Source organism: Bos grunniens, chromosome 13 (genome assembly GCF_055505025.1).
Source record: "Bos grunniens cultivar Pamir isolate PY7600 chromosome 13, Bosgru_T2T1.0, whole genome shotgun sequence".
Lineage (NCBI taxonomy): Eukaryota > Metazoa > Chordata > Mammalia > Artiodactyla > Bovidae > Bos > Bos grunniens.
The window spans coordinates 42,333,288-42,405,376 of record NC_141177.1 but is presented as its reverse complement, the minus strand read 5'-3'; positions in this window follow the sequence as shown (position 1 = coordinate 42,405,376).

Sequence of the window (72,089 nt, the reverse complement as noted above, 5' to 3'; positions counted from 1 at the left end):
GTCATAAAGAGTCAGACATGACTTATCGACTGAACAAGAGCAACAACTATGTACTTCCATTTTTATGTCACTTTAGATTAAAAGCCTTCTAGGAATTGGTGACTTCCAAGCTGAGTGACAAATTATAATTCATGTTACAGGCCCTCAAAAGCATTCAACAATTTTGCATGCTACTACACTCCTACACCTAGAATTGGATTCCTATTATCCATTGATGCTACTATTGTTTTTTCAGATTAATTGACTAGTAAAATATTTTGCTCTTTTCTATTTGTGGTTAACTAGTGTGTGTGTGTGTGTATTTGTCCATTTGTTAAGGTTCTGATTAAAAGTGAAATTGACAGTTGCTTGGTTATGTACAACTCTTTGTGACCCATGGATTGTAGTCTGCCAGGCTCCTCTGTCCATGGGATTCTCCAGGCTCCTCTGTCCATGGGATTCTCCAGGCAACCCTGGAGTGGGTTGCCATTCTCTTCTCCTGGGGATCTTTCTGACCCAGGGATTGAACCCGTGTCTCCTGCATTGCAGGCAGATTTTTTTCACCTTCTCAGCCGCCAGGGAAGCCCAAGGTTCTGTTGTATATACATTCTTTTCTGCCCCTTCCCTGTGATATGGCCCAGCCTTCAACAGTCACAGGGAAGAAAGGACAGACAAATCTGGGCTCTTATCACGTCTCTGTCTCCTTATCTCCAGTGAGAGAGCACCATCTTCCAATGCTCTCACAATGACCAGTATGGTGGCTTCCAAGTTGCAGAGTCCATGCCAGGCATACTCACCAGGTCAAATTGACAATGAGACCAAGTCAGGTTTGCAACTTCTACACCATCATCTCCCTGCTGAGGGACTGGGCAGCACAGATGAATCACAGTGAGTAAACAGCAGCTTAACTTCTCAACCTGCTCTCTTCTCTTTATTACGAGAGGCACACAATTAAGGACAAACAAAACATGCTGTGTGTGTGTTAGATTCCTTGCGATCCCGCGGACTGTAGCCTGCCAGGCTCCTCTGTCTGTGGGATCCTCCAGGCAAGAATACTGAAGTGAGTTGCTATGCCCTCCTCCATGGGATGTGCCTGACCCAGGGCTTGAACCCAGGTCTCCTGCATTGCGGGCAGATTCTTTGCCATTTGAGCCCCGAGGGAAGCCTGAAAAACCTCTGCTTTCTCGTAGTCACATTTATGCAGCTTCCAATGCTTTCAGACTGTTACAAGTTAAAAATGAACATGTCCATCTTGTGGGTTTCTTTTTTCTTTTTTTGGTTTGCCTTCTTTGCCACACAATTGCATAAAACTCCATGTGCTTTATGAAAATATAGATTGGAAATGTCTAGAGATGTAATTATTGCACCACTTTCCTGCAGATGCAACAATATGTAGTTAATCAAAAAATAATTATGCTTCCTGACAAATCACCTTTTCTATTAGTGTCTTGCCTTCAGAAAAAAGAATTTTTATACAGCCCTGCCTAATGAAAACAATATATGGAACCTTGCTAAAAGCTCCGGCAGAGCCATTCTTTTAAGGGGATGACATTTCTGTCCAGCTTCCAATAAGGGGGGTGGAGTCAGAGTGCTTTTCGGATTTTACTGTAGCCGGAAGTTAATCTAGAAGAAAATAAATTGAAGACCAAGGACGAGGTAAGCAACTCTGGCCTCAGAGGAGCCAGGATAGAAAAGATCCTAGTTTTCAGGACAGCTGTTGGGGGCCGCTGTATGTCTTCTTGAGTTTTTTTGAGAAACCATGGTTCTTTTGCAGAGAAGTGTCTTAGGATTCAGAGGAAATCCTGAGTCACCTGAGAACTGAATATTCGCAGAGAGCCTGGTCCCGCCCTCAGAGGCTCCTTCTCACTCCAGTACTGACTCTCCATGGGCCTGCCTAAGCTCACTTCTCGGGTTACAGTTGTGGGTTCCCTGACTGAAGTCATAACTCGTGGGGATTCTACTGATGCATGACTCCTCAATTCATGGCCTCAGGCAAGACCTGAGACATTCAGCAGCAGCACTTTTTTTTTTTTTTTTTTTTGCAAATAGTCTGAGAAGAGGCTAATAGTCACACTATAGCCTGTCACCTGGCAGTCCTCTCCTAAGGACCCACCAGAGCTTCATTCAACCACAGGATTTCTCAGTGAGTCACACAGTCAGGGTCTTAGTCTGTTTGAGCTTCTATCATAAAGAAAATACCACACGTTGGGTGGCTTATACGCAACAGAGATTTATTTCTGACAATTCTGGAGGCTGGAAGTCCAAAGTCATGGCACCAGCATGGTCAGGTTCTGGTGAGGAGCCTCTTACTGGTTCATACCAGGTACCTTCTCACTGTGTCCTTAGATGATAGAGAGGGGTGTTCTCTTTGATAAAGGCACTGATTCCATTCCTGGAGGCCCTACCCTCATGGCTTCATCAGCTTCCAAAGACTCCTCTTCCTATTACCATCACATTGGGTGTAAGGGTTTCAACATATGAATTTTGGGGAGACACAAGCATTTGGATCATAGCAGACAAAGAGATTTTGGAAGAGAAGATATAGAAGAGGTGCCCGTGGGAGAAAATGATGTCTTCATGTTGTCTAATGTGCATGGTTTCTGCATATTTATGGTGCTCAGGTCAGAGTAATGAATATCAGATTAACACGTAAATATTTAAGTTCTGCCAAGAGAATGCACTGGTCATAGCAAACACCCTCTTCCAACAACACAAGAGAAGACTCTACACATGGACATCACCAGATGGTCAACACCAAAATCAGATTGATTATATTCTTTGCAGCCAAAGATGGAGAAGCTCTATACAGTCAGCAAAAACAAGACCAGGAGCTGACTGTGGCTCAGATCATGAACTTGTTATTGCCAAATTCAGACCTAAATTGAAGAAAGTGGGGAAAACCACTAGACCATTCAGGTATGACTTAAATCAAATCCCTTGTGATTAAACAGTGGAAGTGAGAAATAGATTTAAGGGACTAGATCTGATAGACAGAGTGCCTGATGAACTATGGACGGAGGTTCGTGACTTTGTACAGGAGACAGGGATCAAGACCATCCCCAAGAAAAAGAAATGCAAAAAAGCAAAATGGCTGTCTGGGGAGGCCTTACAAATAGCTGTGAAAAGAAGAGAAGCGAAAAGCAAAGGAGAAAAGGAAAGATATACCCATTTGAATGCAGAGTTCCAAAGAATAGTAAGGAGAGATAAGAAAACCTTCCTCAGTGATGAATGCAAAGAAATAGAGGAAAACAATAGAATGGGAAAGACTAGAGATCTCTTCAAGAAAATTAGAGATACCAAGGGGATATTTCATGCAAAGATGGGCTCGATAAAGGACAGAAATGGTATGGACCTAACAGAAGCAGAAGATATTAAGAAGAGGTGGCAAGAATACACAAAAGAACTGTACAAAAAAGATTGTCACGACCCAGATAATCACCATGGTGTGATCACTCACCTAGAGCCAGACATCCTGGAAGTGAAGTCAAGTGGGCCTTAGGAAGCATCACTACTAACAAAGCTAGTGGAGGTGATGGAATTCCAGTTGAGCTATTTAGTATCAAATTCTGAAAGATGATGCTGTGAAAGTGCTGCACTCAATATGCCAGCAAATTTGGAACACTCAGCAGTGGCCACAGGACTGGAAAAGGTCAGTTTTCATTCCAATCCCAAAGAAAGGCAATGCCAAAGAATGCTCAAACTATCACACAATTGCATTCATCTCACATGCTAGTAAAGTAATGCTCAAAATTCTCCAAGCCAGGCTTCAGCAAAACGTGAACTGTGAACTTCCAGATGTTCAAGCTGGTTTTAGAAAAGGAATAGGAACCAGAAATCAAATTGCCAACATCTGCTGGATCATGAAAAAAGCAAGAGAGTTCCAGAAAAACATCTATTTCTGCTTTATTGACTATGCCAAAGCCTTTGACTGTGTGGATCACAATAAACTGTGGAAAATTCTGGAAGAGACGGGAATACCAGACCACCTGACCTGCCTCTTGAGAAACCTGTATGCAGCTCAGGAAGCAAGTTAGAACTGGACATGGAACAACAGACTGGTTCCAAATAGGAAAAGGAGTACGTCAAGGCTGTATATTTGTCACCCTGCTTATTTAACTTCTATGCAGAGTACATCATGAGAAACGTGGGCTGGATGAAATATAAGCTGGAATCAAGATTTCCGGGAGAAATATCAATAACCTCAGATATGCAGATGACACCAGCCTTATGGCAGAAAGTGAAGAAAAATTAAAGAGCCTCTTGATGAAAGTGAAAAAAGAGAGTGAAAAAGTTGGCTTAAAGCTCAACATTCAGAAAACAAAGATCATGGCTTCTAGTCCCATCACTTCATGGCAAATAGATGGGGAAACAGTGGAAACAATGTCAGATTTTATTTTTTCGGGTCCCAAAATCACTGCAGATGGTGACTGCAGACATGAAATTAAAAGATGCTTACTCCTTGGAAGGAAAGTTATGACCAACTTAGATAGCATATTGAAAGGCAGAGACATTAAGTTGCCAACAAAGGTCCATCTAGTCAAGGCTATGGTTTTTCCAGTGGTCAGGTACGGATGTGAGAGTTGGACTATAAAGAAAGCTGAGTGCGGAAGAATTGATGCTTTTGAACTGTGGTATTGGAGAAGACTTGAGAGTCCCTTGGACTGCAAGGAGATCTAACCAGTCCATCCTAAAGGAGATCAGTCCTGGGTATTCATTGGAAGGACTGATGTTGAAGCTGAAACTCCAATACTTTGGCCACCTGATGCGAAGATCTGACTCATTTGAAAAGATGCTGGGAAAGATTGAGGGCAGGAGGAGAAGGGGACGACAGAGGATGAAATGGTTGGATGGCATCACCGACTCGATGGACAATGGTTTGGGTGGACTCCGGGAATTGATGATGGACAGGGAGGCCTGGCATGCTGCGATTCATGGGGTTGCAAAGAGTTGGACATGACTGAGCGACTGAACTGAACTGATTTAAACTACCTGAGCTGTGAATCAGCACACTTTCATAAGAATTCAACTTAGTGCTATTCAGTCTAATGTATACTTCTGTTTGAAACTCCTAGTGAGTGTTCATTAATTTTATTTAGTATGCTGTAACAAGCTAAGTTGGTAAAGAATCCGCCTGCAATGCAGGAGACTCCAGTTCGATTCCTAGGTCTGGAAGATCCCCTGGAGAAGGGATAGGCTACCCAGTGCACTCCAGTATTCTTGGGCTTCCATTGTGGCTCAGCTAGTAAAGAATCTGTCTGCAATGCAGGAGATCTGTGTTCGATCCCTGGGTTGGGAAGATTCCCCTGGAGAAGGGAAAGGCTACCCACTCCAGTATTCTGATAGTCCACGGGGTCGAAAAGAGTTGGACATGACTGAGCGACTTTCACTTTCATATGAAGATAACCTGCTGTAGTCTTCTTGCCTGAAAAAAATCCATGGGCAGAGGAGACTGGAGGGCTACAGTCCAAAGGGCCACAAAAGAGTCAGACATGACTGAGCAACTGAGCAAGCACACACATGAAGATAAGTATATAGATGGGCCCCCAACTTAATGATGGTTGAACTTACAACTTTTTGACTTTACCAGGGAGCAAAAGTGATAGGCATTCAGTCAAGACTGTACTTTGGCTTTGAATCTTTTTCCCAGCTAGAGACATGGGGTCTAGTCCTATTGTGATGCTTGGCAGTGGCAGCAGCCACAGCTCCCAGTCAGCCCCATCATCACCATCACGAAGGAAACAACCCAATACTTAAAACTGTCTGTGCCTAAACACTCGCTCTGCTTTTCATGTCCAGTATTGTATTCAATAAATTACACTAAGTATTCCATGCTTTATTATAAAATGTGTTAGATGGTTTCCCCCAACTATAGGCTAATCTGAGCATTCTGAGCATGTTTAAGGTGGGATGGACTAAGCTGTGATTTTTGTTATATTAGGTGTATTAAATCCATCTTCAACTGATGCTGTTTTCAACTTAAGATAGATTTATGGGGATGTATCCCCACTGTGGGGCTTTCCAGGTGGCTCAGTGGTAAAGACCCACCTGCCAATGCAGGAGACACAGGAGACTTGGGTTTGATTCTGGGATGGGAAGATTTCTTGGAGTAGAAAATGGCAACCCATTCCTGTATTCTTGCCTGGAAAATTCCATGGGCAGAAGAGCCTGGTGGGCTACAGTCCATAGGGTTGCAAAAAGTCAGACACAACTGAGTACGTACATATCCCCATTATATGTCAAGGAAGATTTGTATTAATATTTTTTTTCAAAAAAATAGTAGCAAAATATGACTATCGATCAGATTTTGGACGATTTGGCAAATATATTTTGTGTCAGTGAACTGTAAAGCTTAACAGATGAGAATATAGTTCTTTGGTTGAATAGTTTCCTTCAAAACAGCACAGAAGGATTAATGTGTTGGTAGGAATAACCCAGAGAAGGAAATAGCACACACAAGCCTTCATACCAGGGAAGATGGTTAGCTATAAATACTTTAAGATGAGCTTTCCTTTGACTGTTTTGTTATCTGGTTTTAAGTAGGTTTTATTCGGTAACTTTGGCTCGGCTCTTTATTGACAAATATTATTCACTTGACTTTTAAAAAAATGGAAAGAAAGTTTGTTCCTGTTAGTTTTCTTTTGTGAATAAGTATTTGCCCAAAGTTTCATCTGAACTACAGATGGAAGAAAGGTTCCAAGTCACAGCATATTTCTGTGGTGTGGTTGCTCACTCAAATGTCATTGTAAAACATATGTGTTGTTTATTACATTATATTATTTATTACATTATATTAGTCATAAATATATAAATAAATAAAATGTCACAGACAAATACATGCACATGTGGTACCTGCTTACTTATTCTCACTCCCGGAGGGAGTAAGATGTCTCTTAAAAAATTCCATTTTTACTAAGATTACCCACTTTTAGAATAGCTAAAGCAGCGGAATTTTCTGAGATATAATTTGATTGCCTGCTATTCATGACTTTACCTGTGATTAATTAAATTTTCTTATGTATGTGAAAAAACTGAAAAAGACAACTATTATACACAGAATTTTTATAATTAAGACACTAATACTTTAACTTATTAAACTAACATAATTACTAGTCATTGCAAAATAACATAGTTTATGCTAAACATTTTTAATTACCTTGAAATCAGCAAATAATTTCTTAAAAAACTTTTTTTGGTTGCATCACGTGGCATATGGGATCTTAGCTCCCCAACCAGGGATCAAAATTGTGCCCCTTGCATTGGAAACTTGGAGTCCCAACCACTAGACTGCCAGGGAAATGTCTCAGCAAGTAATTTCCAGAGGATTATCCCATGACTGTTTGCAAAGCTTTGATGGTAATGTTATTTATCTCAACCCTGGTTTTAAAAGCAAAAACTGGGAACAACATAGATGTCCAGAAATGGGGGATTAGTTAGAAATTCGGTTGTAAAAGACAATGTTCATACTACCATATTTAAGCAAAAATGTAGGTCACATATGCATCCTTTGTCCAACCTGATTGTGTTATTTTCAATTCTGATAATAGATACATTCAATGTCCATCTAGTTCCTAAATGTAAGGAATCACATGTTAGGTCCATACTGATACATACATATGTACATACATATATATATATATATACACATACATATATGTATGTATATACGTGCATACATATCTACGTATAAAATGTAGGTACTTACTTTACATACATTTTACATAGATTTAATAAAAATACATTTTATGCACATACATTTTATACATATGTAATGAAAGGTTCTATGAATCATTTAATATTGTAAATGTTCCCTGAGAAAAAATGGAAATGTTGAAAATACCATGAAAATTCAAGAATGCTTCTGGAAACACAAATCGGAACACAGAGAGAAGGAAGAAAATGGATGGCTGGCCCCGCTGGGAAACAGTGCTTTGTTATTTGAGAATTTGTCTTCATGCCTTCTGAGGGAAAATTCATTTGTCTTTATTCACTTACTTTTTTGCCTCAGTGCTTCCACAGATTAAAACCTCCATGTTCTCTGAAGCCGTCTGTCTCTGAGGTTGGCAGAGGCACAGGCCGCAAGGCTTCCTTTGCTGTCACCCTCTGCTTTGAGGCTATAATGCATGAAATTCAGAGAAACACTTGCCTGGGGCCCGAGCTGTGTTACCCTCGAGATGGATGGGTCATGCTGGGACGGAAGCAGCCGATGCTTGGTAATGCTGGTTTGTGTGTAATACTGGGGACTTCTTCTCATCTCTCTTGCTCAAGTGAAAAATTGGTACTGTTCACATATAACATTTAATCCCTTTACCCACACAATGACAATGTTTTTTACATGTTTTTATTTCTTTCTCCTTTTAAAAAAAAAACTATTAAAAAAAATTTTTTTTTTTGGCTGCACCTCACGGACTATGGACCTGCAACCCTGGAGTCAGCATGTGGAGTCTTAACCACTGGACAGCCAGGGAAATCCAGATAAAAATCTATTTTTATCTTTGAGTGTAAAGTGCACCTTTTGTAGACAGCATATTGTTGGGTCATGTTTTTTTAAAATTCAGTCTAACTTTTGATTGGACTATTTAATCCATTCAACCTTAATTGTATTATCGATATAGTTGGACTTGCATCTACCATTTTAGCTTTTGATTTCAATGTCTCATTATTGTTTTTTTTGTCTCATATCCTTTTGTTTCTCTATTCTGTCTTCACTGCTCTATTTTGTTGAGTATTTTCTGATGTAGCATGTTAGTTTCTCTAAATGATATTTTTTGATTTTTTAAACCACCACTCTAGGGTTTGTTATTTACATCTTAACATATCAGAATCAGCTTCAGATTTACCCTTGCACAATTACAATTATATAAGGGTTTCCCTGGCAGCACTAGCGGTAAGGAACTCGCTTGGCAATGCAAGAGATGTAAGAGGCATGGGTTCCATCCCTGATTTGGGAAGATCCTCTGGAGGAAGGCATGGAAACCCACTCCAGTATTCTTGCTTGGAGAATCTCATGGACAGAGGACCCTGGTGGGCTACAGTCCACCGGGTCCCAAAGAGTCGGACATGACTGAAGCAACTTAGCACACACTCATAGAAACGTTACTCCTACATAGATCTTTTCCTTCCTTTTTCATGATGCTGTTATATCTATTACATTTATTAATGTTACAAATTCAAGAATTCATAGTTATAATTATGACTTTATCATCTGTAGTCTCTTCTTTAAGTTCAGGAAATGGCTTTATATTCTCCACCCCTTTTGTGTTATTATTGGCCAGTGTATTACATGTATATTATATTTCTATATCTGCTAAGCCAGATACTACATTATATTCATAGTATTTTATACAATTGCTTTAAAAATAATAAATGAGAAAGGCATGCATTTATACTGTTTAATATAATGACAAAATTCCCCTTACTGGTGCTTTTTTATTTTTGTGTGTGTGTGTATGAATTCAAATTCTTAAGCTGAGGCAGGATGAGAAATGGTGTCTTGGTCCTTCTGGGAAGAAAGCCCTCTGCCTGGGAGCTGGTGGGGGGGTGGGGGGTAGGAGGAGGGAACCTGTGTTTTTTGTGGCAGCTTTCTGGAGTGGAGTCTGAACCTTGCTGAACTGGGACAGGGGAAGAGAGAAGGGTCATGGTTCATTTACCATACGCTTTCTTACTGGAGTTTCATGGATTTTCTTCAGTAGATGTCTCTTCATTTGCTATTTGCCCTTAAGACCACATCCAGAAGTTTAACTGGTTTTTTAAAAGATAATTCTCATCAGTTTCCTTGGAAAGCAGGTCATCAGAGCTCCTTATATTCTCATGAGAGGAGTTGATTTCCCTTGGCCTTCACTTTTTTCCCCCATTTTTGGGCACTTTATTAATTTAGAAATATGAGGGTATATTGAAGAAAGTTAAAAAAAAAAAAAGAATTTCTTGAAATGCCACTTTCCCGAGATACACAGTCTCAGAAATAATTAGAAATAGCGACTTCAGTGCTACCAAGATTCTCTCACTTATTCCTGCTTAAAACTAGAATTTCACCGAATAATAATAAGTAGCTTATAAATATAAGCATAATATAATGCTACATAAGTATGTAGCATTTATTATGTCCAAAGCACTCTCTTAAGCACTTTTTATATATTGACTTATATATAGCCTCTGCATAACCATAGGAGAGCTTCCCTCATAGCTCAATTGGTAAAGAATCCGTCTGCAATACAGGAGACCCCGGTTCGTTTCCTGGGTTGGGAAGATCATCTAGAGAAGGGATAGGCTACCCACTTCAGTATTCTTGGGCTTCCCTTGTGGCTCAGCTGCTAAAGAACCTGCCTGCCATGCGGGAGACCTGGATTCAATCCCTCGGTTGGGAAGATACCCTGGAGAAGAGAAAGTCTACCCACTCCAGTGTTCTGGCCTTGAGAATTCCACGACCCCAGTTCATAGGGTTGCAAAAAGTAGGACACAACTGAGCGACTTTCACTTAACCATAGGATGTAGCTATATAATTATCCCCCATTTTACAGATGACATTACTGAGGCATTAAAAAAAATCTGCTTCTCTGTCAGAGAAGAGACAGAGAAGAAAAAAATCTTGGCTGTCTGAGTTTCCTTTACTGGAAACTTCTTGACTCCATTTCTTATTTCTAATTTAAAAAATTCTAAGGAAAGACTGGCCTAAATTGGGTCAAACGCCCAACTCTCTATCAGTCAAGTATTCCTGGCCTTCATTTTTGAAAGATAGTTTGCTGGCTGTGAGATTCTTAGTTGAAAGACTTGTTTTGAAAATTTTATCTGCTTCCGTAGACCTCTGGCCCTCATCAAAGGCAGTTGCTATTTTCCACCATTTTCCTGGTGGAAAAACAAGAGAAAAGGAAATGGGTAAAGGTCACATTGTCTTATTTATTTGCATCTCTCTCTCTCCCTCAATCGGAGAAGGCAATGGCACCCCACTCCAGTCCTCTTGCCTGGAAAATCCCATGGACGGAGGAGCCTGGTAGGCTGCAGTTCATGGGGTCGTGAAGAGTCAGACAGAACTGAGCGACTTCCCTTTCACTTTTCACTTCCATGCATTGGAGAAGGAAATGGCAACCCACTCCAGTGTTCTTGCCTGGAGAATCCCAGGGATGGGGGAGCCTGGTGGGCTGCCGTCTCTGGGGTCGCACAGAGTCGGACACGACTGAAGCGACTTAGCAGCAACAGCAGCAGCAGCAGCTCTCCCTCAATGTCTCTCTCTCCCAATGAAAGCTGGGCATTTAAAATCATGTACTGTATTTGTCTCTTTCTGACTTATTTCACTCTGTACAATAGACTCTGGGTTCATCTACCTCATTTGCTGTGTGACACAGGGAGCTCAACTCAGTGCCCTGTGACAACCTAAAAGGGTGGGATGGAGTGGGAGATGAAAGGGGGTTTCAGGAGGGAGAGGACGTAAGCATACCTGTGACTGATTCATGCTGATGTATGGAGAGGCCAACACAATGCTGTAAAGTAATAAGCCTCCAATAATAAAAAAGGAAAAAAATCTTAAATTGTGACAACTCTGGATTTTCAGTAGTGAGCCCTTCTCCTCTTTGGGGGCTTGTTGCTATTGCTGGTTTTGTTAGTTTATGTGTTTAATGGTTTGTCTGAACTAATTCTACAAAATCTACTTTCTCCAAAGTGTGTTGCCTGGAGGTCACTGCTCAGCTGCCCCTGCCCCCATTGCCTTGTTTTTATTTTTAATCCTGGATTCCAAGAAGTCACCGATGGCTCAGCATAACTTAATGTTCAGCCAGTGACTGGCCAGATTGTAAGTTCTTTGTCCTTTGCTGGTAGATCTGTGTGTAGCTTAGGGAGTGATTTCAAGCCTATACCACATTCAGCCAGATGCTAGTAGTTCTCATGTGCCCAATCTCATTTTGTAATTAAAAAAAAAAGTAGAAAACATCACTATAAAAATAAATATAAAATATAAACATGAATTGAGAAGTTTCTCACAATATGGAAATTTGTTGCCCCACAATTTATCCAAAAATACAACTATGAAACTCAACGCATTGATTTTGCCAAGGAGAATGTTGTTCTGAAAATTAAGAGGGTGTGACAGAGACTGTATCTTTAAAATAACAGAAGCAGGAATTGATGTGAGTTGTCCAACTAAGTTTATAATTATTACAATGAGACTCTAATCAAAAGCGTTCTGACACGCAAGCCACATGAGTTTCTGGCAGATTAGTTTGTTCTAGGGTAGTAGGCAGGCTTCATTCTTTTTTGAAAGTCCTGTCATTCAATTCTACTTCCTATGGAAATGAATTTCCCACCACTCCACTCTACACAGAGTTTTTTCCTTTTCCTTTCCATCCAGTTCACCCCTGAGTATTTTAGAGTTTTTGAGCAGTCTCCGAAACGGGGCTACCCTTTGTCCTTTGACCTTCCAGCTGGTACAGCAGGTTGTGCTGGACAGAGGGCTCCACTGGTAACTATAAACCCTGGGCTGTATGGCTCTGCTCCTGACACTGAAGACAGAGAAATTAAGGACAGAACTTGAATCTTTCCCTCAGAGTCTGCTTTTGGGTTGATGAGATTTATCTCACATGCAGGGAATTTTTCAAAGAGCTGTCAGAAGCTCCAGGGGCTGAGCCATCCTTGGGGAAGGGTCTTCGCTATGGGACAGCTCTCCACATAGGATACCGGCCCCTGGTTTTGGGACTTTGTGGTTTGTTAAGGCTTTTATTTTTCTTGGAGAAACTAGATTTCATGTTACTTTTTGAGTTGCCTTTACTCCTCATCTTGGAGCTGTCTTCGTGTAAAATAGGGGAGAGTCTCCTCTGCATCTGGGGCTTCCCTCATGGCTCAGATGGTAAAGAATCTGTCTGCAGTGTGAGAGACGTGGGTTCGATCCCTGGTCCAGGAAGATCTCTTGGAGAGGGGAATGGCAACCTACTCCGGTATCCTTGCCCGAAGAATCCCATGGACAGAGGAGTCTGGTGAGCTACAGTCCATGGAGTCGCAAAGTGTTGGACATGACTGAGTGACTAACACACAAACACACACACACACATGCACATGCACACACCTACACACGTACACAACTCTCTGCATCTGACTGCAGTTGGCTTCACCATGAGCTCTGGTGGTCCATCTGTCAACACCGGCCATTGCTTTGCTGGCTGAGGACTCCAAGCCCTGCGAGGTCCTCGGCCTTCAGTGTCTGTACAAGGCCGGGAAATGAGGCTTACTGTTCCCGGGGGGCCATCCGCTTCCCTGTCCTCTAAATTTTCCCCTAACTCTGGCTTTAGTTTTCAACAAACCTTAGCTGGTAGCCAAGAAAAATACTTTCAAGAATGCCCCTTCAAGACTGAAAGGGACAAGAATCATAAATTTTAAAATAATTATAACGAAGCAGGAAGTCTAATCTTCTGCCCTTGTCTCCGCCTGCCACCTGCACAGGGCCTCTGAGGGTGCCCTCCGTTGCCCCCAGAAGGACATTCCCGGGGCTTGGGCACACGGCATGTGCAGAGGAGGAAAAAATTCTGGCTTTGACTTGAGACCTCTCACTCAAACCTGAGAGGAAAATCTGTGCAGGAGTCTTGGTTCCCCCAAAGGAGAGAAAATGAGAAGGCACTTCCTATCCATTAAAGTATCCAAAACATCGCCGCGGGAAAGTTAAGCTGGTCCAGATGCTAAGTGCGTTAAGTAAAGAAGCTCAGAAACCTTGTAGACTGCCAGAAAAATGTTAGGGTCATACTTCATCTTGGCCGTTTCCAGCTGGTTCTGAGAGCAGGAACAAACTTGCTTGTAAAGATCGAGAGCTAAACTTGGGCCCTGGGAGTCTGGCCCTTTCTCCTCCTTCTGTTCACACAAGGAACATTCTGGAAAAGATATGAGTGGAAATCAAAGAGGTCCAGAGTGCCTCCTCCAGAAGGGAGAGACTTACACCTGGAGGAAGCAGCCCGCTGTCCAGAGACAGCCACCCTTCCAGGTTCCACGTGCCGCCCTGGAAGACAAAAAGCCAAGGAAGCAATAAATTAGTGCAAAGAAGTTTGCTACTTTAAGAAAAATAAAGATCTCAAATATCAACAAATGCATAAGTAATAGCAGAGGCTATTTCTTGCTCCATCAACATTGTAAATAAATTACATGTTAATACCCTGGCCAGTATCATTGACAAAGCACCATATATATACAGGCTGTTTTTGTGCTTAGTTATGTAACTGCATTGCGTGCCATACAGTTGTGTAGCAAGAAAAAAAAAATACTGAAACAAGCTGGAGGTACATTGGAAAAGTATGTGATTGTAAGCAGGCTGTGAGACGCTGTCTCCCAAGCAAGAGTCTGAACTGTGAGGATGGGTCTAGGTAACCTGTTCCCTTCAAGAGTGTTTTAGAGAAAGTTTAATGCAAAGGCCTGGTGGCTCAGATGGTAATGAATCTGCCTGCAGTGCAGTCGACCCGAGTTTGATCCCTCAGTTGGGAAGATCACTGGAGAAAGGAATGGCAACCCTCTCCAATATTCTTGCCTGGAGAATTCCATGGACAGAGGAGCCTGGTGGGCTACCGTCCATGGGGTTGCAAAGAATTGGACACAACTGAGTGACTAACACTTTCACTTTTCATAATACAAAGGAGTCCAAAGTGAAATAAAACAAACAAACAAACAAAAAAAAACAACAAAAAACAACAACAAAAACCTCCTCACCATTTGCTTACGTTAAGACATACTAAGTGGGACTTCCCTGGTGGTCCAGTGGTTAAGAGTCTGCCTGCCAGTGCAGAAAGCATGGGTTCTATCCCTGATCTGGGAAGATTCCACATGTTGTGGAGCAACCAAGCCCATGTGTCACAGCTACTGAAGCTCTTGCACCCGACAGTCTGTCTCTGCAGCAAGAGAAGCCCATGCACGGCAACTAGAGAGCAGCCCCCACTCGCCACAAGTAGAGAAAGCCTACAGGCAGCAGTGAAAACCCAGCACAGCCAAAACTAGATAAAAAATAAAAGATGACTTACTAGGTTATTTATATAGATTGATTTCATTCTCAAGAAATAATCCCTTTAATAATAATGTCATTTTGTTGAATCTACAGGAAGTAGGCTGTGGCTAGAAGCTTTAATTTTTTGTTTTCCTTTGGAAACAAGGGGGATGTTCAGATTGTGTTCTCCTTTCCAGAAAATGTAACTTTGCATTCTTCTTCTTCTCAGGAGAATATTTCTTTCCTTTCCTTTTGAATTTTTTTTTAAAGATAGGTAGAGTAGCGTGTGAATGAGTGGGTGAGGTCACTGCAGACAATCTCATGACGGCGTGGTAGGATCCTCAGATTATAAAAGGGACCCGTTTTCCTTGTGGCACGCTGTTTTCATCCTCCTGATGAATGCTTTTCATCAGAAGAAACAACAACCTTGGATTCCTGCCTTAATTGAATTGGTGCTCATGGTGGACTGGATCATGTTCAAGGACAGCAAGATTAGATACTCATTTGTACTTGGATTTTCAAGTGGAGCTTTCTGAGTTCTCTCTGTTCAGTATTCACTACAGTTGAGTGGATTTGGAGGGAGGGAAATCTGTATTGTATTTGTGCAAAATTACAAAATATTAGTGGTCTAGATCTGCTGTTATACTCATACGCTTTCCCTAATTTTTTTTTTTATTACCCTTCACATAACTGGAAGGCAAGACAGCTTTCCAATTACAGGGGCCACTGAGAAACACAAACGGCCACTAAGCACCAGCGGGTCCGCACTTCCTGCCATTCCAGTCATCACGCTGCTGTTCAGAAAAGCGCCCACCACTTACTGACGACCACAGATCCCAGGGAAGGGACCAGGGTGTCTGAACCTACTGGCCCGTATGGGGAAGTGAGCCTATGTGGTGAAAATGAGAAAACAAAAAGTATTCATGGTTGAATCTATTGGCCACATTGTTAAGGTCAAAAATCTAACCACCTAGGGCCAGATTCAATAAAAATCTGTCTGGCTGTTATGCCAAGCCATGCAGGCCTGGAAAAATCAATTTTGTCGAACTTGTAAAGTCTTTGCCGGTCAAGGCACAGTCAGAATTCCCCTCTGTTCTTCCTCTCAGATCTGGCTTTGGGGATGCTGGGAGGACCTGGGGTGGCCGGGGGCTGGCGGCTCCGTGCCAGTTCTAGGAGATGCTCAGGGAAGAGAAAAGGGGAGAGCACGTGACTGTTGCCCATTGTCACACTGTACGTGCACATGGCCTAGTATGATCAGGCCTTGTTCATTCATTTTTCCATGTATTCATCGGACACTTGGGGGCTACTCCCGAAGCCAAGTGCTTAGCTCTAGGCTGGGACTATCAAAATGAAAACACATGGCCTGTGTGCCCGACAAGGCCACATGGTAATGTAGAGTCATGAGGATTCTTTAAAGGGATGCCGAGGACCCAGAGAAGCATCAAAAAAGAGGGTTCTCAGTAAGTCTGGAGGGTAACAACCTGTTCTGAAGTGTATCTCCCAGGAGGGCACAAGTGAGACCAGCCTTGAGGTTTGGGTATGGAACAGTGGCCTGGGTAAGGTTGAGCATCTTTGACTGAGAGCATCGGGGACAATAGTGTGGAGTGTGTGTGTGCTCTGAGCTGTGTTTGGATCCATGGGATTGAGGCCCAGCACCCCTGGCAGGTCAACAGACTCTTTCTTGGCACTTTTTTCTCCTTCCTTGTCTGGCTCCCCAGGTCACTCTCTCCAGAGTCCTGGGATCATGCCTCTAAGCAACTTCTTGTGTCCAAGTCCTTGCTACAGGGTCACTTTTCATTCAACCTAAGACACAGCATTTCCTACTCTGGGGTCTTGCAGACACACATGGCCGTGCCATCCTCCCCGTTTTCCTGTATCAAATGTACTGGAGTTTGTGGGCATGGGAAGCATATGGTAGAAACAGGTGTCGCGGATGCAGATTAAACTCTGTTTCAGGGCAACGCTGCCTCTGATGGCAGCACACCTGCTCAGCAGAACCCCTGGAGGGAGGACAGTTTGCATGGATTTTTAAGACCTGTTCCTGCTGTGGAGGGGTGTGGTGGTGGGTGAGGGAGTGAGAATTTGAGCCAGTCAACATCCAGGTGTGGGGCAGGGAGGACAGGTGTGTGTGTGTGTTTGTGTGTGTGTGTAGGGTTTCCCGCAGTGGAAAATAAGAGGACATTTCAGACCCAGAGTGAAGTCAAAACACACAATAAGCTCAGAGTGAGGTGTGCCAGTTCAGAAGCCCGTGTGGTCAGCCTCTCAGACTGAGTGAGTCTCCAGTAGGGACTGCAAAAGCAGCTTCCTGTGCTGCAAACGCAAGGCCAGGCAGGGGCCAGGGCCAGCTCCATGGTCTCCCATTCAGAAACGGGGACCCTCGTCCTCCACGGCAGCCCTGTCCCTTGGGTCCTGGGCTGGCTCCCCTTAGAGGCAGCAGGACCATATTCACGTTTCCCGTCTGGGAGGTTGGTACCAGGACAGACCCCGCCCCTGTGAGCAGAAGCTGCCTGCTGGTGGAAAGTCTCGGTCCCCTTGCCACCAAGCGGACAACTGGGCTCCTTTAATTTGCCACAGAGGCATAGGCCGGTAACTCACCACGAAGCCAGCAGAGCAGAGAAAATATTTGCCCAAAGATTAACAGGGGAGCCCCTCTGGATTTCCAAAGTGCGGGGCCTGACAAGCTCCAGGCTTTAAACACCTCGGGCCAGACAGGGGAACCACAGGCCATGCCCATGTATGTGTGTGTCCCTGGCCACACCAGCACCTGGAGGTTCTATGCAGGCGAGGCCTCTGATCACTGAGGATTCTGCTTTGTTAGCAGCGGAACAGACTCTTGCTGCTGCCATGGAAACTGGGCAGGGCCTTGATGAGATGATCCCAGAGGCTGCTCTGCTGACTGAGTCATTGGTCAGCTCTATTGTTTCTGGGGACTCTCGGTGTCTAACTGTGGAAAAACAGAGATTTTCTGCTTCTGGGGAGCCCCCAGGAGACAGTTCCCAAAAGTCCTGACAAGTGCAAAGTGTCTTTCAAGCCTGCTTCCTTTCTTCTGTATTACTTTGTTATTATTTTTTAATTCTAAAAACTTTTTGGAATGAAATATTAAATCCCATAGTACTTTACAACTGTCAAAATCTCACACACGTGATTTCATATAATCCTATAATAAACTTTTTTTTCATCCCCTACTCCTATATTGCCCTGCCCTCCTTCCCTGTCCCCATTAGTAACCACTAGTTTGTTCTCCAGATCCTGAGTCTGCTTCTTTTTTGTTTTATTCACCAGTTTGTTGTATTTTTTAGATTCCACAGATAAGCGATATCATACAGTATTTGTCTTTCTCTGGCTTATTTCACTTAGCATAAGTTCACCCATGCTGCTTCAAATGGCAATATTTCATCCAATTTATGGCTAGGTAGTATTCCGCTGCATACATATGTACCGCAGTTTCTTTATCTGTTCATCTGTTGATGGACACTTAGGTTGCTTCCGTGTGTTATGTTAGTTGCTCAGTTGTGCCTGATTCTTTGCAATCCCTTGAACTCTAGCCCGCCATGGTCCTCTGTCCATCAGGATTCTCCAGGCAAGAATACTGGAGTGGGTGACCATTTCCTGCTCCAGGGGCTCTTTCCCACCCAGGAATTGAAGCTGGATCTCCTGCATTGCAGGTAGATTCTTTACAGGCTGAGCAGCCAGGGAAGCCCTAGGTTGCTTCCATACTCTAACAATTATAAATAATGCTGCTGTGAACACTGGGGTGTATATATCTTTTTGAATTAGTGTTTGTTTTTTTTTTCCAGATACCTAGCCAAGATTGGAATTGCTGTCTTTCAAATTTTGAAAATTGAGGTAGATTTTACATATGTTTATGTTAGCGTAATACAGTATTCTGAATTTCTTGCTATAAGACAGGAGTGCACTGGGTTGTTTTGCATTTTCATGTCCTTGGCACCTGACCTTGCACCTTCAGTGTCTCCAACATGAGGAGAAAAGGAGGGAATGATGTCCCTGACCAAAGGCAGGAATTGGGCAATTTTACCTGGTTCTGCAACTAAGTGGCTCTGTAAACTTGACACAGTCATCAAAGCCCTATTGTTTTCCTTTTCTTCATCTTCTGAAGATGGGTAGAGGGTGGGGAGGCGGGTACAGTGTTTGAATGATGACTTCTAAAGCTTCTGTGCTGCTTACAGCAAGATTGATTTTCCACATTCTGATCAGACTTCCTAAACATGTCCTCATCAACTGATTATTGGAAGGGAACCTACAAGTGTATTGAAGAATATGAGATCTCAGAGGAATGACATCATTAGGTAACACCTCCCCTCGGGTCTTCCATGAAGACACTGACAAGCTGGGAGCCAGAAGGGCAATGGTGAGTAACTTAAAACACCTGATCACTGGCTGAAACAGAGGACAGGGCTGCTTTCTGCAGGATCGACTTTGAGTATATGGTTTTAGCAGCTGGGAGGAGAAGCTGGTCCAGGAAATGAGAAAACATAACTTCTTGCATAATTTTAATTTTGATATAATTTTGACATATGTAAAGTATCCAAGCCATATTTTTTCAACTGAACATTTGAGAATAAGTTAAAGATGACTTCATGATGTCCTTTTCCTCCAGGTACTTCAGGAGACCGTTCCTAAGAACCAGGCGCATGTATCCCCTTACATAACCAAAGTACCATGACCAGAATTGGGAGATTCAGCGTTGATATGACACTATTGTTTGGTTTATAACTCAGCTTTGGATGACTAACTGCTAATGTCTGGCATAGCAGTTTCAGTCTCTTGGTCCAGAGGCCACACAGGACATTTATTTAGTTATGTCTCTTGAATTTCATTTAATCAGGAACAATTCCTCACCATTTTCTGGCTTCCCGACTGTGATATTTTTGAAGGGTCCTGGCTGGATATTGAGTGACTGTCTCTCAGCTTCAAGAGTTAAATTCAGGTTATGCACTTTAGGCAAAAATACCCGCTAAGGTAACGGTGCATCCGACCAGGAGAGATGCAGAGTTGGTGTATTCCATGTTAGGGGCGATCATTTCATCACTCTGTTAAGGTGGTTACTATTTTTGTAAATAGGATCCATGAATTAAATACACTGGTTCAGACCTGGTCCTTCTGATGAACTTCAGCAGAAGAAACGCAGCCTCATGCAACAGCGCCACCTGCTGATAGAAAGGAAGCATTTGTTAGAATTCAAGTCCCTAGATAACGGCTTATATTTTGATGCCTTCCAAACGTTTGTTGTGGTGGTGGTGGTTCTTTAGTCGCTCAGTTGTGTCCTACTCTTTTATGACCCCATGGACTGTAGGCGCCCCCCCCCCAGGCTCCTCTGTCCATGGGATTGCCCAGGCGAGAATACTGGAGTGGGTTGCGATTTCCTTCTCCTGGGAATCTTCCCACCCCAGGGATTGAACCTGTGTTTCCTGCCTTGGCAGGCAGATTCTTTACCACTGAGCCCCAAGGAAAGCCTCTTCCAAATGCTGCTTAAGATTAAATCTAACCTTTTCAGAGATATAGTTATATAGTGGAGCTTGGGCTGAAGCATTGAGGGAAATTGTAGGGAAACACTGAGTGGAAGCTGATAATAACAGGAACTTTCATGTGTTGGGATCTAGGGAAGTCATTCTGTCTTATACAGGAGTTAACTTGAATTGTATGCAACTACAATAGCCTGTTTTTGGTCTGTCAAAAACATACATTGCACATTTGCTTAAATTAGTAGAGAAAAGCACGCATTGGCCAAAAGTAAAGAGCATCCAAAAATAAAGATGAAACGCCTGCCTTCCTGGGACTCCCATGCTGCTCCACCTTTGAGGATAAGACTCCCTTCCCAAGTGAAAGATCATGCTGACTTGCTGTGCAGGTGTATCTTTTTCCTCGAAATAGATCCCTGACTTGTCTGATGCTTTTTGGTTCTGCCAAGATATAAAGCCATGCTGGAAACTGTGCTTCTCCAGAGCAGTGCCTCAGAGTCATCTGGGAAGTGGGCTCGTGGGCTAGTCCTCGGTTTGGCTCAAATAAAACTTTTCTAAGGCTTCCCTGGTGGGGCAGTGGTCAAGAATCCTTCTGTCAGTTCAGGGGACACAGATTCGATCCCTGGTCCGGGAAGATCCCACATGCCAAGCAGCACCGTGCGCCACAATTGCTGAAGGCTGAGGGCCCTCGAGCCTGTGCTCCACAAGAAGAGAAGCAAGCACAATGAGAAGCCCGTGGACCACAGCTAAAGAGTAAACCTCCCCCTCCCTCGAACCACTGCAACGAGAGTTCAGTTTCTCAGTCACAGGAGCTCAGTTCCTCAGAGCCCCACACACCCTCCGAATCATGGAAGGCTCCAGGCCTGCGGTCCCCTGCTCCCCACCAGGTAACATCTGAGAATACCCTGGGCAGGTGGGGGAGGGTACCCGGCCCTCACTGGTCCTGCTACAGCCACCCAACACTGACTCTCACCACTTACTCTCCTCTCTTCCTTATGACATAGTTCCTTGTAAACTTTAACTTGGTCCAGCATTTGCCTCATTGCTTGTCTGGAAATAATAAGAACTGTTTGCTTCGCTCTATAATTTGAGAGAAAGCCTGGCATTCCCCTCCCACCATGGAAAACACTCTGGAATGATCCCTGTCATCTTCCAATCGAGCTGGAAGACTAGCTATTTCCTTCAAAGAGATTTTTGATCTTCTCTCTGCTAATCAGAAGTCTGAACCTGAAAAATCATACCAGATCAAGGGGACGGTGCAGGTCCATTGGGCTTTCTGTTTCACCACCTGTTTCTGCAGTATTCCTTCAAGTGTTGGAGGACATGAGAGCAACTGATGACATTCGTGTTTGAACTGAGTTATTTTTCTCTTGTTGTTGGCCATTCTTCACTTATCAGAGCTCAAACTTGGTCTGGAAGTGGAGGGGAGAAGGGAAAGAGGAGAAGGGGATTTTGGTTCTGGAGTTAAGAGTTGGAAGAGTTAACAGTGAATTTGGATGCCCAAACTGAGAATATCTGAGATGATCACGTGGAGACTGTGCTCAGGCGTGTCCAACTCTCTGCAACCCCGTGGACGTAACCCACCAGGCTCCTCTGTCCCTGGGATTTCCCGGGCAAGGATACTGGAGTTGGTTGCCATTTCCTTCTCCAGGGGATCTTCCCAACCCAAGGATTGAACCTGTGTCTCTGATGTCTCTTGCATTGCAGGAGGATTCTTTACCCACTGAGCCACCCGAAAAGCTGTGAGCCAACAGGGAAGCTGGTCAGGGTGACAATCATCTAGATCTTCATTAATTATATCTACTGTCTAGATGGATGGAGGGGTCAGATGAATGCTTAGACTGCAGCTGGGATTCCAGGCACTGCGTTTACTGTGAACAAATACACACAGGAACCCAACACAGCAGAGATAACCTCATGCCCAGGAGGAAGGATTGGGAGTCCAGGAAGCACTGGGCTTGGAAAAGAGTCAAGATAAAGGAGACCTGGGTTCAATCTCTGGGTGGAGAAGATCCCCTGGAAAAGGGTAAGGCTACCCACTCCAGTATTCTGGCCTGGAGAATTTCATGGGGTCGCAAAGAATCGGACACGACTGAGCAACTTTCACTAAAGGGGGCAAGATGGCCGTGCACAACTATTTTCAAGTCTGACACAGAGAGTCTGAACTCAAGTCTCTTTGACTCAGGCATAGAACTAACAGTAGTGAAGATGATGTTTCAGATGTGTAAGTGCTACCTTATTATGAAAAATAAAACACATTTCTAGCAGCTGGGTATGTCCAAGGATGATTGGGATGCTTTAAGGGGTAGAGCTGCAGAAAAGATATGTGCAACCAGGTCATGTGACCTTAGTACCCCTTTTACGCTGAGATCTGTAATTTAAAGACCCTTTAGCATTTAATCTATGGCTTGACCCCTAATCCATGGTCAACTTTTAAATCTTTAAATTCTGAACAAATAAATGAATAAAAATAAATTGTTTTGATTTTTTCATCCAAACACAAGTCCAAGGTCATGCAATTGACATTAGATTCATTTGTTCTAAAAATTATGTAACACATGAAAAAAATGTATTTATAAACAAAGTGAAAATCTTTTAAGGTCAGCTCTTTGTGAAAAGAATTTGGCACTGTGTAAAGACTGAATTTCTATTAAATGCTTAAACTTAATTACTGAATGAACAAGTTTAATTATTCCTAAAAAAATTCTCTACTTCATAAATTATTTAACAGTCATAAAGTGTGGCTCTCTGAATTAGCACTTTGTAGCTCATGAGGAAATCCCAAAGGGGAAAATAAATAATTCATTTGTTTTGTACTATTTTGGCTGCTATTAGGTTGAATCTTATGAAATTATTTGACCATTTTGTAATTAAAAATTTTATTTAAAAAGTACAGATTCATGTGAAGTTGTGACAAATGGCACAGAAAGAGCTTGTGGATGCCTTACCCAGTTTCTCCCAATGGTAACATCTTGCAAAGCTACAGTACATTTTTGATGTGCAAAATGGCAATTTTATGGGATTCAACCTAATATGTTATAGATGGATGCCAAAAACCACAAGTCTGACTGGATTAGGTTATGTGGATCTATCCCAAATTTGTAAAGCATTCAAGTAACGTTGACAACATTGAAACCTGGGCCATGACAGTGGTAATGCATGTGGGTTTGGTTGTGGGAGAGGAGGGGTTTCCTGGGAGACTCTTGCAGCAGGAGAACAGGGCTGATGGCTGGATTTTAAGAAATGCTGCAGAAGGATCAAGGAAATAAGCCTGGAGAAGTAGATGTGGTGCCCTAGGGTGAAGAGGGACTAGAGACACAAATATCAGATACAACTCAAAGGCCAGAGGGAGCTAGTGGGTGGGGAAGCAGAGGCAGCCTGGCATGGGGCCAGGGTAGAATGAGTGTCAGTCCACTGGCTGAGAGGAGGATGCTGCTAATTGAGAGGAAGAAACTGCAGATGCAGCAGAGGTTGGAAGGTAAGGAGCTGGGAGAATCAGTAGGAGATTCACCCAGGAGAGGAGAAGGAAAACTCACCCTCGAGCCCACATGAAGAGAGAGACTAGAACATGTGAGATGACCTTAACATTTCAAAGTAAACAAGAGGGAGTGGATTGTAAAATTTACTGGTTTTCAAATGTTTTAAAAATAATACAGTCCTTTGTCTTTTTCTACCCCATATCTCATGCAGAATATTGAAATAGGAAAAATATGAAATCAGGACTGGTCTTGTCAAAATGAGGGAAACACCCATCTTCAGTCTCTTCTGCTTGGAAGTGGCCTCAGTTTTACCTTCCAAAGCCTGGAGTTTCCACAAATGCATTGGAAAACTAATAGAATCCATAAAGGAATTAGGTGGATAAAATATGTCAACGCTTTAAGTCCTGTTTTTATCAGGCTATGAAATTTAATTCTCACATCATTCTGTTGATAGGCAAATAAACCATGAGATTGCAAAGGATTTCATTGATTTCAAAGAGAAACTGAAAGCTACAGAGAAAACTGTAAGAGGGATGAATACCTCATCTAAGCATTGTCATGACAGCGATTGGTCCTATGAACCCAGCAATGTGGCCCCCAACAAGCACCCAAGAGGGGTCAGTTGACCATGAGCACGTCTTGAGCCAAAATGTTATGGGCTGCCCCAACACAAATGCACTTCTAACCTGGATTAATGAAGACCTAATATTCAGGCCCAGAAACATGACTGCCCCACTCTACAGGCTGGCTTACCACATCTGGAGGAGGACCTTCATTGGGAGCTCTCCAGATTCAGGAAGGACAGAGACACAATGAAAAAATCTGTGCAGATGAGGGGAAACAGACCAGGAATGGCCATGGAGTTGACTTGCTGTAAATATTTGTTCAAGGAAAGAAGGGGCAAAGGCAGAACAAGGTGAGGGAAAAGGAGGTGGGGAGGGAGAGACGGAATGAGCAGAGCATATAAAGTGATGACATGTGGTTATGATTTAGAGAACTTCTATTTCAGAAATAGAGATGGATAAGCTGAAAGGGAGAGCAGAGAACTTGTGAAAGGGGATAAGCATATGGAGGGCAGAGAAGTAGATATGGCTGGTGATGGTCCCACCACTGTGTCACTGGGATACAAGCCATCAGCTGTGGTTGTCAAGGCTTAAAGCTCCTTCCATCACCCCAGATGCTTAAGCGAGTATTCCAATGCTCCACGCTACAGTCCAGAATCCCCACCCCACTTTCTCCTGGGTGTAACACACATGCAAGTGTTCCAACATAAATATATATAGGGCAAAGGACCTCAGAAAACACAATCCATGTTTTCCAAATGGCGTTCCACAGAACCATCCTTTGTCTCCTTCTTTCCCTTTCTCCCTCCTTTCCCCTCCTTCCTTTCTCCTTTCCCCTTTCCTCCCTCTCATCCTTCCTTTTGTCTTCCTCTTCCTGTCTCTGCCTCCTTCCCTCATCATCTCCTCCTTCTTTCTCTCCTTTTTAAGAAAATTGTTTTAGCACATGCTCAGTGAAGACTACTGAATCCCCTATCCCTCACCTACAATGTTGTGTAAACAGATATGACTCTGCCTCTGTGAATCATGAGAAAGTGGAGAAGACAGATCTTGGTTAAATAACTGTCACTGTCATAGACTATAAATTGTGCCTCCTTTATTATTATAGAAGTTGAACATTTAGTCTCATATCTATGGGGGTGTGAAACCTATGGACCTCTTAACATAGGTAGGAAAACCAATTTACACACATACACACATATATATATTAGCTGTTCAATCATGTCTGACTCTGAGACCCCATGAACTATAGCCCACCAGGTTCCTCTGTCTATGGAATTCTCAAGGCAAGAATACTGGAGTGGGTTGCCATTCCCTTCTCCAGGGGATCTTCCCAACCCAGGGATGAAACCCTGGTCTCCCATATTGAAGGTAGATTCTTTACCATCTGAGTCACTAGGGAAACCCATCTATCTATCTACACATGTATTTATGTATCTATCTATCTAGTTAGTTCTTTAGTTCTATTTAGTTCTAAATATATGTATATTTAGAACTTTATTTAGTTCTCTAGTCCCTATAGCCCAATGTATTCATTTTTAGATATCAAAATCAGTATAATTTCTCTATCTAATTCAGTAATGTAAACTTGGTTCATTTTGTTCAAGATTCTCTCATTTTGTTCAAGAGGCTCAGTCCCTCCTCTTCCTCCTGAAGTGGTACCCAAGATTCTGGGAGCTTAGACCCATTATTTCTTCCTCAGTGATCAATACAAAGAAATAGAGGAAAACAACAGACTAGGAAAGACTAGAGATCTCTAAAGAAAATTAGAGATACCAAGGGGACATTTCATGCAAAGATGGGCTCAGACAGAAGGTCAAAAATGGAATGGACAGAAATGGTATGGGCCTAACAGAAGCAGAAGATATTAAGAAGAAGTGGCAAGAATACACAGAACTATACAAAAAATATCTTCACGACCCAGATAATCATGATGGTGTCATCACTCACCTAGAGCCAGACATACTGGAATGTGAGGTCAAGTGGGCCTCAGAAAGTGTTACTACAAACAAAGCTAGTAGAGGTGATGGAATTCCAGTTGAGCTCTTTCAAATCCTGAAAGATGATGCTGTGAAAGTGCTGCACTCAATATGTCAGCAAATTTGGAAAACTCAGCAGTGGCCACAGGACTGGAAAAGGGCAGTTTTCATTCTAATCCCAAAGAAAGGCAATGCCAAAGAATGCTCAAACTACCACACAATTGCACTCATCTCAAATTAATGCTCAAAATTCTCCAAGTCAGACTTCAGCAATATGTGAACTGTGAACTTCCAGATATTCAAGCTGGTTTTAGAAAAGGCAGAGGAACCAGAGATCAAATTGCCAACATCTGCTGGATCATGGAAAAAGCAAGAGAGTTCCAGAAAAACATCTATTTCTGCTTTATTGACTATGCCAAAGCCTTTGACTGTGTGGATCACAATAAACTGTGGAAAATTCTCAAAGAGATGGGAATACCAGACCGCCTGACCTGCCTCTAGAGAAACCTGTATGCAGGTCAGGAAGCAACAGTTAGAACTGGACATGGAACAACAGACTGGTTCCAAATAGGAAAAGGAGTACGTCAAGGCTGTATATTGTCACCCTGTTTATTTAACTTATATGCAGAGTACATCATGAGAAACGCTGGACTGGAAGAAACACAAGCTGGAATCAAGATTGCTGGGAGAAATATCAATAACTTCAGATATGCAGATATTGCTGCTGCTGCTGCTGCTAAGTCGATTCAGTCGTGTCCGACTCTGTGCAACCCCATAGACGGCAGCCCACCAGGCTCCCCCATCCCTGGGATTCTCCAGGCAAGAACACTGGAGTGGGTTGCCATTTCCTTCTCCAATGCACAAAAGTGAAAAGTGAAAGTGAAGTCGCTTAGTCGTGTCTGATTCTTAGCGACCCCGTGGACCTCAGCCTACCGGCTCCTCCGTCCATGGGATTTTTCCAGGCAAGAGTACTGGAGTGGGTTGCCATTGCCTTCTCTGGATATACAGAAGACACCACTCTTAAGGCAGAAATTGAAGAAGAACTAAAGAGCCTCTTGATGAAAGTGAAAGAGGAGAGTGAAAAAATTGGCTTAAAGCTCAACATTCAGAAAACTAACAACATGGCATCTGGTCACATCACTTCATGGAAAATAGACGGGGAAACAGTGGAAACAATGGCTGACTTTATGTTTTCGGGTTCCAAAATCACTGCAGATGGTGATTGCATCCATGAAATTAAAAGATGCTTACTCCTTGAAAGGAAAATTATGACCAACCTAGACAGCATATTAAAAAGCAGAGACACTACTTTGTCAACAAAGGTCCATATAGTCAAGGCTATGGTTTTTCCAGTGGTCATGTATGGATGTGAGAGTTGGGTTATAAAGAAAGCTGAGTGCAGAAGAATTGATGGTTTTGAACTGTGGTGTTGGAGAAGACTCTTGAGAGTCCCTTGGACTGCAAGGAGATCCAACCAGTCCATCCTAAAGGAAATCAGTCCTGGGTGTTCATTGGAAGGACTGATGTTGAAGCTGAAACTCCAACACTTTGGCCACCTGATGCAAAGAGCTGACTCATTTGAAAAGACCCTGATGTTGGGAAAGATTGAAGGCAGGACGAGAAGGGGATGACAGAGGATGAGATGGTTAGATGGCATCACCAACTCAACGGACATGAGTTTGGGTATACTCCAGGAGTTGGTGATGGACAGTGAGGCCTGATGTGCTGCGGTTCATGGGGTTGCAAAGAATTGGACACAACTGAGCGACTGCACTGAACTGAGACCCATTATGGCCTCAGGGACCGGCTGGGATAGGGAGGAATGTGGGGTTCCTCTGGGACTTTGGAAGGACACAACTTATCTCATAATGGCTCTTGGTGGGGAACCCTAGTTCCCATTGGCTCACTGCACAGTTGTTGCCATGGGTCGTGGTTGCCATGGATAGTGGTTTCTATGGATGGTGTTTGCCACATCCCACCTCTGTGCACCCTTTAGGTTGATCCCAGTGGTTCTTCTCCAATTCCCTGATATTCTCACAGAATCCCCACCTGAACTCATATATGAATTTTATTGGTCTTCAATCCACCAAATTCAGCATATATCTTTATTAATTCCTTCCTTTCCTTTTATTAGGCTATTTGTCCCTTCTAGCTTCTCAGGTTACAATTTCATGTCATTTGACTTTGTTCTTTATTTTTATTCATAAAAAGGCTATAAATTTTATTTTGTATACTGTGTTTGCCACATGGCATGACTTAGGATTTATTATTTTCTGACCATTATTATTCCTGAGGAGACTAAATTGAATGTTTATTTTTTTGTCCCTCTCATTAATTTCGATATTTTTTATTTCAAACTCCAAGGGGTTAGATTTTATTGTCATCTTTGTATGTTTAATGTTTGTAACAATGTCAGTGCTGGTTGCAGTTATAAACCTGTGCTTATAGTATTTCTACTTTTTGGAAAATGTGAAGATTCTTCATGGAAATTTCATAATTTTATATTTTCATAAATGTTCTATGGACATTGAAAATAAAAAATCTTGCATTGAGTTTAAGATTATAAATAGATACCCTGTAAATACCATGTTTCCTATAAATTTTATCTCCCAAACACATCTCTACTCCACTTCCCACTATATACATCTTACAATCCCAGAACCTACAACCAAAGAAGGAAGTGTCCTGTGTTTAGGGTTTTGGGGTGTCCACGTTTAGGATTCTCTGGAATCTCAAATCAAGTATGATGGTAGCTGCCACTGACAAGAACTAAAGGCAGCCATGACCTTCATCCCCGCTGCCTTACATCCCCAGTCTGTGTTGATTCTGCTGTCCTGAGGCTTGGAGCCCAACAAAGCTAGTATTTTCCACTTGGTTATCCTTTGTCTCAAACACCAACCAGGAGGTAAAATTATTAAAAGGACGTTATTGAGATTCCATCTTTCTGTTAGCTCACATTTCTATACTATCTTTTATTCATCATTTGGTTTTCAATAGCCTTGCTTTTATAGACCATCAAGTTGAATAAAGCAGTTTTTCAGTCTGAACTGAGAAACTTTTGTATTAATAGAGGTATTTAACCCATTTTGGCCTATTGACTAAATTAATAATTTGGTCTCTGTCATTTACTTGGTAAGGTTTCTTTAATGAATCCTTTGTTTTCTCTTTAACTCTTGTGGAACATCTCCATTTGAGTGTTTGAGATGCATGTCAAATTCACCATGTTTCAAACATAGCTCTGTGCTCCCAAACATCCTCTGAAGTTTCTCCCATCTCATTAAATGGTGCCACCTTCAACATGCCTCAGATCATCCTTCACTCATGTCATTCATGGAAAACCTGCATCTAATCTATCTGTATTGTGTTTGCTCAACCCGAGGTACACAAAGCGCGACAGTGAAAGTGAAAGTTGCTCAGTCATGTCGGACTCTTTGCAACCCCGTGGGCTATACAGCCCACGGAATTCTCTAGGCCAGAATGCTGGAGTGGGTAGCCTTTCCCTTCTTCAGGGGATCTTCCCAACCCAGGGATAGAACCAGGGTCACCTGCATTACAGGTGGATTCTTTACCAACTGAGCTATTGGGGAAGCCCAAGGTACTCAAAGTGGCCCCAAAGCTGACCCTTCTGGCCATCTCTTCTGCCATGTATCATGCCCAGTATGTCACTATGTCTCATGGAGTTACTGCTAAAGGATCCTATCTGATTAATTGTCCTTGATCGATATTTACTGAGTTCTTATGATGTGGCAGATGTTTGATAGGTATTAGGGATACCTCTGTGGATGAAACACAAAGACAGCTTATATTCTAAGGAGTGGAGCTAGACCATAAAGAAAATTGTGTATGCCTACACAATTTTGTGTGTGTGTGTGTGCGTCTTACATGGAGCTGATTTAAGTGTTATGGAGAAAAAAATAAAAGGGGATAAAGTGGAAACATGAGAAAGCTGTACTTTTAAATCAAGTAGTCAGAAAGACAGCACTTCGTGGAAGAAGTGTGCACTGGTGTAAGAATTTACACTGGTGTAAACTATGCAGTGTGTGAGGGAGTGAGCTGTGTGGGACTCGGACACAGAGCAGACCTCACGCTGGGCAAGCAGGTGGAGCAAAGTGAGGCGGCAAGTGCCAGGAGGTCCAACAGTTAGGGGTGGGCGGCCGACCATGCTGGGCCGTCAAGGCCGTGGAAAGGATGTGAACCTGTGATAGGCCAGTGAAGGGCAAGCCATGAGGTTTTTGTTTTGGTTTGTTCAACTTGAAATGAAAACAAACTTTCAAACTTTAGGATGGTTTTATATTTGCAGAAGTGTTGTAAAGCTGGTGTGGGTAGCCCCATACAACATCCATCCAGTTTCCCTTGCTCATCACCTCATGTCACCATGGTATGCTGGTCACACATGGAGCCAGTGTGGTTCCGTTACACCTAACTCAACTCCACATTTATTTGGAAGTTCACCACTCCCCACCTAATATTTTTTTTTCTATCCCAGGATTCCATCTAAGACGTCACATCAGATCTGGTTGTCATGGGTCCTTAGTTTCCTCTGAATATTTTCTCAGAGCTCCCTTGTTTTTGATGACTTGACAGTTCTGAGGGCAGAATTTTGTACAATACTCTTGCATTTGGGTGTGCTTCATGTTTTCTCCTGACTAGACTAAGAAGTCATTCCTCACAGTTAGACTGAAGTTTTTGGGGAGTGGTGTTAGTCGCTCAGTGGTGTCCAACTCTTTGTGATTCCATGTATTGTAGCCCATCAGGCTCCTCTGTCTATGGAATTCTCCTGGCAAGAAAACTGGAGTGGATAGTCATTCCCTTCACCAGGGGATCTTCTTGACCAAGGGATCCAACCCAGGTCTCCCACACTGCAGGCAGATTCTTTACTGTCCAAGCCACCAGGAAGGGAACACAAAATACATAAAATCAAAATACAACAAATAACAGCAAAAACACCCTTGAAGGATTATAAGATATATTTCCCTTAAAAATCATTAAGGAAGAAAACCAAGGAAATGGTACAAAATATTTCAAACAAAAGCACCTTATATAAAAAAACCAGTGGTGTGCATCCCAAGCTGTACTTCAAGGACAAATGTATAATAAATAAATGGCACCCCACTCCAGTACTCTTGCCCGGAAACTCTCATGGACGGAGGAGCTTAGGCTGCAGTCCGTGGGGTCTCGAAGAGTCAGACACGACTGAGTGACTTCACTTTCACGCATTGGAGAAGGAAATGGCAGCCGACTCCAGCGTTCTTGCCTGGAGAATCCCAGGGACAGAGGAGCCTAGTAGGCTGCCGTCTATGGGGTTGCACAGAGTTGGACACAACTGAAGCTACTTAGCAGCTCCCTTAAAAATCATTAAGGAAGAAAACCAAGGAAATGGTACAAAATATTTCAAACAAAAGCACCTTATATGAAAAAACCAGTGGTGTGCATCCCAAGCTGTACTTCAAGGACAAATTTATAATAAATAAATCCAAGAGCTTCTGCCTGCCAAGCAGAAAACGCAGGTTTGATCCCTGAGTAGGGAAGATCCCCTGGAGAAGAAAATGGCAACGTACTCCAGTATACTTGGTTGGAAAATTCCATGGACAGAGAAGCCTGGTGGGCTACAGTTCATGGGGTTGCAAAAGAGTGGGACATGACTAAGTGACTAAACAGCTGCATAATATTTCAAATACTAAAGGTGGGAAGTGGAATAACATGAAAACCTAAATCAAGTAGCAGAAAGGAGATAAATAAGAAATTAATTTAATAACAAATAAACGAAAAGGATAGCTAATTGGTAAGGTCAAATGCTATTTTTAAAAGAACAATAAAACAGACAGAGAGAGAGAGAGGGAAAGTAAGCATATAAATAATACTAGGAATAGATAATGTTAACATAAACTATGCAGAAGTAGTTTTAAAAATTTTCAGGGTCAATCTGAAAAACTTTACACCAATAAATTTTTTAAAAACTCATGAAATAAGATGATTTTTTAGGAAACTGTTATTGTCAAGATTGGTCTTAGAGGAAGATTATCAAGAAGGTTCACAATCATAAAAATGTAATGATAAAAATTGAAATGGGAGTTCATGATATTTTATCCCCTAAGACTCAGGCCCAGGGGGTTTTTCTAGCAACTATTAGCATAAATTCAAGAAACGTATTTTCCATTATGTCTTAACTTCCATTATGTTTCTTGGAAAAAAAAATCTTTTAAAGTTGTACAGCGTGAGTCGCTTTCTAAGGATTGAAGAATACTCTTAAGAAAACTAAAAACACAAAGATGCATGCTTGTGTTTCAGAACCATAAATACAGCAGGAAAAGAATTATTTCCTTGCTGGGTTCACTTCAGGGAAACACTGAGTCATCTTTGCAGTTAATACAAATTCATCTTTGTGGTTAATACAGTTTAAAGGGGCTCTGATTCTAAACGTGCAATAAGCCAGTGTAATACTTCCATTTGACTTCTGTGCTCACCTTGCAGTTACAACTGTTTAAGAAATGGACATTGAGGCAGGGATTTCTTTCCAAACAGGCTTCCCTGGTAGCTCAGTTGGTAAAGAATTCACCTGCAATGCAGGAGACGCCGGTTCAATTCCTGGGTCAGGAAGATCCACTGGAGAAGGGATAGGCTACTCACTCCAGTATTCTTGTGCTTCCCTTGTGGCTCAACTGGTAAAGAATCTGCCTGCAGTGTGGGAAACCTGAGTTCAGTCCCTGGGTTGGGAAGATCCCCTGGAGAAGGGAAAGGCTACCCACTCCAGTATTCTGGCCTGGAGAATTCCATGGACTCTATAGTCCATGGGGTGGCAAAGAGTCGGACATGACTGACATGGTTATTCACTTTCTTTCCAAATGTTGGGAGGAGTGCTTCAGGACAGAATAACATGTACTCATATTTTTATTTTTTCTGAGTAGCTATTTTTTATTAGAGTATAATTGCGTTACAACGTTGTGTTAGTTTCTGCTGTACAACAGCATGAATTAGTCATATGTATACATATAACCCCTTCCTTTTGGACCTCCCTACCCTCCCACCATCCCATCCCTTAGGTCATCACAGAACACCGAGCTGAGTTCCCTCTAGCCATCTATTTCACAGAAGTTTCCCGCCAGTGATCTGCTTTACACATGATAGTGTATAGATGTCAATGCTACTCTCCCAAGTCTTCACCCCCTCCTCTTCTCCTCTGTCCCCATGTACATTCACTACATCTGTGTCTCTATTCCTGCCCTGGAAATAATTTCATCAGTGCCATTTTTCTAGATTCCACATATATGCATTAATATATGATATTTGTTTTCCTCTTTCTGACTTCACTCTGTATGACAGACTCTGTGTCCATCCACTTTTGCTTGGCAAAATTCCAGGTTGATCCTTTAGACTATATTTTGCTGTAAGAAGTTGGGAAAGGCTTCATCTTTATTCTTTTCTTTACTCCAACTGGCTGTGAAGCTGTCCTAATTCACCATCACTGTCTTGATACATCCTCATCATAAAATGAATTCCCATTTGTACCTGCATCTATGTGTTAATTTAGATCCATCCTATGGATATGACCCCTGTCCTCACCTTATTACTTACTGTTGCCAGTGAAGAATGCTTTCAGTCTCTCCACCCATACTTTTTTTTTTTCCCTCACAAAACAAGGAGTCAGGAGGTAGATGGTTGTTGGTGCCCTGTATTTAGGTCAAGTCTGTCAGGACTAAATTTTCTAGGTTTCTTCTGGCCTTTCCAACATGGTGGCAAGGTGGCCAGGGGGTCCTTGTTCAAGGGAGAAGGAAGAAAGAGGACAGAGCAGCAATATCAGCCTCTGAGTCCATCATGAGAGCAGGGTCATGGGCAAGCTCCCGGGTTCTAAAGGATGCTCAGTAGGTATCTGGGTCTCATAGCATGAGGGAAAGGGGAGGAAATGGCTTTTCTAATTTCAGATTCTCATATTTCTTTGTCATCAGTAGTAATTCCTTCACTTTTCCTTTCCTTTCTTTTCTTGTATTACTTCTTTTTCCTTCATTCTTCCCTTCCTCCCTCCATTCTCCCCTTGCACCTTCCTTCCTCCCCCCACTTTTCTTGGCATTTAAGTGACTTTTGTTGCTTTTGTTTAGTCACTCAGTTGTGTCTGACTCTTTGCAGCCCCCTGCACTCTAGCCCACCAGGCACTTCTGTCCATGAGATTGGGTTGCCATTTCCTACTCTGGGGGATCTTCCTGACCCAGAGATTGAACCTGCATCTCTTGCATCTCCTGCATTGGCAGGTGGATTCTTTACTACTGCATCACCTGGGAAGCCCAGGTGGCGGTGTAGGTAGACAAAGTGGGTTAACATGAAACATGACTAGTAAATGAAATTGACAGAAATTCAGTGCTGAGATGACAGAGGAATATGGAGTTTTCAAAGGTGGTGCCATTTGGAAAGAAGGAAAGTGGAAGAGGATGGGTTTGAGGGAATAGATTATAAGCTTGCTTTTGGACATTTGAGTTTTCATCCATTTATTTCTTAACTCCTTCACTGAGAATGAATGGATTGCCTGCTACGTGGCAGGCATTGTGCTAGGCTCAACGATGCGTAATTTGATGGGCAAGTTGGAAGTATCTTCTCTACATCCAAGAGGAGCCAATTAGGTAGGGACCTGGACTGACATGGCCTGGAACTCAGGAAGTAGGTCTGAGGTATGGGTTACAACTTTGCATTTATGTATTGTTTACATGTAGGTGATAATGGAAGCTGGGAATTAGATGAAATAACTTGAGTCTTAGATTCTAGGGTGAGGACATTGCATAAGAGGAAAAAAATAAAGGAATCCCTGGGACCATCCCTGAAGAACATCAACTGATAACTGGACGTGTTAAAAAGAAGATACCAGGAACTCCCCTGGTGGTCCAGTGGTTAAAGATCCGCCTTGCAGTTCAGGGGACGTGGATTCAATCCCTAGTGGGGGAACTAAAATTCTACACACCAAGGGGCAAGTAAGCCCATGAACCACAACTAAAGAGTCAGTGCGCCACATCAAAAGATCTGCATGACATAACTAAAACCCAATGTAGCCAAATACATAAATAAATATTTTTAAAAAAGAAGATACCAGGATAGGATCCAGAGAAAGAGCCAGCAGAGATATAGAAGGAAAACAGGGAAGCACTGTGCCCCGGAATAAAAGCACACAGAATGTGGAGGTCAGCAGGATTGAATTGGTCCAAGAGGTCAAGTCTGATGAGGCCTGAGGAATATCCCCTTTGACATGGAACTTACCACTGACCTCCACCCCCCAGGGCTGTTCTGTTAGCTTAATGGGGTCAGAGGCCAGTCTGGAGTTAGTGAACGGTGAGTGAAAGGTGAGGAAATTGAAATGGAATATTTGGAGCACTCTTCCAAGGGAGCCAGGAACCCAAGTTCAAATCTTGACGCTACCATTTATTAGCTGGTGACCTCGGGGGAATCACCCTCGGTGACTCCTTTGACACATGGGACAATATGGGACCTGCCTCATGGAATGTAGTTGAGGCTTGCATAAGACAGTATGTGAAAAGTGCTTTAAAAAATGCCTGGGCTTAATAAATGTTAGCTTTAGTGAAAATTGTACCTGGGATCAGGGGAAATTTCTAAGTCTTTCCTTCTTCCTCCCTTCTCCTCTTGCCTTTTCCCCTTCCTTCTTCTTCTCCCTTATCCTCCTTTTTCTTTTTTAATAACAGACTTGAGCATTAACCTCCATATGTTATGTTTTATTTGTTCTATGAAATCGAACCCATTTTGTCCAGGTTATTCGAGAAGTGCTGATGATTTCACACACACACACACATACGTGCAAGCACACACACACACTCACACACATCCAAATGGACATTTTTTCCAATAAAGAGTCTATAAACCAAGTAAAAAAGGTATACACAAGCAACCAAATGGTGCCTAAAATTCAATGAATATTTTAGAAATAACTTTGACACTATAATGTTTATCTCTGAAGCAAATATTTTTCTGAAAAATGTTGGTCTTCTTCCAGAAAAATGAAAAATGTGATTGCTTCTCATAGTGAATTGAGAGCTATAGGCTGGAAGGGTCTCTTCTTGAAGCTGATTTGAAATCATTTTTTTTTTTAGTTTTTAAAAAAGTTTTTACTTATTTTAATTGGAGGATAATTACAATATCGTGATGACTTTTGCCATACAGCAACATGAATTGGCCATAGATATACATGTGTCCCTCCATCTTGAACCCCACTCCCATCTCCCTCCCCACCCCAAGTATTAAAAGTGGGATATGAGTATATACACAGATAGGCATGTATGTATTTCTACTGTTACTCTATCTTTATTTAACACATTTTCTTCACCTGGCACCTGGCAGAGGGCTTGTGACACTAAAGAGAGTGTGGTGCAGACAAGCACATTTGCTGAGGGCTTGGCTGGTGGGGCAAAGGATGCAGGAACAGAGCCACAGGAAGTCACGGATGAGGACCTAGGATGCTTCAGCTGGACCACAGGTGTGCAGGGCACTGTCTCAGGGTGAGGCTGGCCAGCGGTCTTTCTGATCTAGGGCTTGGAGGATGAGCTGGGATGAGCTCACGAGCTTTCCCCAGGGTAGGAAAAGACAGTGAACACCCTGGGCTCCTGGAACAGCCTGTGCAAAGACTCAGACAAATGGAGGGAAATGAAAATTGGGGAACCCTGGTGGGTATTTCTGCAGTCAGAAAGTGCCACTCCTGAGCGGGAGGGGGCTGTCCTAAGCCTCCATCAATCTTAAAAAACCATTTCCCCCAACCCCGAACCACTTTGTGATGCTTTGTGACCATTTCATTTCTACTCCCTGACAGTTTAAATTTCCAGGATACATTCCCCTCAGGGCATATTTAGGTAGAATAGCAGTAGAAGTTTATTTAATAATCACAAGTTGGCTGCAGGCCAAAGCAGGGCTTGTAAACACCTTTATAAAACCAGGCGAACCTTCTCGGAGTCTTCAAAGTACTAAATCTGTCTTGCACAAGACGCACGTTAAATGTACCCCCACCACGCCACTGCTAAAGCAGATGTGGGGAATCTAACATAAGCGATTGTTGTGATAAAAGTTAAGAGTACAGAGTTAGTAAGCTTGAAAAATAAGAACAAGTAACAAGAACAAGTAACTTTTGAAGAAATCAGTTTTCTCTTGTTTTTTAAGGCCAGGCCGAAGCTGGCTGAGTAGTTTGAAGAGTTTGAAAGTGATGTCACATCTGCGTGGTGATTTGCACTGAGTCCCTCTTGGGGGTGACCCTCCCGTGGTTCCGCTGGACAGGCACAGACTCTGTGCTTTCAGGGCTCCACCTTGGTTTTCATGGAGTCAGGAATGTCATCCCTGGCCACTTGGCAGAGTTCTCTGGAGAGAGGCTGGGTTGAAGGGACTTTTATGCTTTGTGTTTTCCAATGACTGTCAAGTGAGGGAAGCCCCGAATGAAGGTTCATGGCTGTGCCATTCTCTGGCATTGAAAATGCTACGTTAAAAAAAAAAAAAAATGTCAACAGTTCCTGCTGCCTGTCTTGCATCTCGGAGGAACGTGGACATTTTAAGTTATCCCTGCCACTTAAAAGAATTATAACCACAGAGGTTGTGAGGGAGCAGCTGGTTTGCAAAGCTGCTTTGGGTAAACCTGTCACAGCTCATGAGTAAACAGAATCTGAATACAGACGCAGTTCGTAGGGGAAATCAATTGCTTTTTCTACAAAATAAAAGGAAGAGTTTTGCTCAGGGCGATGTGACGATGCCTTGCAACTGTTCTGCATTAAGTGCAACTTTCTTCTTGCTTTCTCGCCGCCCAACTTGCCTTTCTTCTACAGCGAGCCGCTGAGGTTGTGTATAGCACACTGGGAATATCTAAACTGGAAATAATTAAAATATATATTTCATTTATAGTGGGCCTTATGTGAGGAGAGGGAAAGGTTGCCACAGCTTCCTGACTATATGAGTTAATGATGTGTTCTGCATTTTCTTAATTTTCCACATTTTAACAGGCTCTGTTCCTTATTTGGGGGCAGGGAACTTGGAGAGGCATGGGATGCAGACTCACTCGGGCAGGAACTTCTAGCTCACAAGAATATAAGGGGATGGCGTAGAGAAGGTCAAGTTAATAGTGTGGTTCCAACTGCTTCCCTCCAGATTCTCCTATCAGTGTCAGAGCTAGCCTATTTTCAAGGTAAAGTTTCAGACCAGAGATTGCTATAAAGCCATTGTGGTATTCCATTAGAGTGTAATTTTAGAAGATGATCAACAAGGGGGTTTTCAAAATGAAGTTCCAAAAATCATTATGAGTAAAATAAAGCACAGACTCTCTACAGAAAAACAATAAACCCACAACAGCATGTGTGTGTGTTTATGTGTATGTTTGTGTGTGTATGTGTGTGGTAAATACATTAGCTGTATGTCCACAGTGGAGTGAAGTTGTTGGTAGATTAGGGAAAATGCCTGTTTTTCAGAATTAACTTGGACATTATTTTGATGGAGACTAAGCTAGCGTAAACAAAGCCAGAAGTGGGATACAAAGGCTAAAATGATTATGAATCTTGGGGCTTATTTGTATGATTGGGTTGCATGACTGAAGCTTATAAAGGAAAGGGTGTCTTACATTGAGTTATAAGTATGCTTTTGGGCACGGTTAACTATAAAGAGAAGAAATATGAAAGTCATTCCAGAAATGTTTGGAGATAGGAACTCTCTGGGGGAAATAAAAAAATCAGATTGCATTATTATTTATCCTGTGATTTTTCAAATTCAAAGAAATAATATTTCTAGAAAGGGTTGACTCAAAATGTTATCTAGAGGCAATGAATCGAAAAATCAAAGCACGAAACATTTGATCAAAGATAATTCCGATGAAAAGTCAGTGATGGGATGAAACCATATCTTCTTCAATTGCAACCCATAGCCTCAGGCTCAGAGCCGGGGCTGGAGGGCAGATTATGAACTTTCTCATTCAATTTTTCTGGCATCCTGGTGGTAGACAGTAGATTTCTTTGAAACTACATCCTGACACCCCTGCATAACCAGGCAATTATGAATGTCCATCTTGTTGAATGGAATCTGAATTTATAAAGACCAATCAGAAAAAGCCATGGAGTCGCAAAGAGTCAGACATGACTGAATGACTGAACTGAACAGAACTGAACAGAAAAAGAGAGAAAATCTCTGATGGTTTGGAAAAGAGGAACGAATATGAAGAAAGATGAATTGATTCTGCATTAGGTTGGAATCTTCCAAAACCTAACCCTGAGACAAGGATTTGCGCACAAGTAGTTTATTGGCAGGTAATCCCAGGAATATGCTCAACCTAGACAGCATATTAAAAAACAGAGTCATTACTTTGCCAACAAAGTTCCATCTAGTTAAAGCTATGGTTTTTCCAGTAGTCACGTGTGGATGAGAGTAGGACTATAAGGAAAGCTGAGCGCTGAAGAATTGATACTTTTGAACTGTGGTGCTGGAGAAGACTCTTGAGAGTCCCTTGTGCTGCAAGGAGATCAAACTAGTCAATCCTAAAGGAAATCAACCCTGAATATTCACTGATGCTGACGCTGAAACTCCAATACTTTGGCCCCCTGATGCGAAGAGCTGACTCATTTGAAAAGACCCTGATGCTGGGAAAGATTGAAGGCAGGAGAAGAAGGGGATGACAGAGGATGAGATGGTTGGATGGCATCACCGACTCAATGGACATGAGTTTGAGTAAGCTCTGGGAGTTGATGATGGACAGGGAAGCCTGGCTTACTGCAGTCCATGGGGTTGCAAAGAATCGGACATGACTGAGAGACTGAACTGAACTGAATCCCAGGAATCTATGAGGGGGCAGGAGGAGAGACAGGTAAGAGGAGAAAGCAGACAGAGCATCCCACTCTGGGCCGTAGGGCGCACACCTGGGACAGTCCCGGGAAACAGAGCAGAACACATCTTGGAGCAGGCCTGCCAGACGGAGACACAGCTTGGGGGAACAAGGGTCATTTCTTAGCCTTCGCTGTTTGCTAACAGAGTGTAAGTGTGAGGCAGTAGGAAGTTTCTCCTTTGAAGGAATGAGAGCAATCTTATCTGCCTGACAGGAGCCGCATATGCCCAGAGCTGGCTTAGGGTGGTTGGAGGACACTGGTGTGAGGCTGAGGCGCACTCAGAATCTTCCTGTGAATCTACTGTGAACTTTTTATTCCATAGGAACAGACTGCTGTACCCCAAACAAGATCCCTTTGCTTTGTAAGTAAGTGAAGCTGCTCAGTCATGTCCGACTCTTTGCGACCCCATGGACTGTAGCCTACCAGGCTCCTCCATCCATGGGATTTTCCAGGCAAGAATACTGGAGTGGGCTGCCATTTCCTTCTCCAGGGAAACTTCCCAACCCAGTGATCGAACCCGGGTCTCCTGCATTATAGGCAGACGCTTTACTGTCTGAGTCATAAGTCATGCGCTACTTGTTCTGGAGAGATGCCAGGCAAGAGCATAGAATCTGTGTGCAAAAACATGTACATATCTGGTAAAATAGATTCACAAATGGTTACATCATGTATGATGCGTGCCTTATTCACAGTGAATTGGGCACTGGCTCTGTTCATTTTATTATCCTATCATCACAGACAATCCTTCACAATTATTTTGCCCATGCTTCCCGACCAGGAGAAAAGGATGAAAGGAAATGCACCTTGATAAGTTAGAATACCTTTTGCATCCCTAGATTCCTCCTGTGTTCCCTGCCCTTTTATCCTTAAAGGTATGTGTGTGATCTTATCATCAAAGGACAACAGAGACATAAGAGCATCCCATGTGGAAAGATTATCCCATCTTTCTCTGTCATCACCTGCTTCCCATCCCTGACTCAGCATGCCAGCCCCTTTACTTAACAAGAAATGGACAGTCATGACCAGCAGGGATGGTTGAACAGTGGTAAGGGAAACTGACCCAACTCCTCTTTGCATTTGTAACCCTGTCCTCATGCCTGCAAATCCAGGTTCTTGCTCGTGATAAGAAGGGACAGGAACTTTAGGTCGCCTTGTTGTGCTCACTAGATGCCACAGCAGCATCAGAGAAGAACATCTAATAAATGGCTCAAGTTAATTATCTTAGTTCCCTGACCAGGGATTGAACCTGTGCCCCCTGCATTGGAAGCTTTGAGTCTTAATCACTGAACCAACAGGGTAGTGGAGTTAATGATCTGTTGCTCAAACAGTCTTAGCTGCTGCAGAGCAAAGTGCTCTTGTTCTGGCCTCCCCATGTGTCAAGGACATCAAAATTACAGAAGTAACCTGAGCCTCATGTTTTCCTGATGTTTAATCCTCTTCTTCTCTAGACAAGCCGTGTGAGAGCTATCTTTTCTTTCTGGGGTCCTGGCACCATGAAATCTACAAACTTGCTGAGTGGCTGGTGGAGACCTGATTCCATCTTTCTACCAAGAGCCAGGCCCAGGTGGTCCTCAGCAGTGGGCAGGACAAAGGAGAGGTATTTGCTATCTTAGTAACTGAGCCAAGGGCTGATGTTGATGTATGCCCTTCTCAAGGCTCCACTGAGGATATACACAACCATAAAACTGAGGAAGTGTTATTGGTTTTAATTCCTGACATTATTGGTGATTCATCTGTAACTGGTCACAGTACCCATAGATTTCAGATATTTTGGTTTTCCATGTTCCATGCGGTACTTAATTGGACTGTGCTCTGTTATGGGCTGAATGGAGCCCTCTCCGCCCCCAAACTATATTTGGAGATAAAGCCTTTACCGAAGTAATAAAGGTTAAATGATCTGGAACTTCTAGCTTCCAGAACTGTGAAAAGACAGACTTTTGTTCAAGCCACTCAGTCTGTGGTAGTTGTCATGGCAGCTCTGGCAGGCTAACACTATCCATCTGATTTTTTTTTTTTTTTAACTGGATTCTATCATCATGTAGGGTAAGGAATGAGGTGTGTATGAATTTGATTTCATCTCTTCTGCTATTTTGGAACCTGCTTTGAAAACATTCTTTTTTCATGACTTTGCATGAATCAAAATTTATGTTTTAGAAAAAAAAAACAGTTGGGTAGAATCCTGCAAACTACGCATTTGGTGGAGTGGGAGTGCTTTTCAACTTGAAGACATTTGAGAGCCCTGATGATACTAAGTTGGCTTCCCTGGTGGCTCAGATGGTAAACCATCTGTCTGCAATGTGGGAGACCTGGGTTCGATCCCTAGGTCAGGAAGATCCCCTGGAGAAGGAAATGTCAACCCACTCCAGTATGCTTGCCTGGAAGATGATACAAAGACTTTCCCTTTGGCTGATATGAAGACCTTCCCTTTGGCTGAGCTGTAAGTGGGAACATGCTGTAGAGACATTGATCCCTCAATGTGGAACTGGTTTCTGACAAGGCTGGAGATGTGTAGATAACTGAATGACTCATCCAAGAGAGTAAAGAGATCAAAATGCTCTGTATGTTTCCTCCTGATGTCTACTTTAAGATACCTTGGGGCCAGATCAAATGATCACTATAGGAGACCAAACAGAATGGTTTGAATCAAGTACATATTTGGAGACTGTGCAGTTTGCTTCATGGGAACAAGCTTCTATTTTGAGTAGCAACAAGAAGTTGAAAGACTGAGACTCCCTTGATGGTCCAGTGGTTAAGACTTCACCCTCTAATGCTGGAGGTGTGGGTTCCATCCCTGGATGGGGAGCTAAGATCCCACATGCCTTAAGGCCAAAAACCAAAACATAAAATAGAAGCAGTGTTGTAACAAATTCAATAAAGACTTTAAAAACTGTCCACATAAAAAATAAAATCTTTACAAAAGCAAAGTTGAAAGACTAGTAAGTTGCCATTGTGCTATGGAAACACATGGATGCCAGCTGATTATTTGCCACTATCAGCAGAGATGTGAGTATGAAATTCATGACAACTGAGGCCATCACATCATCACATCTTTCTTAATAATAATCATGGTTTTACTCACTCAGTTGACTTTCTAGGACTCTGTAAGTAGTTCCTGAAGGAAAGTTACATGGCTCAAAATAGCTGGAGTTAAAACTCCCCTCCAGGTCCTCCCCACCATTCTATGCAAAATAAAGAACTCTCTCACCCAAAGAAAAAAATGGACATTAAGGTTGATTATGTCCAGCGCCCAGCCAGTCCAGCCTCTGTTTGATCTCCAGAATTCCTTGCCCCAGCTGTTTAAGAGATAACTACTCCGAACAACCTCGGAGAAAAACAGGCTCCCTTAAGGCAGTAGATTTTCACATATATGCCTATATTCTTTTCTTGAGTTACTGTAGCAGCTCACTAATCTGACTGTTGCCCCTTCTCGCCTCATTAAAGGTGATCTATTCCTGTAAAGTGCCGGTCTCATTCTTTTTCCAAACCTTGCCTTCTCTAACTCCCTTACCCTACAGTTCCATTCAGTTCAGTTCAGTCACTCAGTCATGTCTGACTCTTTGCAACCCTATGGACTGCAGCATGCCAGGCTTCCCTGTCCATCACCAACTCCCAGAACTTGCTCAATCTCATGACCATTAAGTCGGTGATGCCATCCAACCATTTCATCCTATGTTGTCCCCTTCTCCTCCTGCTTTCAATCTTTCCCAGCATCAGGGTCTTTTCCAATGAGTCAGCTCTTTGCATCAGGTGACCAAAGTATTGGAACTTTAGCTTCAGCATCAGTCCTTCCAATGAATATTCAGGACTGATTTCCTTTAGAATTGACTAGTTTGATCTCTTTGCAGTCCAAGGGACTCTCAAGAGTCTTCTCCACACCACAGTTCAAAAGCATCAGTTCTTCGTCACTCACCTTTGTTTATGGTCCAACTCTCACATCCATACATGACTACTGGAAAAACCAGAGGTGGAATTAAAATGTAGGACCAAATTATAATGGTTTACATATTTTTTAACTTGGCTTCCTGGTAACTCAGAGGTAAAGAATCCTCCTGCAGTATAAGAGATGCTGGAGATGTGAGTTTGATCCCTGGGTTGGGAAGATTCCCTGGAGGAGGAAATGGTAATCCACTCCAGTATTCTTGCCATGTCCAATCCCATGGACAGAGGAGCCTGGTGAGCTACAATCCATGGGGCCACAAAGAGTTGGACATGGGTGAGTGACTGAGCACCTACATGTAATTTAATTGAAACCACTTTGGCATTCATGGAGATGCCATGTTTGGATATTTCTCTAAGAAAGAACTTGCCAACCTGCCGTGAGGAGGAGAGACAGCACCTCTGGAATCTTCTGAAGCATTTGTAGTGGAGCAGGCAGCCCTCGATCAGCGATGGAGCATCCTGGGGTCTAACTCTTTCTACCAGTCCCTCGAGTTTCTTTTCTGTTTCTCAGGACTGACCTGCAGTCTTGAGCTCTTCCTATCTGGTCCTCTTTCCTTCCATGCCTCCCATCACAGGAGAGCTGCAGAATGATCTGAAGACATCACTCCCTTCTCCTCCTCCCTCCCTGACCATTCACAGGTGTTAATTCCAATAAACCTTTTGCACTTAAAATTCTATCTTGGCATTAGCTTTCTGAAGGATCCAACTAACAGTTGCTGAATAAGGTAAAATAACACATATTTCACCTCTGACTTCTAGAATTTTTAAAAATTATCTTGCTAATTATCTCTTTTAAAAATGTTATTATTATTTAAAAAATTTTGGGCAATGCTGTGCAGCATATAGGATCTTAGCTCCTTGACCAGGGATCAAACTCATGTTCCTTGCATAGTCTTAACCACTGGACCACCAAGGTAGTCCCTCACCTTTTACTTTTAAGGTCATCTCTTACTACACTGCATCCAGGTGAAGGGCCAGGAAAGCCGTGGAAGAACCTAGAAATTTTGCTGGGTGGTGGTGGAGGTTGTTATTATATTTGAAAGCCAGTGAATAGCTTTCCCTTTTTTTTTTTTTTTTGGACTCAGGCTAACTCCCTAATTTCTAAAGCTACTGTGTCTTGAGTTTATTCTGCATTTGAAATATGGTCATAACTATCTGTTGGGCTCTTTGTAGTTGTATAACCAAAGAACTGTCACACAGCAATCTGGGTTACTTTAAGCCAAATGACTCAAGCTTCAACTGGATTTCATATGGCAGTATTTTCACCATAAATGTCATAAAGGAGTTTCACCATGGAAAGATTTATGAATCATGGTATGGCTGTTTTTAGACCTTGGTCAAAAGTAAAGCAACATCTGTGAATATATACACACACACACACACACACATATATATTTTGTGTGTGTGTGTGTGTGTGCTGTGTTTAGATCTCTCAGAAAGGTAGCAGCCACCATGCCCAACACAGAAGAAAGGCCATGGATGTCTAACTTGTGCTGCGTTATGCAGCCTCTCTCTGTGGGAAAAAGAGAGTCCACAGGATTCAAGAAAGTCCAGGTTTAACCACAGTCATCAGTGACCACTGCTTTATATAATGCAATCAGCCACTCCTGGGGATTCAGAGGCAACATATCAACTTGTTATGTTGGGTTGACCATGAAGTCCAAGGGCACAATTGCCGATGTGCTGGAATCTACAGGTGTCTGATTTTGGATCATTGTGAAGGAGTTGACCTGGGTCTTGATAGTTGGTTTAGCACCCAGAAAACCACACTGTCTGTTAAAACAGATTGAAAAACAGATTGAAAAAGATAACAGTTTGGCATCATTTGATATTGTTATTTCTAAAAGTACAATTAAGAAAACAGGGCTAAATGGATGATGGAGACACCCAAATGTGTGAGTCTTCTTTTGCTCAGGAAAAGTTATTTTGAACTGAGGAACAGCCTGTATTGCAGATGTTAAAATGTTTAATTTCTAAAATTTTCATATACACAAGCTAGTGGTTAGCATGTTTTTTCAAGACTAGATGAAAATAAAATCCTTGGAATAAAAATCCTTCTTCTTTGTAGCTGTGTGATTCTTGAAGAGTTAATTAACCTCTGTGAACCTCTGTTTTCTTATGTATAAAATGGTGACCCTGATACCCAGCTAGCAGAACTGCTGTGAAGATGTTGGAAGGACATATATGCTCAGAGTGAGCTCTGAACAAGTGATTCCAGACATAATGGTGGTGAATAAAATGCAAAAAATATATATGAAATGTGGGAACATTACTTGAAGTCTTATTTACAGTAACCATATTTTTTCTTGAAACTAGCTTTTAAAAACAAAAATACAAAAAGCTCTAGCCCAGTCAGGTAATAATTTTTATAAACTCTGAATCAGTGGGATTCATTTAATAAGGTGAATGGGAGTATCCTGAGACCCTCTAAGATCACTAAGTTTATTTGAATATTGACCATAGGATTTGCTCCATAACCGTGATTGAAGGTACTGTTTCTCAAATATTTCCCAAGTAAATACATTTTGCTCCATCCTCCCAGATCTCAAGTGTATTAATAAATCTACTCAGTAAGTGGTTTTTATTTCTTCTTCTTTTTTTTAATTCTGAGAAGAAAATTAGAAGATCATGTTGAAATTGAGCCAGATGGTCCAATCTGACTTTTCACATTAGGTGAATGCTCATAATTTACTCTATCCTGAAGAAACCACAAAAGCAGAAATCATGGTGAATGGCCTCCAAGAACATCAAATCCAAAAATTCTCAGGGGTTTTATGTTCTGTCAAACATTTCATCAAATGGCATGAGAAACATATCTTTCATGTCCTTTTCATTTTTAAAAAGGCTGTATCCTTTGTATTAGAGGAAAGTAGTTTTGATATGTGTTTTAAATTACCTCACATAATAACAGTCTCTGGAAATGTATCTTTCCCTTTTTTAAGCCAATGCAAAGTTTCTTCCATAAGTGTAGTTTATTCATTTAATTCTCTTTCAGATAAAACTTTAAAAATTTGAAATCACTCTCTTCTACCTTAAATAAAACAAAGAAACCCTTATGACTTTTTCATCTTTTCTACTGGATAGAATTTTTTAAAAATTGATGAATAGGCAACATATAGTAGGTCAGGATGATAACTAATCTGATTTTAAAAAAAGAAATGTGGGCTTGCACAGCAGAAGAATTGGAAAACGTGTTATCTAAATATGTCATGGGATATATGGACTTTAATATGTAACATATGTGAAGTTTAATCATTAAGCAATGAATTCCTCTTCTGAGGTCCTTATGGTGAGTATCAATGAATATAATATTTTTTGAGCTGAATGAAATGCCCAAGACCAATCTCTCAAGATTTAATTACCCACTTAAAAGTCCCCAGAGTTCTTCAAGGAAGCCCCAGGACTCATAGATTAAACTCCTTGATAGTTGTTGTGCTTTGGAAGGCAAGCCGACAGCAAGGGGTCAGCTCTACCTGGAATTTTGAAGTGGGCAGCATGGAGGAGAGAGCCCTCCCTGCCTCCATTCATTGGGGCCCTTGTGGATCCTACAAGCCCAAGGGCCTGACCTCCTAAAGATGATAATGGTAGTGCTGTGAATAACTGAATACCGTAACATTGACTTCCTATCAATGAGATTGGCACAAAGGCAGAACAGAACTTGGTCATGTGATGAGGAGAAGTGGAGGTGGAGGGTGGGTCTGCCTCAGACAGAATATTCAGGAAATGGCAACCTGAGCTGAGATCAGATGGAAAGGAGGGGCCCCCCTGAGGGAACAGCAGGCACCATCCCCTGAGGTGGGACAGTTGGCAGGTGTCCCCAGGGCCAGCATCGCTGGAGGGCAGTGACCAGCTGGACTGGGAGGACCTGCTTGGGTGTTTGGATGTTCTTAGGAGTTTATGGGAGTTTGTGGGAGGCACAGAAGGGCTGAAAGCTGGGTAGCTCCAAGAGCTGATTTATTATTTTAAAAGATTCCTCTATCTGCAATCCAAGATGGTGGAAGAGCCTCCAGTTAGGAAGTCCTATAGCCCAACCCCTAGTTATGGTTGACAGTGATGTGAACCTTGGTGGAGGCAGTGAGGTGGTGGGCAATGAGCTGACATGACTGGCTGGTGATGTCAACATCTGGGCTGAGAGAAGGGAGGGTTTCAGCCTTTGGAACCTGGCTGGTAAAGAGACCAAGAAATGAGGAATGTGAGTGAGGGTTTTTATGGATGAGGGGATTTATTGTAGAGATATCAATTTTGAGATAACATTTAGTCAATCAGGCCCAGATTTCCAACAGGCAGATTAGACACTGGTCCATTGTGTCACTCACAATTCAAGGATCCATATGTCTCCAAGAAATGGAACTTTTTTCATAACTCTTTTGACAGACCTAAACCAACAGACAAGCCAGTCCTGGTTTATCCTTCTGGGACTGTTCATACCTTGGAAACAGAGTTATTGACTCACAGGGCGCAGCCCCAGACCCCACTGGGGTTCAGCATGCACACCAGATGAATTTTCTAGAATCCTCAAGATGGAAATCTATTTGCCTCTCTCTCCTGCCCCTCAGTTTTGCATGAGGACCTGTGGGTTTCTGCAATGTCTGGAAGTAAGCAGAAGGGATAATTCCGGAGAGGCATAGCTGGGACTTGGACGTTCAAGGGGACAAGGAGAAAGGCGTGGATTTGGGAATGTCATGATTACTCTTTGAAGTTTCAGTGGAATTTTCAGCAAGAAAACCCTCACTCCTTGAAAATTCCAACGTGCCCTGAAGAATTGGTGGGAGCGTGTGGGCTCTCCCTACAGGCATTACCCGGCCCTGAGAGGCGCCAGTTCAGCTCAGCTCCTAAACTCTGGTTTGGGAGTAGAAACCATGCTTTCAGAGCCCATCAACCTGATTTTAACGGTTTAGCACAACCCTTTGACTAGGATTTTCAGGGACTGCTTTTTATGCTATTTGACTATTAATTACAGCTTAGAAATAATTTTATTTATTAAAACTGGCATAAATTTTCCCATGACATTCAGAGTCTAACATGCCACAGTTCTCCACTTTAAAAAAAAAGTACCAAATTAAATTCAGCTTGAGCTCCCACTCAGCAGCCTAGGTAAGAAATCCAGGATCCATGAGTTTTGGGGGGACCCTTCCTGCCTCCTCTCCCCAGTTTCAGAGTACCTTGGGGATAACTCAGTCGGTGGAAATGGGGGAGTCCAGGTCTTCACGTCATTGCCACTGCTCCTGGCTCAGGCTCCCTGCTTCATCTGAGGCTGGTCAGCTCCCTGGAAGCCATATCCACACCCTGGGCCCTTTGCTGCTGGGCGCTGTACTTCCATCAGCCATGTGGACCCCACCCATGGGACTGACCAGTGTGGGTAGGAGTTGAAGTCATCTGGCCTTTCCCACTGGGGCAACATTGCCCTTCTCTGCAGTGGCATCCGGAGAAGGCAATGGCACCCCACTCCAGTACTCTTGCCTGGAAAATCCCGTGGATGGAGGAGCCTGGTAGGCTGCAATCCATGGGGTCGCGAAGAGTTGGACACAACTGAGCGACTTCACTTTCACTTTTCACTTTCATGCATTGGAGAAGGAAATGGCAACCCACTCCAGTGTTCTTGCCTGGAGAATCCCAGGGACGGGGGAGCCTGGTGGGCTGCTGTCTATGGGGTCACACAGAGTCGGACACGACTGAAGTGACTTAGCAGCAGCAGCAGCAGCACCAGTGGCATCTTCCCTGGGAGCAGCCCCCTCCAGTCTCTGACCGTGAAAGCCCCTAACTTCCCTCCACACTGCCAGCCTGGACAGTCCTCCCATCCTTGCCCTCTTTCAAGGTTGGAGAAAGGCATACTTTGCTCCAGAAAAGTGATAGCATTGACATAAACACGAGCTACCGCAAGCTTTTCATACCCTGTCACAGACCAAACAGACCAGGCAGACAGACAGCCAGAAGTCCCTCAAAATATCTGCTCACTGCTATGTTGTCGTCTAGTGTCTGAGTTGTGTTCGACTGTTTGTAACCCCATGGACTCTATCACCCTCTAGGCTCGTCTGTCTATGAGATTTCCCGGGCAAGAATACTGAAGTGGGTTGTCATTTCCTTCTCCTGGGGATCTTCCCAACCCAGGTATTGAACCCACATTTCTTGTGTCTCCTGCACTGGAGGCAGATCCTTTATACCGTGCCATCAGGGAAACCCCATTGCTATCTTCTCAGCATACGAGACCTAAGAATTTTGGCAGAATTACTCAAAGATAAGGAGAGGAAAAGTTTTGAGGAAGGATATCTATATGGAATAAATGAGATTTTTTTTAACCTAGCTGTGCAATATTCCAGAAGTTTCCTCAGTGGTTCAGATGGATGATATTCTCCAAAAACAATCACATTTATGTCTCTAAGCTGTCACTCACTGAGATATTGTGAAAAAGGGTCAAAATAATGTCACAAAGTCAGATAAACCATATGGAGTGTTTTGTTTTAAAAATATACTCCATGCCCCGACTGCTCCTGTCCTCATAATTAATATGTCCCAAATTGTAGAACAATTTAAAAATATAGAAAATGCTATAAAGTATAAGAGCCAGATGGTCCAGTGGTTAGGATTGTGGGCTTCCACTGCAGGGGCCACGGGTTCAATCCCTGACTGAAGAACTAAGATCTACAAGCCGCATGGCACAGTCAAAAAAAAAAAAAAATGAGTAAGAGTCATGTTGCCTGTAATCCCCCACAGGGATTTTAGGCTTTCCTTCCAGTTTTGTCTCTAATGCTGGCTCTGTGTCCTGTAATTTCTGTATTGACATAGCCGAGGTCTCCAAGTATATGCAGATTGTGTCTTGTTTTTCTTTCAGTAATTTTGGATTGTCATGTTTCATTCTCAGGAAATATGTCAAAAAATAAAGTGAGGATGCCAATATTATGCTTTACACCCAGAACCAGATAAGCAGGCCTCTCTCTTCCTCCAGCCAGGCACACACAATCTGAAAGAGTCCCGTGAAAATAAAAGGAGGATAAGAATAAAACAGGAATAAAAATGTCATTACATGGTGGCATCTATAGGTACTGACTCTCTTAACCATTTTTCTCAATTGTTTCCCTCCTTTCACAGTTTTTTTGTAACTCTCTCATTAATGCCTGGCTCTAATTTTTTTCCATGGGAGAAACAGTTGAAGTCAAGGACCTTGGTCAAAAAACATGAACTTTTTGGTTAGTGTTTGCTCATTACAACACTTTTCTCTGAAAATGATATACTGTCATCTTAAAATATGGAAAATACAAAAAAAGAAACCCATAAAATGAATAACATAAGAATCATAAATATTCCTGTAACCTAGAGAAAACTACTGTCAGTACTGTGACATCTATAATCCTGTATGATTTTGTGAACATATGTTTCTGCTTCTTTTATTAATATTACTTACTGTTAATTGCATTTTCCCATGTTGTTAAATATTGTTTGAAAAGGTGATGTTAATGGCCTGATGCATCTCACACATCGTAGCATACTGAACTGTTTCCCTTTCATTGGCTTTACTTTCATTGGCCAATTCTTCACTGTCTCAAACACTGGGACCATCAACACCCCCAGGTTCCATCTTTGAGCCTCAACTAGCTCAGTCCCTCCTTAGGGATGAGGACATTGAAATTGGGACATGCACAGAGACCCCTTTAGGCTGCTGTTGGCACATTTGTGTCCCCCTAGCAACAATGGCACCCCACTCCAGTACTCTTGCCTGGAAAATCCCATGGATGGAACAGCCTGGTGGGCTGCAGTCCATGGGGTCGCTAAGAGTCGGACACGACTGCCTGGTTAACCTTACACAGCTGTTGTGCTACATGTGATTTTTAACCCAAAGTAAATGTCAGAGCTGGTTGTTAACAAATCCAAATGTAGTCAACTCCAGTTCTGCTGCTCCTTTAGCTACTTCAAAACACCTTTCTGATCAGGTCAGGAGGCCAACAGTTTGAGGTTTCTATAGCTCTTGCTATTTGGTATTTGTGACCAGTTGTTCAGCTGTTCAGAGTACATTTTATTTTTGAAAAAGCAGTCACCATTGGATTATCTCAAGATTCCACTCAGGCAACTGTATGTATTCTCTGTTTTGCTAATGTACCCAAACTTTGTGATACTAAAAAGTCTTAAGTTATGGACTGCAGTTAAAAAAACAATTTACTGTGGTCTTTGGGATTCCTGGAGAACGTCCCCTCAACCAATTCAACTGGGCAAATTGTTAAAAACAGCAAGCATCTTGAGCATGACCTTAACATTCATCAGCTGTGAGGGCAACAACTCTAAGCCAGCTCAGGGATCCCCGCTGGTTCTGATGTCCCAGCTGGGTGTCCTGGAATTTCGTCCTAACCTAATCATAGTTTTCCTTTAAAAATTTGGAAAGCAGCTTTCACCCAAAGGCAGACAGAGGATGGGAAAGTGACAGTGAAATGGAAAGCAAAGAGTTTACACGTCTATTATATGTCCTTTAACCAGTCTTTTCTGCTGTGTATTTTGGCACGTGGTTTTTAGACATATTTGAGTCAATCTTTGCAAAGCTGAAAGCTGATCTAAAGCCACGCATTCAGAAAGAGATGGAAAAGCAGTTGTAATCTTTTCATCCCTCAATTTTTGAACAGAAACTTCGTTATAATGATTGTTCTGGATTGATGGACTCCCCATTGAAAACTGGGTCCAAAACATGGCTTTGATAGAAAATCCCTCAGATGATAACACAGCACCTAAACAGCACCGAGCAGCCAGAAAAAGAAGCCTTCCTTCAGGTCTGATGTGGTATCCAGTGGACTTTCTCTGCACTGTTTTCTAACTTTCTATCTTGAAATAATCTGGGACTTGAAACTTTCAAAAGAGTGCAAATAATGTCTATATATCTTCACCCATATTCTCCAAACTCAGCATTTTAACCCAGTTCCTTTATTGTTCTGGTTCTCTCTTCAGTGTGTGCTTTCTAAAATAAGAGAGTTCTCATAAGTAACCATGGCATGATGTCCAAATCAGGAAATTAGTATTAATGCAATATTGATATCTAATCTGCAGCCCTTATCCTATTCTTCCCTGCTAGATTTGACCTCACCCACATGGGGACCAGTTGACCGTTGGAGCCCCTAAGGTGACATCATAAGAAGGACACATTATCAGACACAGTATTGCCCCTGTCACCTTCCTGCCAAAAGCAAAAACTGTATCTAGTCTTGAGGAAACAGTGAATAAACCCAGAGTGAGGAGTGTACCAGAGCAGAACAGGACAGTCATCTTCAAAAGCTCCAAGTCACCGCGTTACAACAATCCGGTAATGACCTCAACAGAGAATGAAGGGAAATTGTTCCAAACGTGCAACCTGGCAGCTCCATGAGTTTGAATTGTTTGTGAAGAGGAAGACTGGCTAAATGCCTTAACAACTGGGTGGGGTCTCAGGAAAGGAAATCCTCACTCTTTCTTAAGAAACACAAAGGGCACTTTCATAAACACATTTCATAAACACATCCTACATCTGACAGTGCAGACAGCTTTGATGGGCATTGCAACCCGTCAGATGTAAACTGTTACCCTGTAGATGAAGGGCTGACCAAAGCCCTGCAGCCCGAGCACCTGGTCATGAGTCTCTGTGTGGCCCCCAGAGCCTGCAGGACTCTGTGTCCTTGGACTTCTAGCTCCAGAATCACAGCAGAGCATCCCAGGGACTGCCCAGCACAGAGCAGTTTCCTTCTGCTTTTCCACATCACAGAGCACTGAGAACCATCACATTCGTATAGCATAGCAACCAGTTGATTTAGGGGCATTTATAGAGTATTCGGTGAGATTTTCATTATGTGTTCTTTATGTTATATAATTATGATAAGAAAAGTAAAATATGAGTCTTTTAGAAAACTTTTAAACGCAGAATTTGTATAAATCTTCTACATAAACTATTTTACAGTTTTCCCCCAACCCTCCCCACCCCCAACCTCACATTTTAATGAGAAACTTGAACTTGCCCCTATAATCTAAATTTAACTTCTTCAGGTTTTATGCTTGGTGTGGCTTTATGAAATTCCCCATCAGTCACAGATTCAGGTTTCTTGGGTCTGAAGCTTATATAATATGAGAGGAAGGGAGAACAGAAAATTGCAAATATAAAACAAGGTACAAAATTCACATTTATTTAGAATGAGAAAAAAGTCATAGTATATTACTGGAGACTTGGAGATATAAGGCCTTTTGTTTTACAATCTGTTTAGATCATTATCAGAACCACGTACATAGAAAAAGTCATGTTTGAAGCATGGTTCCCCCTCCCAGCCTCTCTGTGACCGCCACTGACTCTGCCAGGACTCATAGGGCTGGAAAGTCAGACACCGTGGACCTTACTGAGGTTACCTTCTCAATAATTCCACATTCTTATAGTCATTGTGAATCAGAAAGTTTGTTTGCTCAAATAGATAATAAAAAATAGCCATTGTACATCATTCAAAAATGTACAACAGTTGAACTATTAAAGACTCCAAAGTTTCTGCTTTTCCTTAATGGAAAAATAAGCTATTACAATTTTGTATGATAGTAAGCAAGAATACTGGAGTGGTTTGCCATATCCTTCTTCAGGGGATCTTCCAGACCCAAGGACCAAACCTGAGTCTCTGCATTTCCTGCATTGCAGGTGGATACTTTACTGCTGAGCCACCAGGGAATCTCATGATAATAAGTGCAGATGCCTTATTCATTTGATTTCTATGTGTCAAACCTGGACTTTGAAAGTGTGATAGAGCTTTATTCTGCAGGATGCACAAGCCCAGTGACAGCAGGCATATTGTACATGTAGTTTGGAGGAAAAGGGAACTTGAGCCACAAAGATGTCAGTTTCTGATACTCCAGAGGACAGGGCTTTGGGACTGTGACCTAGATTGACCCTAGACAGGCATCCCCCAGGCCCTGGGGGCCCCCAGACCACAACCTCTCCCTCGGTTGCCCCGTCTCTCTCTTCTGGGCACAGCCTCGCCCGCAGGAGTGGATGGCAGAGCAAGAGCACGGGCTTGAGTTCCACAAGGATGTCACTCGTCATACAGGAACAACAGGGCAAGCCTGCTTCCCTTTGGCTGCTGTCCCAACAGCTCAATCCAGGCTGCCTTGGATCAAATCCAACCATAGGTCCAGCCGAGGGGGTAGAAATATAGTGGATTCCATCACACACAGGGTAGGGGGGAGATTCTCTGCTACAGTAGACAAGTGCTTTGTAATGGCAGAAGATTAGATCAAAACAATGTGCATGAAAAGGCTTTAGAAGTGATTAAGTAGCTTCTTCCCCGGCAGTCCAGTGGTTAAGACTCTGAGCTTCTACTGCCGGGGGAATTGAGTTCAATCCCTGGTCTGGGAACACAGACCCTGCATGCCATGGGCCATGACCAAACATCTATAAATAAATAGACTGTCTTATGAACTATTGAATTTAAAAGTGAAAGAGAAAGTGTTAGTCACTCAGTTGTGTACGACTCTTTGCGACCCCATGGACTATAACCCGCCAGGCTCCTCTATCCATGGAATTCTCCAGGCAAGAATACTGGAGTGGATTGCCATTTCCTCCTGCAGGGGATTTTCCCGACCCAGGGACTGAACCCTTGCCTCCTTCATCTCCTACATCGCAGGCAGATTCTTTACCTACTGAGACACCTGGGGCCCCACTGAATTAAAAAAAGCGTATATAATAAAATAAAATCATCAAGTCATCGCACTCATTTTTGGCATAGAAATTCTAAGTAGAAATGCCCTTCGATGTAGACAGAACAGCAGAGGAACCACAGCAGAGTGAAAGAAGTAAGCAGCTTTACAACAGACTGCCAAACTGTCAGTGAAACAGGCTTTTCCCAGCAGTTTCCCTGCTTCCATCACAGGATGGTGTAAAAGCCTCTGTGACTCAAGTTGAACGTCTGGGAGCTTGGGCACATGTGGTCATAAAGGCTGTTGCATTGTTTACAAAACCAGCTTCCTATGAATTCCTGCCTCCCAGTTGCTGAACATCAGATCAAATGTGGGCAGTTCCTTGATGGCTGGGGAAGGTTTGTGCTTACCTTTCTTTTTAGATGACGGTAGACATGTCTAGATATGTATGGCATTTCAACTTCACCTATAAGAGGCCGTTGGTAAATGCCACACATTTTTATCATTACAACTCAGTTAATTCCAGAAATAAACATGTAAGACAACTTCATCCCCAGAGGCATTGAGGGAATAAGCTGTCTCCCACCTTTCCATTAGATGGTAAAGAACTTGCCCGCAATGCACAAGACCTGGGTTTAATCCCTCAGTCGGGAAGAATCCCCTGGAGAAGGAAATGGCAACCCACTCCAGCATTCTTGCCTGGAAAAACCCACGGATAGAGGAGCTTGGCAGGCTACAGTCCATGGGGTCACAAAGAGTTGGACACAGACTGAGCAACTTACACTTTCACTTTACTTTCACTTTCATCTTTCCATTGGCAAGGTCGTTCTCATCCGTGTTTACCTGGATCAAAAACAGATGGAAAGGGAAACATAGCACACATTGTCGCATGCTGGCAGCCTTCAGCAAACACCTAAGGCTGAGAACATCTTTGTAGGGAGGATGGCTGAGTTCTTTGAAGATTTGTAGCACACATATGTTAATACATCGTGGATTATTTTGCTTTATTTGCATACACAAATATTTGATTTGTATTTAGAACTAACTGAGGGAACCCCTTTTCGTTTTTTTAAACTTTCCTGGGTCTCCATCCGGCTCCAGCCCTGCAGGCCCCTCCCCCCCCAAGCTGCAAGCCAAGACGGCTCCCCAATTTGCTCTTCCCGAGGGGGTGGCTCTGAGCCTGCTTTCACGTCTCCCCACGTCAGCCGGGATTTATACCGCTTTCCTGCAGGGTTTCCTGCTCCACGCTGCTGCAGAGCGTTCTCTCTATAACTTGCCACAGTTTAATTGCCAAACTTCACATTTAAAATATTATGGATCCAAGAAGAGGAAAATAAATAATTTCCAATAATGGGCAACTGAGACCCTGCAGCCGGGCCTGCCTGTGATGCAAATTGGTGGAAGCCGGCTGCGATCTTTCCAGTGGGCCCTTTAGAGTGTGTGGTTTTCTTACGGAAAGTCTTTCTTCATTCTTCTTGGGGTGAAAAAGACTTTTGGGGAGATACTTGGTTAGAATCCTGAGGCTGTTAATCTCTAGTACCCTCCCATGGCATCCTGTTTGCTGAAGGGGCTGTGAAGGTTCAGGCAAGCCCCATTCTCATGAATCTTTTGTTCACACAGGCTTGGCAATCACCATCTAGACTGAAATTATAAACACAGTTTCCCTCCTGCCCTTCAAAGTTTCTAAACTCTACCAGTAATTCAGCCAGATTGCCCGTTAGAATAAACCAAACATGAGTGGAAAAGAAACAGCATGAAAAACAGAAATTTAAAAAAAATGATTTGAGTAAAAACCATATTTTATTGGCTCACACTTCTACCAAGACAGAGATTAAAAAGAAAAACAGGCTTATTGTGAATCCAATATAAATTCTATCTAGGTACATTAAGTCATTTCCTTCAAATTCTTAGAAGCTGTTGATATGCATTCATTTGATGTCTCTGATCTGATTTTTGACATGAGGCTGTGTGTGCATTTTTAGAACTGGAAAAAATAGTATACTAATTTTAAAGTAAACAGAATGAAATGACTTCTCCCCATTTAGTAATATTTTTTTTGCACTAGCCTTCCTGAAACTATTTCCATCTGCAACTTTATCTTTAGAAGTTTTAATAATTTTTTTAATTTTGCCACTTGACTTTGATGAGTGCTGTTGGCAATGGATTCAGATGGCAGGGCCCTGGTTTAATCAATTGCAAGCGGCTTCCATAACCTTTGGTTTGAGAAGTAAATGGGAGGAGAGCAGAAACTCAGTGGCACTTTCTCTTCTCTTTCAAACATATGTTCTTATTTAATAAATTCCCTCTCAAATAAAATAAGCCCGTAGTTATTGGTGGTCAGTTTCACATAATAGGAGCTACTACAGTTTCCCATTAAAGAAAAATACAAGGCTGCAATAAAACAAACCGTGAGTCACTTTATTGGGTATGAAGTAATAAACCAGTGGTTATAATGATAACTCCTGTGATGTGCCTTACAGGAAAATGACCTTGATTGCTGTGTTTGGTTTGGGGTGGGACTTCTTAGCTTAGTCATACAGAAAACCAGTATGCAGTCAAATTCCACTTCTCTACTCTGTGTTCTTACAGAAACTAGAAGCTTTTACTCTCAGCGATGATCATAGCCATAATTGAGTGCATAATGTGGTGTTTAATATCTCAGTCTTCCATAAAACTCTACTTAAGGGCAAAAGTTGTTCAGTTTCGACAGCTGAATTACTGCAGGCATGCATGGTAATTAGTATCCATTATAGAAGCAAGGCAAAAATAATGGAAAGAAAGCAGAGGAGAGCAAGAAGAAAGAAAGAGAGAGAAGGAATAAAGGAAAAGATAAAGAGAAAACAGTAACTGGGGGAAAACAAAAGAAAAGAAAGGCAACAAAAGAAAAGAGAGACCAAGAAAGAAACACAAAGAAAAAAAAAGAGAAAAAAGAAAGTAGAAAAGAGAAAGACAACGGAGCAAATGACAGATGGCTCTGAATTATTGGGAACCTACATCTTAAGATTCTACCAAGCTCCTTAAGTTGACTTTTCAGAATACCTGTATCAAATAGGTATTTCTAACTTTGGTTATCTTTTTAAGGCAAGTAAACCACAGCACTACTAGTAAAGCGTTTCCAAAGCTTGTTTCCAAAATGTCCTGTGTTGCACCTTACCGCCAGCCGGAAACACAATATTCTTCCCCAGCCCTTCAACGTGCAGAGGCAGTAAAGAAAGCAAAGGTATTTCAACCAGAAAGGGTTGCTGAGTGCTGGGTGTCAGGGCTGCGCCCCGTCTCTGTGGGTTCGGCTGGCTGGGAACCCATGGGGTGACACGGCCTGCGGATCAGAGATGAAGACAGAACATCATTACCCCTGGCAGGAATCATATTTTGTCACCGACCTGAGAACTCTTGTTGGACGCGGGTTCCAGTCCCCTGGAAATGATACTGCCCGGCCGGGGAATTTCTCTTAAAGATGCAATAATTCACGGCTGGATATTAACCAGATCTGTGACATACGGGGCTGCCACATCTTCTCATTTCACTGGCTCTAACCCTGCCGAACGTTTCTAATACAGCAGGGGTGTTGGGTGAAATACGACTTTCTGATTGAATGAATGCCTGCGGGCCTCTGTGATAAACACCAGCCCAAGCGCACTGCGGCTTCTAAGCAGAGGACAAGTGCCAGATCCTCTAGATGAGTTAGCAGCAACCCCTTCCCCACAGCTCCCCCTCCTAACCAAATTATCTCCGTTTATTTTTCATCACATCTGACTGTGACCAGTAATTTGTGTACTGCGAACATCAGTGTTTCTTGCCTGCCTTGCACGGTGCTGATTTTTCTCTGTCTCTTCGCATTCAGATGCTAGCTAGATTTGACTTGAAGGCAGTTTAATAGAAGGCGAGTTTCAAAGAAACATTTGCTGTATGGCGGGATTGATATAAACCGAAGCATGGGATAGTTAAAGTCCATCCACCTTATCGCTGTAACTTCCCCCACCTTTTTATTACCTTTGTTGGGTTCCTATGGCGAACATATTTCATTTTCTCCTGGTGTATTTTTCCAGCACTAAAGCGCTGCTTTTTTTAGGTCTACCTAGAAAATTTTCAGTTACATCATTTGCAAAACTATGTTGATGTTAACATTGAAAAGCCTCTTTGCTTGCGGTTGTATATTTTATTTGGCTAAAAATGGCTCATGTCTAATACATTACATGTCCTTTGGTGATACTCTTTAAGCGAGAAATTCCAAAACTCACAAATACCGAATAGCCAAAAGTTCCAAAGCGGTGCATGAACGCTAAACATGCAATATATCTCCTCCTTTTCCAAACAGAAAGAGATTTCTCTCTGATTTGTTTGATAAATTTGACCCAAGATTTCCATTTGCAGTTATTGGAGTTCCTACTGTTTTTCTGCGTGTTGGTGGGCCGAGGCCTAATCACCCCGAAGCCCCACGGAGACCATAAATTACAGCGATGAGGCGAAGCTTTGTGCTTCTCGGGCTGCAGGAGAAGGCCATTTTGCTGCAGCCTATTTTGACAGGCATGAATTTAATTCATTGTTTTATGACAGACGGGAAAAGTGTACATGCTCATAGTACTGATTTATGGTCATTTGGGTCTGGAGGATTCTATAATTTGCAACTAATGTGAAAACAGATGGATAGGCAGACACCAAAGGTTAGGCTGACCCCTGGGTTCTCTCCCCTGGTTACAAATGGCGTCCATATGCGTCCAGTCTCTCTGGGTGAGGTCTACACCGGTCGGCCAGACGCCATAGAGCGCACAGCACCGTTCTTTGCTTTCCTGAATAAGTCGGCAAAAGTGAAATTTGGAGAACATTTCTAACCTTGGTTTTCCAAGAGTCATTCTGTGCCTTCTGCACGTGTGGGGTTCTTCTCTTTCTTTTTATATGAGATCTCTTTCTTTTTATATGAGAGAGGACTTTTCTAAGATTTGTGGACTATTGTCCTTATTAGCCCAAAATGCAATAGCATGTAGAGACTTCATTGGATGTTTTCATTTCAATTGACAAATTTGTTTTAAGAGAATGATTGATTGAAAATCATCTGTTGGGGACTTTCAAAGGAAATGCCTCCAGTTGGGGACGAGCAAGCATTTTTGTGAGAAACATATTTTACATAAACAAATTTCTACCTTACAAATCACTTTGCATTTTTAGAAAATAATTGGGTTATTGAGTAAAGTTACTCCGTTGATACTAAAAGTTTTTAATATATTTTTGGCTATTAAATGACTTCACCAAAGAGGGAACAACAGTGATCATGTCTCTTTTTGAAGAAAGAAAGGCATTTTATTTTTTTATTTTATTTTTTATTTTTTTTAAGAAAGGCATTTTAGACCTATGGTAACAAGATAAATCCATTGTGAATTTTAGTTGAACTGGTGTTTGCCATCTGTTAACAAATACAATGTTAACAAATTATATATATAATTTGTTATTGATTTTCTTGTCCAGTTATTATAACATTATTATCTTCATTTTATAATTGCAGTTTTAATTTCAATATTAAAATTAAAAAAATCATTCATTTTAGTTCAGAAGATAAAGTTGTGTTTAATTCCACTTCCTTTTGTAAAGTGGAAACACAGATTGCTGATCCCTAAATAACACTACAAAATCCAGATATAATTAATGACTGTTTTAGTCTTGACCAAATTAGTATTTTGACAATAAAAGTCAAAATACATAGTGTTGCATGGTGTTAAAATATTGCTGTATTTTTTTTTTATTCTATTTTAAAATTACGTGTGAACCAGTCTAACGGCTACACTGGAGGCTTAACCAACACAACATGATTCGTGCTGGTCCAATCAGCAGGGTATTTGTAGCTTCACATGGTGCTATGAAGACAGCTGTATTTAACCTCATTTGACATTTCAACCTTTGTACACTTACCCCAGGAAGGGAAAATTTTAAGTAACTGAAAACTAATTTTAATTGGCATCTAAAAAAAAAAATAAAACAAACACACCAGATGAGTATTTTCTTAAGACTGTGGTCTACTTGACCATGGGGCTTCCCTGGTGGCTCAGATGGTGAAGAATCTGCTTGCAATGCAGGAGACCAGGGTTTAATCCCTAGGTTGGGAAGATTCCCTGGAGAAAGGAATGGCTACCCACTCTAGTGTTTTTGCCTGGAGAATTCCATGGACAGAGGAGCCTGGTGGGCTACAGTCCATGGGGTTGCACAGAGTTGGACACGACTGAGGATATAACACTACTTGGTCATAAGTTCCTTTTTAACTATGGAAAGAAACCCATGTGTGTGGACTTTTTCCACACTTTACTTCCTGAAGCTGTAGGCTGAGGATGCCATTTTCATTTTTTTTAATTAATTAATTAATTAATTTGGCTGTACCAGTTCTTACTTGCGGCATGTAGGAAATTTGATCTTCGTTGCAGAATGCAAACTCTTAGTTGTGGCATGTGGAATCGCTGACCAAGGATCAAACCTGGGCCTACTGCCCTGGGAGCCACGGGACCACCAGGGAAGCCCTGCCATTTTCATTTTGGGCAAGAGTTACCACCATCTCTTTGTTGAGTCATGTAGGGGTGGCTTCCTCAGAAGATACTAACAAGAGTCTCACATGAAAGTCTGTGAAATGACAAAGGGCAACATCTGATCTTACCGACTTGGCCCAAATTTTAATTTTGGTCAAGGGTTCAGACTGTTGACATAAGAACAGGCTTATTCACAGGATCACTTGACATCAAAACAGGTATTAATACCAGGCACTTCCTTTGATCATGTACTTTTTGGAGTGGTTATGGTGAGTTTTATTTATCTATTCAGGTCAATTGCCTGGAAAGGGCCATATCTGGACCCCTGAGCCCTGGGAAAGGAAAGGAGGCAGCAACTAGTTGCCCCATGGAGGCCAGCCCTGCTGTCAGCCTTCATACCCACACCTGTCTGCATCTGCTCCTCACTTTCTTTCGTCTTCCAGAACTCTGCCTCCTACCCAACATCTTCATGCCCTCAGCAGTGTCTGGGGCTGGGAATGGATGGTGAGCAAGAGCTCAGGACTGCTTTTGCATGAACTCTCCCGGCTTTCCCTGAGTTCCCTGTGCATCTCTGTCCCAAGCACCACACTGTCAAGAGGTTGGTAGCTCAAGACCCTTTTACTTTGCTGGGAACCTGACTTGATTATATTAACTTTTAAAATTCCATTACCGAAAGAGAAAAACAAACACCATATATTAATGCATATATGCTGCTGCTAATTCACTTCAGTCGTGTCCAACTCTGTGCGACCCCATAGACGGCAGCCCACCAGGCTTCCCCGTCCCTGGGATTCTCCAGGCAAGAACACTGGAGTGGGTTGCCATTTTCTTCTCCAATGCATGAAAGTGAAAAGTGAAAGTGAAGTCGCTCAGTCGCGTCTGACCCTCAGCGACCCCGTGGACTGCAGCCTTCCAGGCTCCTCCGTCCATGGGATTTTCCAGGCAAGAGTACTGGAGTGGGGTGCCATTGCCTTCTCCATGCATATATGAGGCATCTGAAAAAATTGGTATAGATGATCTTATTTTCAAAGCAGAAACAGAGATACAGAGGTAGAGAACAAACATGGATACCAAGGGGGAAAGAGCGGTGGTGAGATGAATTGGGATTGACTTATATACACTACTGATACCGTATAGTAAATAGATAACTAATGAGAACCTACTTATAGCACAGGGAACTGTCCTCAACGCTCTGTGGTGACCTAAATGGGAAGGAAATCCAAAAAGGAAGGGATATATGTATAGGTATAGCCGATCAACTTTACTGGACAGTAGAAACTAACACAACATTGTAAAGCAACTATTATTATTATTATTGTTAATATTCCCCAAAATCTATAATTATTCCAAATAAATTAAAAAAAAAATTCCAGGACCTACTTCAGTGTCTGGAACATAGGAGCTGTTCAACAAAAATTAGTGGAATGTTGAATATGTTGAAAGAAATATGCTCCTTAAGTCAACTGCATAATGATAGACATCAGTCAGGATGCTGTAGATCATGGAATAAATTAATGGTAAATCTATAACATATGCATAGTTATAAAAGGATTTCAGAGAAGTAAGAACTATACGTGAGGAGACCAATTCTATGCATTAAATTAAAACATTTTAACCATCACTGGCATTTTTTGATGGCTCAAATAACAGATACATACATCACTTTGGGTAGCCTTGCTGACAATTCACACAAAATGAAAGCCAGTTTCTCAGCTTCATCCTCTGCCCACTTTCTGGCTCTGAAGGTACCAAGGTTCACAATTTCTAAATCTCTCATACTTTCTTCTTTCTATTTACAAGAATGTATATGGTATATGTGGGCAAACCATTCTATCTTGGTTTGTATGTTTTTATTTTTAACTAAATGGGTAGCTAACACACTTGCAATGTGCCTGAGATTTTTGTAAGCACTGAACAGTGAGAGATTTTATTTTCTTGGGCTCCAAAATCACTGCAGATGGTGACTGCAGCCATGAAATTAAAAGGCGCTTGCTCCTTGGAAGAAAGTTATGACCAACCTAGACAGCATATTAAAAAGCAGAGACATGACTTTGCCGACAAACGTCTGTCTAGTCAAAACTATGGTTTTTCCAGTTGTCATGTATGGGTGTGAATGTTGGACCATAAAGAAAGCTGAGCACTAAAGAATTGATACTTTTGAACTGTGGTGCTAGAGAAGACTCTTGAGAGTCCCTTGGACTGCAAGGAGATCCAACTAGTCTGTCCTAAAGAAAATCAGTCATGAATATTCATTGGAAGGACTGATGCTGAAGCTGAAACTCCAATACTTTGGCTACCTGATGCGAAGAACTGACTCACTGGAAAAGACCCTGATGCTGGGAAAGTTTGAAGGAAGAAGGAGAAGGGGATGACAGAGGATGAGATGGTTGGATGGCTCGATGGACATGAGTTTGAGCAATCTCCAGGAGTTGGTGATGGACAGGGAAGCCTGGCATGCTGCAGTCCATGGGGTTGCAAAGAGTTGGACATGACTGAGCAACTGAACTGCCTGACTGTGTTTCATTCATCTGATAATCAGAGTAGCCTTAGGCAATAGGCACTGTCATGGCACCAGTCCTAGAAACATTAAGACCAAGACCAGGGAGGCTGAAGAATGTGCCCAAAGCATGCCCGCAGGACAGGAGTGCAGGCAGTCTGGGTCCAGAGCCCACACTCTCACCTCTGTGCTCTGACACATTGAAAAGGAGAACAAACCTGATAGATCACTTTGTAACTTTTTTTTTTTCATTTCATGATATGTCTTGGGTATTTTTTCATTTCCTTACGTAGAAATATAACTCATTTTTGAATTACAAGCTAATATTCCATAGCATCAATGAATGCTAATTTACTTTGCCATTCGACATCCATGGATGTTTAGGTTGATTCCAGTCCTTTATTATTATAAACTTACAACAAATATTCTTGTATACTTTTTGTGTGTAATGTGGCAGCATCTCTAATTGACATACCTAAAAGTGAAATGTTGTGCTGAGGGAATGTATATGACATTTTAATAAATGCTGCTAAATTTCCATCCAGGAAGACTTTGCCAGCATTTCTAGCAACCAACATTATTTGTTATCTTTTTTTTTTTTTTTTGAAAGAGTAGGAAAGATCCCAAAGCAATAGTTGATAGTTTTAATTTGCATTGTGCTAATTATATCAGGATTCATTTTTACTATTTGTCTATTGATTTGTAGAGATTCTAGATATATTCTGGACACTAGTTCTATACATGTAACACATATTAACACATTTTCTCATTCTGTTATCTCATTCTGTTATTCTGTTTCTTATTCTGTTATCTGTTTCTCATTAACAGATATCTGTTAATCTTTGTTGACTTTTATTATTCCACTGTTTTAATTTTATTTATTTATTTTGGCCATGCTGTGCGGCACACAGAATCTTAGTTCCCCAGGAATTGAACCCCGCCTCCTGCAGTGGAAGCATGGGGTTCTAACCACTGGACCACACAGATGTCCCCACACTGTTTTAGTTTTTTAATTTTTATTTTTTAATATAAATTTCTTTGTTTTAATTGGAGGCTAATTAATTTACAATATTGTATTGGTTTTGCCATACATCAACATGAATCCGCCACGGGTGTACATGTGTTCCCAATCCTGAACCCCCCCTCCCACCTCCTTCCCCATACCATCCCTCTGGGTCATCTCAGTGCACCAGCCCCAAGCATCCTGTATCATGGATCAACCCAGGTCTGGTGATTCGTTTCACATATGATATTGTACATGTTTCAATGCCATTTTTCCAAATCATCCCACCCTCACCCTCTCCCACAGAGTCCAAAAGACTGTTCTATACATTTTAAAGGTTTATGAGAACAAATCTTTTCTGTGTTTTTTATACTGCTTAAGGAATTCTTTCTTACCGGTTTTAATTGGACATTTTATTATAACACAATTGCATTGAGATTTATTTATTTACTTGCTTATTTATATGCAGGTGTTATTCTGGAATTTATTAATGTTTATAGTGAAGGTATACTATGCTTTATGCTATTCAATTTCCCAATCCTATTTATTGAATAATTCTTTTGCTCTTCACTGATTTGGAATACCACTTTACCATTCATTTAATAAACATTACTTCTATTATGATAATTGTAGTAAAATTAGCAAATAAAAAGTACAGAGGAGACAAAAATTATCATAGTACATTAAATTATTGTGTAGTTTTTTGATGATTTCTCCCCAACCTGGTTATTGCTTTGTATAGCTGACTTTTACCCTGTCACTTCTTACCATATAGTAAACATTTTCATATATCATTAACCAAGTAATTAAAACAACAGTGGGATATTATGTATGGTATCAAATTAGCAGAGACTTCTAAAAACACAATATTTAGAGGTGGTGAAACTGGAGATTGATTGGACTTGACAGTGCTGCTGGTAGCAAATTTTTGGGCAAATGCTCTGGAAAAAAACTGATAAAATAATTGAAGAGTATTGCAGTATTTGTGTGCCCTGATCTAATAGTTTACTTGCAAGATATGTATCCAAAGGGACTAACCAGAGATGGAATCAAAGATTGATATGTAATCTGTTGCAGGTATTTTTGTAAGACTAAAAATAATGAAAACCCTAAACTGTCCAACAAGGAGTATGGTTAAGACAAGGTGTGTTGACTCAATGCAGTGAGTGCAGTGGGCCTGGGAGTCGGGGGCAGCCAGTGGTACCCTCTGCCACATGCTATCAGCTCCCACCTCCCTGACACTGGGGAGGCTGGCATTGTCTGGAGCCCTAGTGTCTACTGGGGCTCTGGATGCCTCACGATGAGTCATGAGCACAAGTGACATAAATCATTTCCAGGCCAGAATATTTAAGTGCCAAAAGGAAACACTCCAGGGTTAGCAAGGAGACCAGCAATGTTTGAAACAACATGCTGAGAGATGAATCAGGAAACAACTTCTGCTAGCCATGTTACAGGAAGAACAAACAAATCTGACTAGATGTTAGATTTGTTTCTTTTACTTAAAAAAATTTTTTTTAATCATTAAGTCTTTTAGAAATTTTATTTATTTATTTTTGGCTGCTCTGGCTCTCCGTTGCTATGCCAACTTTCTCTAGTTGCTGTGAGCTGCTCTCTAGTGAAGGTGCACAGGCTTCCCATTGCGGTGACTTCTCCCCTTAGGGAGCACAGGCTCTAGGACGCAGGTTCAGCAGTTGTGGTGCGTGGGCTCAGCTGCCCAGCAGCATGTAGAATCCTTCTGGACCAGGGGTCGAACCCATGTCACTGGCACTGGCAGGTGGATTCCCAACCACTGAACCACCAGGGAAGTCCTGTTTCTTTTACTTTAGCCTTTGCTTCCTATTGCTTTGTTCATTAAAAGACATAATGGCTTTCCTCGGGGAACACTGCCCGACTGCTTGAATGTTAAACGCAAGTGCCTTTGTTCAAGGAGACGGACACCCTGACCCCGTCCACCTGTAAATGGCTACAAGAAAGGAGAAATTAACACACACCCTCCTCGATGCTGGCCAAGCCAAGAGAAGTTTGGCAAGATTAACGGCCTTTTTACTTCCTCACCTGCTCCTCCTCTGTGTTCTGTAAAAGAAACTGGCATCCAGATCCCGTTAGATTATTTTTCGAGACACTAGTCTGCCATCTTCTCAGTCCACTGGCTTTCCACATACAGTCATTATTCTTTGCCTTAATACCTGTTTGCTGACATACTGGCCTGTTGTGTGGTGAGCAGAGTGGGTGTAGACTTGGTAACAATGAGAAATGGAAATATTGATTAAAACAAGCATATTTTATCGCTAAACAACAGATTTTAGCCATGGATTCATATAGACAAGAAAAGGTTCATAAAATAATAACTGGAAAAATAGTATTAAAAATGTGTTATCCACATACAAAATCAATTTTGCTTCCATATGTGCTTGTGTATTGTCTGTGGGTGTAGAAAATAATGTAACAAACACACACATACACACACAAAAAAAACACCCAAAAGTTAAGTTTTTACCTTTGGGTATTGGGTTTACTGATTTTAATTTTCTTACATTTATTTCTGTATTTTATAAAGCAATTGTATATTATTTTATTATTATAAAGCCTGTTTTTTAGATCTTGTAAGCATACTTTGTAATGGTTATATAATATTTCAATATATAAGTAAATTTAGCCTCTTCTTGTTGAATGTAATTTATAGTTTTCCACTGTTTTCATGAGATAATGATTATCACTGTGTGTAATTTTTAACTTGTGGATCAATTCTTCCCAAAGTATTGATGGTAAAGTTAATTACATTTACTCACATTAAACATTGTTTCACTGCCAGACTTTCAGGGACATTCACTCTGCTTATGATCACTGTGGATCCCAACATTTATTGGCCCTAAATTTCTTTGTTCTAAGGAAGCATTGTATCAAAATACAATTTTTAGCATGGCCTTTTTTTTTTTTTTTTTTAACACTATGTTGTCTTTTCAAATGCAGACAGGGCTAGGATTACAATCATCCCATCTCACACCACTCAACAACATCTATGGCTTTATAGTATGGTAACCTTCATTAGGGAAAACCACTAGACCATTCAGGTATGACCTAAATCAAATCCCTTATGATTATACAGTGAAAGTGAGAAATAGATTTAAGGGCCTAGATCTGATAGATAGAGTGCCTGATGAACTATGGAATGAGGTTCGTGACATTGTACAGGAGACAGGGATCAAGACCATTCCCATAGAAAAGAAATACAAAAAAGCAAAATGGCTGTCTGGGGAGGCCTTACAAATAGCTGTGAAAAGAAGAGAAGCAAAAAGCAAAGGAGAAAAGGAAAGATATAAACATCTGAATGCAGAGTTCCAAAGAATAGCAAGAAGAGATAAGAAAGCCTTCTTCAGCGATCAATGCAAAGAAATAGAGGAAAACAACAGAGTGGGAAAGACTAGGGATCTCTTTAAGAAAATCAGAGATACCAAAGGAACATTTCATGCAAAGATGAGCTCGATAAAGGACAGAAATGGTATGGACCTAACAGAAGCAGAAGATATTAAGAAGAGGTGGCAAGACTACACAGAAGAACTGTACAAAAAAGATCTTCACGACCCAGATAATCATGATGGTGTGATCACTGACCTAGAGCCAGACATCCTGGAATGTGAAGTCAAGTGGGCCTTAGAAAGCATCACTACGAACAAAGCTAGTGGAGGTGATGGAACTCCAGTTGAGCTCTTTCAAATCCTGAAAGATGATGCTGTGAAAGTGCTGCACTCAATATGCCAGCAAATTTGGAACACTCAGCAGTGGCCACAGGACTGGAAAAGGTCAGTTTTCATTCCAATCCCAAAGAAAGGCAATGCCAAAGAATACTCAAACTACCGCACAATTGCACTCATCTCACACGCTAGTAAAGTAATGCTCAAAATTCTCCAAGCCAGGCTTCAGCAATATGTGAACCGTGAACTTCCTGATGTTCAAGCTGGTTTTAGAAAAGGCAGAGGAACCAGAGATCAAATTGCCAACATCCGCTGGATCATGGAAAAAGCAAAAGAGTTCCAGAAAAACATCTATTTCTGCTTTATTGACTATGCCAAAGCCTTTGACTGTGTGGATCACAATAAACTGTGGAAAATTCTGAAAGAGATGGGAATACCAGACCACCTGATCTGCCGCTTGAGAAATTTGTATGCAGTTCAGGAAGCAACAGTTAGAACTGGACATGGAACAACAGACTGGTTCCAAATAGGAAAAGGAGTTAGTCAAGGCTGTATATTGTCACCCTGTTTATTTAACTTATATGCAGAGTACATCATGAGAAACGCTGGACTGGAAGAAACACAAGCTGGAATCAAGATTGCTGGGAGAAATATCAATAACCTTAGATATGCAGATGACACCACCCTTATGGCAGAAAGTGAAGAGGAACTAAAAAGCCTCTTGATGAAAGTGAAAGTGGAGAGTGAAAAAGTTGGCTTAAAGCTCAACATTCAGAAAATGAAGATCATAGCATCTGGTCCCATCACTTCATGGGAAATAGATGGGGAAACAGTGGAAACAGTGTCAGACTTTATTTTTTTCGGCTCCAAAATCACTGCAGTTGGTGACTGCAGCCATGAAATTAAAAGACGCTTACTCCTTGGAAGGAAAGTTATGACCAACTTAGATAGCATATTGAAAAGCAGAGACATTACTTTGCCAACAAAGGTTCGTCTAGTCAAGGCTATGGCTTTTCCTGTGGTCATGTATGGATGTGAGAGTTGGACTGTGAAGAAGGCTGAGGGCCGAAGAATTGATGCTTTTGAACTGTGGTGTTGGAGAAGACTCTTGAGAGTCCCTTGGACTGCAAGGAGATCCAACCAGTCCATTCTGAAGGAGATCAGCCCTGGGTGTTCTTTGGAAGGAATGATGCTAAAGCTGAAACTCCAGTACTTTGGCCACCTCATGTGAAGAGTTGACTCATTGGAAAAGACTCTGATGCTGGGAGGGATTGGGGGCAGGAGGAGAAGGGAACGACAGAGGATGAGATGGCTGGATGGCATCACTGACTTTATGGACGTGAGTCTGAGTGAACTCCCAGAGTTGGTGATGGACAGGGAGGCCTGGTGTGCTGCCATTCATGGGGTCGCAAAGAGTCGGACACGACTGAGCGACTGATCTGATCTGATCTGAACCTTCATTAATATAGATGATGATGTAATTTGGAGATCAAGAGCAGTGGCTTTGAAATAACAAGAGCCTTAAATTTAAACCCTAGCTCTGCCACTTCAGAGCTCAGGGACTTTGAGAAATTCATGTATGTTCTCTGGAACTTAAGGTCTCTGCTGGTGAACTTGGGGTTATACTAGTAGCCACAGACTAGAAATCTAGTGAGGATTAGTTGAACTATATGACAGTTTTAGCATAAGCTATATTATGCTAAACAGAGCATGAGCTCAGCAAATGATAGCCAATATTACTGTTGTTTAAAGGTCCATTTCTATAAAATGTTGTTTAGAAAAATTGGGAGTAGGAAAAGAGTAGAGCTAAGGAATCCAGAACAACTTGATTTTAATCAAAGGACAGATTATTTAGGGGCAAATTTCTGTAGCATTTTGTCCTGTTTTTTGGTGAATTCATCTGCCTCAATTCCCAGTACCTTGTTCGTATTATTGACTTCAAAGTGTCTTAATCTCCACTCTTTTCCCCACCAACAGCAGCCCCACATCCTCACTCTAAATATGAGCTGGAAGACAGTGACAAGTGATACTGTCTGAGCTTCTGTACATGAGCAGAGAGTCACTTTACCCCACTGCCCCAGCTGGTCTCCAGGACTTCACATTTCTGCAAACCATCAGCTCAGCCCAAAGGAGCAATTTCTGTTTCAATTAAAATCTACAAGACAGTTAGAATCTGGGAACCCCATGGGGAGTTTCACCCTTTCTAAGTATGAAATAAAGCTTTTCTAACCCGGGCTGGGACTACTCTACTGCACGTGTTGGAAAGGAAATGATCTTTTAAAAGGTGAAATAGGCAAAAATGGCAAAATCTGTTCTGGCTTTTCCTGGGGACTTTTGAGGCATTTCCCCAAAGATCCCTGGTTAGCTCCATAACTTTTCAAGACTTGTTCATTGTTCCAGAGAAGGAAATGTACCTACAATTGCTCTTTGGGGTAGTATTTAAGTCAAGACTAGATTTCAAACTCCATTGAAGAACAACATTTTGCATTTTTGAAGAAGAAAATTTTGCTGGTAAAACTGCTTTTCTTATAGCACAATCCATAAACATGCTTTGATGACTTTCAAAATGGCTTAAAAGTTGGCTTATAGTTC